The sequence below is a fragment of the Homalodisca vitripennis genome, unplaced genomic scaffold (assembly GCF_021130785.1).
Source record: "Homalodisca vitripennis isolate AUS2020 unplaced genomic scaffold, UT_GWSS_2.1 ScUCBcl_669;HRSCAF=3189, whole genome shotgun sequence".
NCBI lineage: Eukaryota > Metazoa > Arthropoda > Insecta > Hemiptera > Cicadellidae > Homalodisca > Homalodisca vitripennis.
The window spans coordinates 377719-449807 of NW_025776937.1; the positions used below are offsets into that span (position 1 = coordinate 377719).

Consider the following 72089-nt stretch of genomic DNA (forward strand, 5'->3'; position numbering starts at 1 on the left):
TTTTGTTGGAAACCGACAACCAGGCACTTTCTTGGCTCCTTGCCCACCCCCGTCAGCTCGGGAAGATTGGTCGCTGGGTAGTCCAAATTTCTGCCCTTAAGTTCACAGTGCAGCACGTGCGAGGCACCCAAATATCATAGCGGACACTCTGTCAACGCATGTATCACTTACCCAACGACCACCAGAATTTATCAGAGCCGCCATGTTGTGGCGTGCTCCTAGACTTTCCTCTGGCATTTTCGGACATTGTTCCACACCAACTTAAGGATCCCGAGCTGACTGCTATCATCAATGAGCTTAAAAAACGGAGGTTGCCCACCCTCCTTATTTTCTGTACCGAGGTGCTCTATGCTGCCGTGACAAGCAGCGGAGAAAACCTAAGTTAGTGCTGCCAAGCTTTCTTGTACCGATGGTCTTTCAGTATTTTCATTCTTCTCCTGTGGGCGGACATCTAGGAATTCATAAGACCATCGCGAAGATTTAGGGATCAGTTCATCTGGAAAGGTATGGACCGGGATATTGCAGCTCGAGTACGTTCTTGTGAACTGTGCTCGCTAAGCAAACCCGCTCAAAATACCAAGTTGTGGTCTTTTGTCATCTGAGGTGGCGGAAAAAAAAACCTTTGGAGAAGGTTTTTCATTGACTATGTTGGGCCTCTCCCGCGTAGCAAGTCCGGAAATAAGTTCCTACTTGTTTGTGTGGATGCCTTCTCCAAGTTTGTTTGGTTGTTCCCATTGCGGAGTGCTACCGCGCAGCTCACGGTGCAAAGCACTTCGTAACCATTTTTTTCAACACTTTGGAAATCCCCGCCACCTTAGTTTCCGATAATGGTTCACAGTTTGTCTCCAAATATCTTTAAAAGAATGTGCTTTGGGCACGGAAATCCGCCTTGTGACTACTTCCCCTTTCTATCCTCAGCCTTCTCACGCCGAACGGTTTAATCGCAATCTTCGATCTGCTCTCATTGCCTTTCATGCGGAAAATCAGACCACCTGGGATCAACAACTACCTTGGATCCAATTTGCCTTTAATACGGCCCAGCATGAAAGTCACAAGGCGGTACCTTTCGAGTTATTATTTGGCTTTCCGCCAAACAACCCTTTGGCGAACCTTTGGAAAATTAGCGATCTTCTGCCACCTCCTGGTACTCCCAATGTGAAAGCCACTTGGGAGGCAGCCAGGCGGAATCTCATTCGGGCTAGGGGAGTTAGTAAGGAGGAAGTACAACCGAGGTCGTATTGCCAATCCCTTCCAGGTGGGGGATCTAATTTACTGCAAGGCTCCACCCAGTCGGTTCGGCTGTAGATAAGAGCTGCTAAACTTTGCTACAGGTGGGACTGGTCCCCACCGCATCTTGAAGTTTCTGACTCCGGTGACTGCCCGACTGGGAGATCCTCAGTCCGGGAAGATTTTCAGGAAGGCGCACATATCCCATCTGAAAGCCTTGCCGGAGTCATCCGTGATTTCTCTTTAGTCTGTGCGGGAGGGTTTTAGGTCCAGAGGCCTGTTCACCTCTGCTCTTTTCTTCCTGATCAAGGTTCCTGTTTTTCCTTCTTTTGTACCCACGCAAACTCTTGGAGTGATTTCTTGCCTCCAACTGGATTTTCTTGGTTTTCCCTTTGCAGACTTCAGGGTTTCCGGTTTATAATTTCTTCAACCATTGGGGGGGAGAGGCATTTTCGTTTGGTTCTTCATTTTGAAGAAATTAACAGAGGGGAGTTCCTCCTTTTGGGGGGGGGAGTCTGAGCCGGTTCAATACCTATATCTCCCCGGCTCATGTGTGTTTTATATAGTGTATGTGTGTGTGGTTTATTGGCTGCAGAGCCCACTGACCTTTTGAAGGCGTTTGGCCTTTCCGGTAGAGTGGTAGAGACTCCGAGCCGTGGTGTACAAGTTAGGAGTAGCTCCAGTTTAATATTTAGTTTAATTAAGTGTTTGTTAGTTTTGCTGAGCTGTTCTCCTTCTGACATGTGCGGCTAAGTTTACGGCCCCTCACTGATGAGGTCCAGGAGATGAGTTGATTTTCTGCTGTCATCTCTCCATCATGCGTGGTCGCAGAGAACCTTCGCTTTTGCGCTCTGCTGAAGGACGGCCACCATGATGGACATTTCTACTAGTCAACATCTGTGATACCCTGCCCATATTCTTTATTTATTTGTTATTGTTATTGTTGCCATTTATATAGTTTATATTTTTGTTATTTAATTTTAAGTTAGTTTTAGATATTATTTAGTTATTTCTTGGATTTCATTAGGAGCCCGCCCTTAGCCGAAGGATACCGGGTGGAATTGGCATTTCTTGTTTCAAATTATGGCGTTTCTAATTTTTGTATGCAGGTGCACCTGACAAGGATTGTTTGAGGTATACTACTGCAGGCACTTTTTATTTTTTTTATTTATAGTATATATATATATATATATATATATATATATATATATATATATATATTTATATTGACTGGATAGGCCTATGCTGTGTCTTAGTAAATGAACCTGAGTATACTGACCACGGTGTTCTTTTTTACCTAGTTTTGTTTTGATCCGGCATCCCGTTCGCCACCATGGGCGCGCGCTTCCCTGATGGTTTGCTGTGGGTGTGCGAGCGGCGATGTATCGTTTCAGTTTTATAAACTTTTTAAATCGGTCAAAACATAGAATGTGTAAATTTAAATTTTAAAAACACTACACTTCTTAGGCCTAAATTTGAGGTAGACTACACAAATATTATTACAGAGTAGCCATTAACAAGACAAATATTCCTCACATATAAAGAATGTTTTTCAATTCAAGCTTGAGCTGATATTAAATTGTGTACTTTTAGATTGTGGCGCCTATCAACCAAAATCGCATGGCCAAATGTGCGAAGAAAAAGTCTGATCCTGAAGCTTAGGAAGAACATTTACGAAAGGACAGAGAAAATAACAAAGCCAGAAGAAGTGTAAAGAAGGAAGAAAGACACTCTGATCCAAATTTATTGAAAGCAGACAGAGAAAAGGAGCGACTTCGGAAGAGAGCAGCAAGAGAGAGAGAAAAAAACAGTCTAAACTGGGGACACCAACTGTTGAAAATTCTTGTAGACTTGGTACATATTCATGTAAAAACACATTAAGAAAGGCTGTGCAAAAACTTAAACAATCACTGCCTTATAGTCCTTCTAAAAAGTTAGCCGTCATAAGAGAACTTCTGAATGATAATGAAAGATAAGGATTAGCAAAGACAATTTTTCTTGATAAAAATATATGTCCTGGGATACTATTTATTAGTAAATAAACAACCGAAAGAGTTCTATTATCAGAATGATAAACTGTCTAGACAAGCTCCTGGAAAAAAAGACAAAAATCAGTCAGAGACCCCGTCACTGGAAAACGCAGTCTGATTCAAGTACGGCATATATTGGTAACTATAATTGAAGCTTTTGAAATGTTCAAAATAGATTATCCAAGCAGTATTATTTCCAAAAGTAAATTTTATAAGCTACGTCCAGAACAGGTTTTACCAGTTTCAGAACTCCACATAATGTATGTGTGTGCAGGTACCATGCAAATTTTTCCTCGCTTATAAATGCAATTGGAAAACACTTTCAGGAGTCAAGTTTTCCTAAAAACTATCATGATTTGCTTGAAAAGGTGTGCTGTGACTTTTCCAATGAGAAGTGTATGACTAATAAATGTAAAGAATGCACAGCAGACTTACTTGATATTGTTGCACAAGAATTTAAATTAGACTCGAACATTAAATGGAAAGAGTGGAAAGAGGTTAATAATCACCTTACTCTCATTGAAAATGTGTCTTCTGTAGAGAATGCTATTACCAAAGCCTCCTGCCCAATTTTAAGACTCATTCCTTTGTTAAAAACAGACAGTACGAGCATTTTGAGACTTTTAAAGAAAATGTTACTGATAAAACATTAGTCGTCCAATTTGATTTTGCTGAGAACGTCTCTATAGTACACCAAGACGAGATTCAAAGTGCTTATTGGCACCATGAACAAGTTGCCATTCTCACTTGTGTTATATGGGGTAAGGATAAAGTTGACTCCTATTTTGTTGTGAGTGATGATTTATCTCACTCTAAATACTCTGTTTGGACTTTTTTAAGGTATTTTAGGAAGCTATGGTACCTTTGGCATTGAAAACATTGATGTGTTTACTGACAACTGTGCAGCACAATTTAAAAGCTGGTATATGATATCGAACCTATGCTTTTTAGAAGATGAATTGAACATGAAAGTGTCATGGAATCATTTTGCTGCCAGCCATGGAAAAGGCGCTTTGGACGGTAGGCCTATATGAGGCATTGTCAAAGGTAAAGTGTGGATTGCTGTAAAAAGTTGAAAGGTTCTACTGAATTCTGCAAAGGACTTCTACGAGTGCGCTACAAAAGAATGTGACAAAATAAACATACTTTATACTCCTAAAGAAAATGTTGAAGAAAACAAAGCCTTATTATATTCGAGATTTTGCAGGGCTATCGAAATACCTGGAATACGGTCATATCACTTCTTCCAGAGAGCAGATGAAACACATGTTTATGCTCAGAGAACATCTGTATCAAAGAAAATAAAAATAAGAGTTTTAGAAGCTAAAGCAAAGCATAGATTGAGATATACTGATGTGTATACCTCATCAGAAGATGAAGCATGGCCATCCTTGCTTGAGGATATACAGGGTGATTCATGAAGTTCTCCCCCCACTTCTACAGCACATTGTACTAGTAAAAATAATGAAAAAATGTTATATAAACATAGGTCCGAAAACGCTTTGTTAGCGAGTTACAGCTAGCGAAAGATTTCGCCTGAATTCCTGGGTAAAGAGTAAAATAAAGCCATACTAAACTTTTGGAAAGGTTAATTAAGTAAGAAATATCGTGGATTCTTATGTATTTTTACCTGATAAAGCTAATAAAATAGATTTCAGAACTGTACTAATCGATTTTTTGGTACTTATTTCTGTTTTATTTTAGACTTTGATTATATTAATTTTCTCAGAATTAAATTCTCTACAATTAATGTTTGTTGATTTTATGTATTTATTACCAATTTAACAAAGTTATTGTACATCAAACTTAAAAAAACATTGTTTCGTGCCCCAATTCTTTGCATTTAACCCTGAATCCCTCAAAAACTACTACAGGTACAGTTCTGAAACCTATTTTATTAGCTTTATCAGGTAAAAATACATAAGAATCCACGATATTTCTTACTTAATTAACCTTTCCAAAAGTTCAGTATGGCTTTATTTTACTCTTTACCCAGGAATTCAGGCGAAATCTTTCGCTAGCTGTAACTCGCTAACGAAGCGTTTTCGGACCTGTGTTTATATAACATTTTTTCATTATTTTTACTAGTACAATGTGCTGTAGAAGTGGGGGGAGAACTTCATGAATCACCCTGTAGATGAAACTACTCTACAACAGTAGGAAGTCCTCGCTTCAGATACTCCTGTTTGTGGCAACTCAGATGATGTGGAAGAGGGTGACTGGGTTGTTGTGATCTACGATGGCTGGTATCCAGATAGGTTGTAGAAGCTTCTTACTTAAGTGTACATAGCCTGAAGTGTTCATTGTTAAAAATTTAGGCCAGCAATGAAACCATATTGGGCCATTTTGTTGGTTGTAATAATTTAAATCCAACGCATGCTGTGGGTTAGCTTTGAACATCTTGGAAACAATTAACGTGTTAATTTGTACCTATAAAAATGAAGCCTTAATAAATGATAATTGTTGCAGGTGTTGTCGAGAGACGAGATGAGAACTTCCTCTCCGTCAATTTTATGCATAAAACTGGTACCAAGTTCTTTTGGCCAACAGAAGCTGACATTCAGACTCTACAACCAAAGAACATTTTATTCAAAATTGAAGTGCCTCCACACCCTGTCTCCAATAGACATTTTGGAATGTTGGAAAATACTGCCAATCAGATCTAAGAACTCTATGAAAAATTTAAATAGTTTAAGCAGTAGATAAAACAAAAGAGTAGTTGTAAAAAAGAGTTTAATTAAAAAATAAAATGTTTTTTTAATCTCCATTTACTTAATATTTATTAAGTTTATTTAGTTTCCACCAATAAAAACACATTATGGTATTGAAAATTCTATTGTTAATGATCTATATCACCAACGTTTGGTTACTCGTCTCATCCGTTACAAATCAGTGTCCCATCCGTTACATTGGAACATGATTTATTGCTAGATAACGATTATTATAATGATAAAGATAAGTATAAAACTGAAAACTATGCAATCTGATAATAGGTAGTATTTTTCCTGTTGTGTTAAAGATATAGACAGAACTGAATTACTCCCATAAAGGGAATCATCACTTGCTACACTTCCTAATTGTGTCCCATCCGTTACACACAAATATAAATATTAGTATTTATATTTGTATTTCTCAGGTTGTCCAAATTTAAAAAAAATTAGTTGTTGAATATTTATATTTTACAGGGTATATACGGTTATGCTATATCTGTGGATATTTGTAGGATGTATATGTAAAAATACATAACATAATTATCATCATGGTAAATCTTCCTGTATATTTATTTAGCTGTTGGTTTTTGTGTATTTAAATAGACGATTTATTACTATTATTGTGTCAAGTACAGTTCATGTATATATCTTATAGTAAAGTGGCATTATACATTTTATTGTTCTAGTTCCATAATACCGAATGTCCTTTAAAGTCTGTGTATCATTGTAAATGTTGTAATACTTTTTATGAAAGATCATGTTTTGTCATGAATATTTTCTTATCTATAAACTAAGTATACATTGAATGGAATGTTGTGGTAATATTTAGTATTACTAAGTAAACTCTTTAAATATAACAATTTGGAATTTTTATTTCACCCTTACCCTACAAAATGTTTTAGACAGAAACGCAACTCTTTCCCGTAATGTGTGCAATATAATTTAAACATATATACTTCTTAACGTGAAAAACCAATATAAGAGCCCGTGTCAATTTCGCTTAGCTTTAAAATCTCTTAGCAATTGACACTGAAGCAATATTTGTAATATAATTGAAACATGCATTTCCAAAACGTTGTATGTGCCAAAACACATGAAATGCTTTTTATTGCAGAAATACGTTGTAAGTGCTATCCTTTTGACTGGCACAAAACATTATTATGATACCGTCACTCCTAGTGGGAGAAAATGGAAACAAAACAGCTGTGCAAGTCAAAACGTTCTATAGTGCTGTTTCCGTGCGGCAAAATAAAAAATAACTAAACACAACAGAATTTGTATTTTTGTAACCTATTCGATATTATGAAGTGTACGTAACCTTAAACTTTAATTAAATAGATAAAAAAAATATGACGCACAAGTGCGTCATCCGCACATGGCATAACTAATGTTCCCGTGTGCGGATGACGCGCCGACGCGTCATAATTTTTTTATCCTTGTTTCAGGTTAAAAATATTACATTTCGTATTTGTACACGATTCATTAGCATAAAATATACATCGTCAAATATAAAAAGAATAAAATATTTATATAAAAAACAAAAATGTCATTGTTTTTGTCAGATCTTTCCACAAATGTTGGGTTCACATACTATGGTGTACTCTAAAACAATCTTCGAGACACAATGCAGGTTTTCCAGGACATGCCTTACATTGATAAATTGGATCCTTCCTTTTTCCTAACACACATTACAACGTCTTCTTTGTAATTTATTGTTTTTCCCCAAAGGTGATTTGACAGGGAGATGCTCAACTATCGCTGGCTGAAGTCGCGCCAAGTCCTGGTGCCGAACATTTCGGACGGGCGTCAGCAGACGTTTTATCATTGTCATTCTAAAATCAAATAACACAATTTTGTTGCCGATTGTGTGTTTGTTTCACAGTATGAATGCATTGACCATACTCATTTTCAATATGTGTATAAATACCTTCTTATACCATCTTAATGTTTTTCTCTCGCATGGATAGTAGCTGAGTGGCTGATCGTTGCGATCTATACCACTCATAAACTCATTCTATTTAACTACATTAAGTGGCTTCCTAATTTCTTCACCTCTCCGGTTCCTAACAACAGTCATTTCATTTTCGTATTGGGTGGATAGGTACAGAACGTATCGTTTGTCCCTCCAACGTCCAACCATAACACCTTCACGGTACTTGGTGCAACTTTCGCCTTTTTGGAGATTTTTTTAGTTACTTCTTCTGGATTACCTTTCAAATCAGCTTTTCATGTTCCTGTTACGTAGGTCTTTTCATCTAAAAGTGTTTTTGATAACTTAACACTGTTATAAAAATTGTCCATGTATAATGAATGTCCTCTACCTAATCGTTCTGACATCAAATGCGTGACCACTTTGGCTTTGTGCCCCTCGCCTGATAAAATGTTATTTGCCTGAGCATATATACAAAACTTAATTACCAAAACATCAGCTTCAGCAAGTGTGTAAAATTTAATGCCATACTTATGTCGTTTGTTTTTTTATGTATTTATGTATAAATGTAAGCCGTACCCTCCACAACATCATTGATTCGTCAAGTGGTAACTCTTTGCCGGGATTGTAAACACATAAAATTTTGTTGTTAAAATATTCGTTAATGGGCCTAATTTTCATTAGTTTGTCAGTATCGTTAGTTTTGTTGCCGATAAAATGAAGGCACCAAAGTTTTAGCACAAACCTATCACGTGACATGTACTCACTGAAACAAGTTTTGAAAAGTTTGTCTTTTCTCCAATAATCTTGTAGTCTTGGCATTTTACATTGCCTATGTGAAGTAGAAGACCTACAAAGGTTTTGAACTCGTGAAGAGTCAAGCCTTCCATTCACTTATTCGGGATCGCTCTACTGACCCTTCCGATAAGAAAAATTCCTCTGCATAAACATTTTTTTTCACGAACAATTCTCTCTAGGAAAACATCGTCAACTAACAAACTAAAATATCAAATTTTTCATTGTTTCCTGGTATAGGAACACGCAATCCTTGATGTTGTGTGAACAAATAAGTAAGCATGGAATCTGGGGAATCAACCCATACAGTTTCTGATTGGAGTGTGTTAGCTGACAACTCACCTGTTTCAGTATTGTTCGAGGCAACATCAGCCTGATAACTTTCCTCCAGACCACCATCACTTGAAATATTATCGTCATCACTATTAGGATTATACGACTTACCACTACTTTCTACCTCATATTCTGAATCTGAATCAATTATCCTATCGATGTCACTTACTGTCAAATATTTTGACGAACCTTCTCCTGGGTCTTCCATACTAAACGCTTATGAGCATTTTATCTGTAAATATAAATGAAAACGGAATGCTAAGTCAGCAACTACTCGTATAACCTCTAATAGAACTCGTTGTATCAAAGAATAGAAGGATACTGAATGTTCAATGGGGGAAGGAAGGCAAGAAAAGACATGACGCAATATGACTCGCTTGTGCGTCACCCGCATATGCCGAGGCATGCCGATGACGCACAAGCGCGTCATCCGCAGTGAACGTGAATTATTTGAGAACTTTTTTTACTAAACCAACTTATTGTCTAAAGTTATATTAATAATCTTTTCAATATTTATATAACTATATGTATGTATTTTTAATAACTTTTATATGTATTATTGTCTTTCAAAACATATCTGTTCCACTTGTTTTGTAAAAATATACAGGGTGTACATAAAGTCCTGCACGGGTATAATATTTTCTGAATGATAACAGATAAATAAACAAGATTTGGTACATCAATACTACACCTAAAAATCTACTTTTTGAAGGAACTATCAGTTTTCTGTAATATCATGGGGACGTCCAGAAGGAGTCAGAAGGAAATCTTAAATAGGAGCATAGGTCAATATGGACATCATTTTAAAGGGCTTGTCTAGCAGAGTTTAATGCCGCAAACCGCACTCAAAAAGATTGATCCAGTACAAAATGGTGGCTGTTCAAAGATTTTACTTGGTTACATTTTATTAGTAGCCATAACCCCAGTAAAGCAAAACTGCAACCAAACAAATACTGCAGCTAACCACTACATTATGCTGGTCAGTTGTACAGAAGTGAATTATGACATTAGTTATCCTCAAGGGTTATAAATTTGGTCCTAATATATTGATAACGGGGAAAACCTGATAACAGTAACAGTAATGTAATGATACAATATTGTTTAAATCCTAAATTTTCTAAAATATGATGTCAATTTTGTAAGATTATACTTGGGTTCTCATAAATGTTTGTGGTTTAGCACTTATATTAGGACAGGATTAAACTTGTCATAGCAAAACCATGAATACCAAATAACATCGCAATTCACTGAGCAGAATATGTTACATAAAAAAGGTATACGGTTATTTATTTTTATCAGCTAGGTTTCTAACTTATAGTACTATTATATAAATATCTAGCATTAAACAATAATAAAATACACAAAGATGCAATAAACTTCATTTTCATAACATTTCTGTTGAAAAGTATTATTTTATTGTTAATCGTCCTCCTTTTAAAATGTTATTATGGATATAAATACGTAGATGAGTAATACACGTTGTTTTAATTTATCACCTACCTGGAATTTGGACAATAGTCCCACTTATTAAATTTGTGTAAGTTATTATTTTCTTCGATAACAGTATCCGTCGGTAAAGTGATTTTCTTCCAGATTTATATAAAATTTGTAAGTCGAAAGTTAACTTACATTTTAGGTTAATCTAGTGTTACTATTCAATTCAGCAGTTATTTGTAAATTGTAATGAATCATGTATTGGTAATTCAAAAATAAGAACTGTTAATATGAGATCATAATTACTTTTCACAACCTTTAGTAAAATTGTCCTTACTGCAAGCATGTTTTTTTTTAATAAACTTGCTTGGGCAAGTTTTTTAATGAAAGTTCGTTGTTAGTACAAATAATCGACTAATTTCCCTAATTGAGTTATACATTTTTTAAAAGTTTTATTTTTAATATATCTTACCTCCTGATATACATGGTAGTACTCGTATATACACGCACTCTTTTGTGTAAGCTAATATGTCTCTGTAGACAGTTTAATTAGAATCTTGGTTTATAAGTCAATAGCCACTATTTAAGGTAATACAATATTTTGTCTATGTATAGTTATCTATTGAAAGTAATTTGATACAATCATAAATGTGATATATTAAATATGATTTTAATTGTTTTTAAATATGAGTGTTGTTTTAATTAATAACAGTAATAATAAAACAATCAACTATCCATTTCAATTAACGTGTTCTATGAGTGACGTGACTACTCGCATATACCGTACTATACTAACGATGGACAATAATGTTTAAGGTACAATAAGGTATAGACAATAATGTATAATTAAAATAAACTTACTGTAGATGTTTACTATTCATTAGGATATTGCGGAATTACTCAGATAGTAATGTAGTGATGTATGGAATTTGTTCAAATTTAATCCCAATTAGCAATCAACTTCATATGTGATACCTTAAGTTTTGGTTTGAGTAAGCTGCTGTTTATATTTACTGCCTAAGCAGTACGCTGTGCGTGTGTAGTGGAAGTATCACTCACATTCTTCCACAGAAAAATTAGGTAGAAAAATTATTGCACGGCCAGGTTAGTTTTGAACAGTACCCTGCAGAAAAGGGACGTCAGCCACCCTCGTCAAATCTAGGCGTGGACCTACAGTCCTACAATCTAATGAAATAGCCAGTTGTATACTAAGAGGTATCAAAAGTAAAATAACTCAAAATAGAAAATTGACAATATGGACGGACAACTGCGGTGGGCAGAATAAGAACAAAATGATATTGTTCTTGTGGATCTTTTTAGTTTGCATACAAGTTCTCTAGAAATCTCCAAGGTTTCTCAAGTAAAGGTAATGAAGAACACACCTACAACTATCTTTACCAAGAAAACCTTTAGTGAGGTTAAAATATGGAAACAGGCGAACATTTTTAAGAAAGGAGTGAAGAAGGAAGACATTCAAGGGTTGGAACTACCAAGGTTGGAGATGGAGGGAAGAATCAAGTCTGAAAAGAAAGAAGACCTACGGAAGTTTTTGCCATATCTGAAAGAAGAAAACAAGTTGTTTTATCAAGAGCTGTTAGCTGAGTAGTGACAAGATTTATATTTTTATTTTAAAACAAAATAAAAATACTCTTGTTTTTGTAAAGCAACAACATGCACTAAACTATATAAAGTAATGTACGTTGGCTTGTTTTTATATAATTATTATACCTTGGCACTTGGCCCGGTTTTTATAATTGTATGCATGGCACATAGCTCGGTTCTCAATTTTTTAAATAAAACATTTTTTTTTCATGGATACAATTTCAAAAAGAGGTTCAAAGTTGGTCAACTGTTTTAAAGTGATGATACTGTGTAAAATAAAAAAATATTAATTTGCAACTATTTTGGTTTTATTCATTTGACTCGGAACTTTCATTTTGGCACTTAACACGGATTTTATAACAAGTCTACAAATAAAAGTTGTTACAGGACAAAAAATGTATATTTTGTTTTATCCTCCAATTGTACTGAATACATCTCAAGTCTGTCACAACGGGATCTCCCTTTTTCTTTCCTGGTCGGATTGTTGATATAAAGTTTAGTTCACTGTACTGCTTGAAAAACTGGTGGTCTAGGTATTGCACTTTATATGGACTAGGGTTCATTCTTGCTGTGCGGCATACTTCCACGTACCCAGCAGTAGAGTATATTTCCCTATTCCGTAACTTTCTTTCGATTACACTATGGATGGAATCGCATTCCATTTGTGTGTGACCCTTCTCTAGGTATTTTTGAGTAATAGTAAGTCCAGTTTTATGTGAAACAAGAGTTAAGGCATTGGATAGAATGCAGTTCCTATTTTGATAGGTGCATCCATCACTGTATAGTATTAAATTGTCATACATGGAGTTATCTACTTGAGATGTAATGAAATGAGTTATAACAGATGTGAACTCATCAGCAGTAACTCCTCCCTCAGATTCATCCCAGAGATAACAAAAACCTTCATTAATCTTGAGGTTGTAAAGTGTAAAATTGTGAACTTTCAGTTTTGTTCGATAATACAGAGCAGATGCTTTCAATGAAGGGCTTAAGAGCACAGCCTGCACATCCATAGTAAATACAGCTGTTCTGTTATCAGAGTTTTCCTTATCATACTCTTTTTCTTTCCTTGCCATAGTTTTTCTTTTCATATAGCTCTTGCCAGCCAGTTTACAGTTTTTTCATTTGAGTCAGTAGTTCTATTTTCAATAGTGTTTTTTGCTAGATCTTTTAAATCCATAAAGTCGCTACACTGAAGTTCTTTTGTTAAATACCCGTCTTTTGTTGGCTTCTTCCTTTTGTGAGTATGCCTGTTAGATCTCGCCATATCAAAAACTGTTAACCAATCTCTCATACACATTATAGAAACATTTTGTTGTGCATGCTCTATTGCACCGTGCATTGAGTCCACTTCCATTTTCGTATGCCCCTTCTCTAAAAACTTGTGCTCAATAACACCAAATTGGAAATATTTTACTACGTACAAAAATAGAGCTGCTACAAACTGATTCCTATTTTGACCTCCACATGTATCAGAATACAGAGAAACTTCCTTAACATGTGCAGGTAATGATTCGAACCACTGTAGAAGATAAGTTCCGATTTCACAACTACCTCTCTTACCGTTATTTTCACTCCAACAAAAACAATAGGCTTTGTTAGGTGGTGCTGCTTCATACACTGTTAGGTTGTATACACACAGTTTTCTACTATAGTACACAGGACCAGCATTTGAAACAGGAATTTTTAGAACCATTTGCAAGTCAAAATTCGCAGTAACGAAAGCTGGATCTTCAGTTGCTCTTTTTTTGTCATAATCTTTGCTGTCGTTCGCTTCGTTTTTCCTGATAATGTGTTCGTCTTACGAAGCTTGGAGCAGTTTCTTTTCACCTTCAGTAGCACTCTCATAGTTCAGACATATGAGACACCTGTCTTTAGAACAATGAAAAATAACTAAGGTTGTACTCTTTACAAAACACTTTTCTGTACACATTCTCTTTTGGCACGTTTTCTTCATCTTTGTACAGTTCACTGAAAATTTCATACATGTTACTTATGGAAAGCAATGAATCAAGGTACTTTTTCTCGGTGTCTTTGTGACAATAATGGCTCTCCATTGTAGTGAAATTTTCAATTTGAGCTTTGATTTTATTAATCCAATTTTGAGAAGTCTTGTTCGGAGGTTCTTTACGACCTCTGTTATCAGAGCCTTTAAAAAAGAAACCAAGAAAAAGATGGAGCAAACCTCATCCAGAAACCTGGAAAGTCAACGTAAATAAATCCAATTGAAAACTAGGCCTACTGTTATGGCCTGGTAATTTTTTAAAATTATCAGTTAATTCAGATTGCATAGAAAATGCTGTTTTCAGAGGAGCGTTACTAATTGAAAGGGATTAAAAGAAACTGTTTACATACCCTAACTTTTTCACCCTCTTTTACAAAGAAATAGAAATAGGTGAACATTTTGCCAGGTTTTTTAGAGGCATAATCTCGTTTTCTTTTTCTTTTTAACTACAGATTTTGTAACAAGGGACAAAATTAAATTTTTTTGTTGCTCGAATGAACTCGATGTAAATTCTGCACAAAATTCCTTACGGATATTTTCGCTGAACTTGGACGTACAAGGGGAAACACACTGTGAGCAATCAACGAGCTTAGGGATTTTAGGTGGCATACTTTTTTTTCCTTTTTCGACTTTGTACGGTAGGCCTAGTTTTCTATTGGATGTATTTACGTTGACTTTCCAGGTTTCTGGGTGAGGTTTGCTCCATCTTTTTCTTGGTTTCTTTTTTAATGGTTCAGTTTCAGGAGTATCAGTGATAGTAATGATATTTATTTCAGGATCAGCCACATCACCATTTGCTTCATGTAATGTAACCTCAGGGCAAGATAAAGTATTTGGTAAAGCAATATCATTTTTAATTTGGGTCGGCCTAATAACAATATTGCCAGTAGTTATAGGCGTAGGCCTAGATTCATCGTCAAACTTTCTTTTTAGTACAGGTCTGGTACTCTGTAGTTTTAAATATTTTCTCAGTCCTTTAGCAATAGGATCCGTTGTTTTAGGTAAGTATTCTGGATCTGCATCTGAGTCGTATACTAAGTCAGAATCAGATTCTGAGGAACTAGAACATTAGTTCAGGTCCTTAGGTCTACATTGTAAACTACAATTATTATTACCTGGAATTGAACAAGATGAACTTAACCTAGTTGTTTCACCACTGTTTATAAACAACTGATTGGTTAGATTTGTATCATGTTTGGTTAGGTTGTGCACAAATCAGTTTAAAACGTTTCATTTTCACAATTAATTAAAGCACTTTATTAATTATCAATATCCTTACTAGTGCACTTTACTAAAGGCAATGTGATACAGATACAATCACAATGCATACACAAAAGGTAAAACCACTAACATGCCTTATAGGTTAAAACACACACCTGACTCATCTAGCCACAGCAAAAGTGATAGAGGTAAAATCACCCAAAGTAACTTGGGTGGTTTTACTTCTACCGAATAGAAGTAAAAACCATTTGGGTAAAACTTATTTTCCCCATCATTCGTTTACTATTTTTAACAATGCCATGGGTGGTTTTACCTCTTGTAGATCTTGAATTCCACCATCTATAGGTCACAAAATCAGGATTTCAGAAAAAAATGGACTTGGGTGATTTTACCAGGAACCCCTCGATATAACAATGACATTCTAGAATACATTGTATCCTGGCAACTATAATTAAGTAAAGATAATAATAAAGAAATCTTCTTTCTTGAATACAGTGTTGAGTTTATTGAAAACCTTGTATATCAACTATTAAGAATAAGAAACCTACGTATAATCTACAGAAGATAGAAAACCACGTAAATAATAGAGTACCTAAAGTAGAAAACCTTGTATGTACATTTTTTAACGAAATAAGAGTTTTACAGATTTAGTGTTTTTTTTTATACACGGTGCAACATAATTATTTATATGTTGTACATAAAATTCTCTACAGTCCGTCCTGGGTGTGACGTTAAACTGCCTCTTCCCACCTAACAATTCCCTAATTCCTACCAAATCCCCCTCCAGGGTCTTATAAGTACCCGTCCTCTGACCGTTCCAGTGCATGGCTCGCTGGGAGTGCTTAAGCCGGCACTAGATGCGCTATCTGATGTCGGTGAGAGATGATGTGAGCTTGTCTCTGCCGAGGCGTAAGTCATGTACTGGTTAAGAAGACAGCCACTTCGGTCTTTGGTCAGGAAGTGTTCAGTAGGCAGGGGTGTCGGAGCCCCTGTTGCCACGTGCGAGTCCAAGTTGTGCGCGTATTCCCGACTTGGTAATCGATGGAAACTGGGGAACTGAGGTAGGGTTGTCCCCCAAACTACAGTTTGTGGGACACCCGAGGGCATGCCCGCTCCCGGTGAATCGGCCCGCACTACTAAACACGATGCGCTGGTGACCTTATCTATGGATATTCAAACCACCCCACCCTTAGGGCAAGAATTCGTTTCCTCAGGCGGTCAGCCTAAATCTGTAAGCTAACTAAGGAATGGAAATATCTTGGTGGAAGCTGCGAACTACATCCAAGCCAAGAAATTCCTTCAGATGAGGAGTTTTTTCGATCAGGTGGAAGTCGTCGTTCAACCGCACCGCACTCCTCACTGAACACCTCCAAGGGGATCGTCTTCTGCCGTGACCTGATGGAGTGTAGTGAGGAGGAAATCAAGGACGAGCTGAACCAATCAGTGAAACCAACCAGTGTGAAATGGTGACCGATGTGGTCAGGATGCTTCGGACGGAGAATGGGAGAAAGGTTCCTACTCCTGGTCTAATTCTGACCTTTTCATTTCCCCAACCATGCCTTCCAGAGCTGAGGAGGAAGAACACGGTTTCGGTTGCACAGGAACAGAGGCAGCTTGAGAATAGGATACGTCCTTCTTCAGGGCTTGCCCAAGTCGTTTTCTATATTCTTTACGAGCATCGCCGAAAGACAATTTCTCGGTAATAACTATTTTCAGCACTTCCTTTTCTTCTAAGTATACTTTACAGCTGCGAGAGCTTGAAGGATGCTTGCCCTTGCAGTTCACGCACTGCTCTTCGCCACCGGCACAGTCCTTGTCACTGTGACCACTTTTGCCACAAAAGACTACAAGTTTCAGTGTTATGGCAAGTTTTGTTTGAATTTCCAAAACGTTGACATTTATAACACCTCTGAGAATTTCTAAAGTATGGACGAACTTGTAGGGAAAGATATCCTGTTCTAATTCCTACTGGTTTGTGAGGAAGGGCAAAAGTCAAAATGTGACCTGGTGTAGGTGTCGGTACACCGTGTTCAACCTTCATTATTCTCACCACATCAGTCACAAGACAATCTTTCAGTTTTTTTTTTTCAATTCACCAATTGAGCAATATAGCATATCGTGACAGAATACAATTCCTTTGCAGACGTTTAATGTCTCATGAGGATGGACAGCGACTTCTACTTTGTCGTCAAAGGTTCTCATGGAGAGAAATTTCTGAGCCTGTGGAGCGTTCGCAGCCTCTACCAAGATGCTTTCATTACGGAGCTTCCTAACAGAAGACGGCGAGCCGTCCACTCCGACTAGAGCCTTGTTAACAAGGAAGGGGCTCACCTTTGCCAAGTTCAGGGTTTCGTCTTTGTGCTTAAATACTAGAAAAAATGGGGTGGGAAGATTTTGAACATTCATTTTCTTATCTGCAGTTTTTCTCTGTTTGGTTGCTTCCTCTTCAGATTCTGAAGAGAGGGCACGCTTCTTTTCTAGATCCATAGTAGACTCTTTTTCTACAACTCTATCATTTTTGTGAACTTGAGAAGGGTTTAAGGCAGCCATTCAATATTTGAACCAGCGCATCGTGATTAAAGGTACAAGCCGAGACATTGGGTACGGGTATACCCTCGGGAACCTGTCAGCCAAAGTTTGGCAGGGCACCCTACCTCAGTTCCCCGGGGCCCGATGTTATCCCGTTTAACCGAGTCGGGGATTCTCGCACGACTCGGGCTCGCACGTGGCAACAGAAATCTCCGACATTTCTGTCCAATAATCACTTCCTGACCAGGGACCGAAGTGGCTGGCACCAGGATTCATATTACCGTTTGCTTCGGCAGAGCAAGCTAACATCAGCTCTCTTCTGACACACCTTCTCAGAGTGTAGCAGTTCAAGCACTCCCCACAAACAATAGCACGATCCAGTCTGGAAAGGGAGGAATTAGGAATAGGTAGGATTTATGGATGAGCCAGGGGAAAGTGCCAGGATTGAAGTTGTGTCTGGCACTAGCTCGGGGTACGAAAGGTCGCCAACCTTTAAACGTCAGAGTAAGACGTCCCCCTACGGGCGAAAAGTGTTGTAAGAGGCTCTTTCGTGAAGATTATTATAAGGCTTCGAAAGTTAGAAAAATTTATTTTGGTCAAGATATAAAAGGACAAAAGGGTTCAGGTAAGTTTGCATACATTACGCCTCAGTGAACTTATTTATAATCTAATAATAACAAATATGTAAACATTTATTCCTATTTCAAAAATATGTATATACATATTTATATTAACTAGCATTTACTCGTAGCCATATCCTTTTTCCAATTTTGGAATGGACTTTTAGTTTAAAGAGGAAGTTTTGGGGTCCTGAAGTCAGTTGATATGAGTACCAATGAAATACCTAAATCTATTTGCAACATTCCATTTGAATGTAAAGCCCCAACAATGTGACATCTTTAACACTTGTAATTTGTAATAATGGAAAACTTAGTGAAAACACTTACGATATAATATAATTTTAAATTGGAAGTAGACATGTTCAACTAAATATTATTTTACAATTAATCGTTAAGAGGTTCAAAAGTTGACAAAATTGCCACTGGCTTATTTCAAGTGAATCGCGTGAAGAAGCATTTTTATTGTTGCCATTATAGAAAAATTATACAAGGAAAATGGCCCCAAGCTAGTATACCATGTAGTATATATAATTGAAACAGACAGAAATGTGACAAAGATTTCAATTTCCATAGTAGTTAATTTACTTAAAACTATTTCAATGTTCAGGGACCATTGCAAACTTAGAATCCATATAAAATGCCAGAAGCCTGACATATTCAATGTTAATTTCTCGCTTAAGGCTTAGATTTAGGTATTGTGTTTTTTAGGATTAGAAGATTATTTATTAGAAGAAAATCAGAAAAGAGCCTGCTCTTCTGCTTGTTTTGTGATATTTTAAAGTAATTAATATTTTTGTAATGGGCTATCAAAGGTGTGTCAGCAGCATAAATAATCGAATGAACATTTACGTTTTGAGGCAAATCGTTTATATATACTAAGAAAAAGAAAGGTCCTGGAAAAAAGCCTTGAGCCTCACCTGTCTCGACAGGTTTTTTAGAAGAACATTTATTTTTTACTTAAACAAATTGACTCTTATTAAAAAGATTAGAGTGAATTATTTTAAAAGATATATCCTCAATTCCTCATATCATTTTAGTTTAATTAGTAGAATATTAACTGGAATACTATCAAAAGTTTTACCAAGATCGCACAAAACTACAAAAACTGACTCTTTTCTTTTAAAAGCGTCCAAAGATAAATCACTTAAATTAAGTACTGCAGAGGTAATAGATTTACCCTGGCGAAGAAAACCATGTTGATATGATAAACAGAAAGTGGAAAGTAAGTTTTGTCAGTCAAAAAATAACTAAGCTGATTGATTTTACATTAAAAATTAAAATATTTTAGAAAATATGGGAATTATCGAAATAAATCTGTAATTTTGGGAGAGGTTTTATCACCTTTTTGAAAATTTAGATTATTTTTATAATTTAGAGTGATGGCGCGAAATATCCCTCACAGGAGCATTTGTTGAAAACAGGAGCAAGTGGTTCATTAATTAGATGAATTGTTTCTTTATTTATATAGTTAAAAAGCCAATAGTAATCCATAGAATTTAACTTGTTACAACAAAAATTTTCAGTTACCATTTATGTGAAAGGTTTTTTTATTGGTGATACTTTTTACTACTTAGAACATAGTATTTTAAAACAGAGAACATTAGCAAAGTTTCATGCCCACTACTTTTTTCAGATAACGTACAACTCAAGGTCGTTGATTCACGTTTAAAGCAGTTAAAAAGAGAAAGATTAATAAACCAAAAACTAGGAAGAAAAAGCTCCGCACGAAGGAAACCCAAAAAAATAAATCACTTTTGTACGCATCAGAACAGATAAAAAACGGAAGTAAAATTGACATTAATCAATTACCTGAATTAACTCCTACCAAAGCTGATGAACAAGTAAGTTTATTTGAATGTATATTTTTTAATGTACAAAAAATGTATTTATGATCACACTCCGTGGTAGCATTTTAGTATAGGTCACGACTACGTTGAAATGTTTTGAAACCTTAAAAAACAAAAACAGTTTCAATCATATAAAGTTTGTAAAACCATGGGCTTAATTTAGTTACAATTAATATAAAATTATGTTTTTAAATGTTCACTTAAATGTTCAATGATATCATGTACTTCAGAAACATTTGACTGTTATCAATTATCATGTGTACAATAATTAGCTATACAGGTGTGGATTGGATTCTAGTTTGTCTCAACTTCTAACGGGCCCCGACTTCTAGCAGGCCCCAACCTTTGGCAAGCCCAAACCTCTAGGACACTATTACCTCTAGCAGGTTACACCAGTCCCTCTGGCAGGCTCTAGTCTCTGCCAGGATTCCACCTATAATAGGCTCTAAACTTTAGCAGGTCTCGAGTTTTAGGAGAGCCATGCCTCTGTGAGGTCCCATGATCTAGCAGGCCCCAGGATGTAGCGGCCCCATATTCTAGCGGGCTCTGAACTCTAGCAGGCTCCGACCATTAGCAGGCCAGGATTAATAAAGGGTCCCGACCATTCGAGGGCCCCGATTAATAGAGGGCCCCCACCATTAGTAGCCCACCCACCATTAGGGGGCGCGATTATTAAGAGGCCCCGATTATTAGCGGGCCCCACCCATTAGGGGGCCCCGACTATTAGCAGGCCCCAACCATTAGCGGGCTTCGATTAATAGAGGTAGATAAGCCCACAAGTATTTACAAAAGCTTATTGTATTACCTGTCCTTCACAAAATGACCAAACCATTAGAGGACCGAATTTCAAATGAAAGAAACCTAACTATACAGGAAAATCCCAACGGTATAAGTAAAACTCCTGATAAAAATATTCATCAGGATAATGTTACGTCACCTCATAGCCTCATAGTAAGAGTCCAACCAAAATTGATGACAAACACAACAAAATTTCCGTTCCTCGGAATGACATAATAGGACTAGTTGCAAACAACAAGGACGTTTTTAAATCTCGATCAACAGATTCAATCATAACCTTTGTAAATAATAAGATATTAAGAAAACAGTAAAATGTGACCCCAGAGATAAAACGGTGTATAGGAAAAACACACAGAAAGATTACAAATTTACCTTTATGAAAGTATCATTATGAGACTAGTTCCTCTTTTATATGTTTAGTATTAGTCAAACTTAAATTTTATATCTGAATAGCTACATAGCTCAGCCTTGCATTCAATGTTATATTTTTCAGTCGTTTAAATTTGTTAATTTTTTTTGTCGATTTTTGTGTTTATTTTGTGTAAGGTCTCAAACATTCACTCATAATGTAAATTTAAATAAAGTTGTAATATAGTCCGAAGTCTCACATAAAAATGGGAATATAAATATTCTACCATAAAAATAAATAAAGAAAATTGAAGAGCACAGGATGAAAACTCGTCATGATATTTATATACAAAGTGTCCCATTACTAACCAACATTTTACCAAGCTATTCTACAAGTAGAAAATAACAATATTTGTCATATAATGTATGTAAGCCATCTGTATGTCTTTCCGTATAGGGTTTTTGTAATAATTTATATGAATCAGTGTTTTTTTTTAAAGGGCGGATTCTACATTTTTTGTCAAATTCACGTTTTTAATGTTTTGTGTTCTTTGAAGATAGCTTTATCATTTTTTTTTTTTTTTTTTTTTTAAGGGCGCGTGTATGTCATCTCCTTATACAAGTAAAGCCAGCTGTTAAATCATGGTTTTTATTAAATGGGCGGATTTGCTTCAAATCAGCCCTTTAAAAAAAATATTCCTCTGTGGCTGTAGCAAGCAGCTGGTTGGTTGTTTTTGTTGCAACAAACCTAACCTCTATTAACTAAACCTTAAAGACAACTACTTGTAGAAGAATACAGAAAAATATCCCTTCCAGCTCAGTTTATGAAAAGAAGATTTAACTTGAGGCCGTTATTTCAAAATATCAAATTGAAGGTGCATTATTAGTTTATATGTATGTATGCTATGTATGCTAATGATTTAACTGTAATATGCCCAAATAAACAATACATAACTAATAACGGTTAAAAAAGTGAATTCAGGAATGAAATTGATCTATGGGGAATATCCAATAACACAATTACCAAAGTAAGAGATAAGCTTTGTAGTAACATAATTCGAATGTATGCACTTTAGTGGTTTATATATTATATAAAAGTTTGGTCAACAACGTATGTAAATGACAGAATATTTTTATTATATGGACATCTGAAGAATAATACCTTAATAACACGTTTATTCTTATACAGATATTTAATTAAGTCAGTATATAAATATTGGAGTAAATTCCACCCCCCCCCCCATAACAGTCTACTTTCATTCCACTAAACGAATAAGATATATATTAAGTGAGTTTCGTTCTTTCATGAGTACATGTATGCTAAACTCTGTGATAGTAAATTAAAACTTCAAAGTTGAAAATAAATTTCAATGCCATGCCGAAAATTATTTTTAGTTAGAATGCTGAAGTGATTTACACTGTTATCAAAATACGGTTAGCAAAGTTTAAAATATTTATATTAAAAAAAATATTTTTTATTACATTATTTCTCAAATACTCTCAGTATTGATTTATTGTAGTGAAACAAAAACATATAGTTAGCTAGTGTATATTTATTGCATAATTTCTTTTCGACATCAAAGAATAAGTGTTTTTAATAAAGAGAAGTCCTGATGTAGTTTACACACGACTCTGCGGGAAGGTAAAGGAAATCCCGCACCACCACCCAACCACCACAGCAGGTTAAAATCTGCGAACTGCAGTCGGAGGACTCAAGGCTCCAACAACTTAGCAGGGGGGCAGTATGGCTTGATCGTCTGAGGAGGCTGACAGCGCATCTTGGGCTACCATTTCCCACAATAACCATCGGCATCAGTAGCTGCAAACTCTCGCAGGGCATCAGAGTCCTGGATTTTAACAGTACAATAGCCAATTTCTGTCTACTGAACCAGGCAGCTAAATAGCCTGGTCAGTTCATCGACGCCCTGAAGTCCCATACCAACCCCTAGACATTGGGACATATCAACGGGAGTGCACAGCAGGGAAGAGGGTCTCCATCGAGCGCCGTAACTAAGTCGTTGCCCGCATAGAGGACCGGCTTAAGGCGAGGGGAGCAGGCGTTCCGCACTCCAACTGGGGACCTGCGCAAGCCCCTTCTTCACCAAGCTCGACGATTTGGCGCTTGTCGTAAACGTGACTTTCGAGAACGGCCGTTCCCTAACTGCTGGGACTGAGAGGGCGATAAAATATGCGGACATCCTTCCAGTTGTCAATGAAAACCCAGTCTTAGGTGGTTGGTAGACGAATGCAGACGTATTATGATTTGTATTCTGTAGTTAAGTTTTAATGATTAGTGTTGTGTATAGTTTTTTATTAAGTGAATGGTTTAGGGTTAGTGAAGTTGTCACACAACATGGTGGTTGTGATTCCTGACTTAGGCGTGTCACAACGCTTTCGTATGATTTGGTTATTTTAACCTAGTTTGTAATTATGTATTAGGTTAGTTATTTACCTGAAGAAGAGATCAGATTGCAACGAAATGTTACTGATTTTTTGTTTCACTAAACGAAGGCAAATGTCCGGAAAAATCCTGTTTCCTTCAAAAACTCTAAGCCAGCAAGGGAGAAGTAATCCCGGTGAGCATAGGTGCGCGCGGTGCTCTCCCAACAGCTTCCGACACTACCGAAGATACTAGGGATAAGTAGACCGCAAGACCCTCCTGGACCTAGACCTTTATGTTAAAGACCTTCATAGACATTAGAAGAACCCACCAGGACTACTAGGCCCTAGACCTACACTACAGAGGCACGGGCAGATCACTTCATAAATCACTTCGGGTGTTCTCTTATAATTCATTGATATGCTAGCGACCAGACAACAAGTAGAATACAAACCTATAAGAAAATGCTGAGAACTAGATAGAGAAGAAACTGTGAGGAAATGGCTTCGTCTTGAATACGTAGTTCCTATTTTTATAGAATATTATACTAGAGCTTAAAAAGTTCATACGGGAAACTTTCATTTACATTGTCACCTCGATTTGCCCAAAATCCCCGTTCTTATGTATTGTATTGCTAGCGATAAACCCATTTTATTTAGCGACCACACCTTTTATCTCATTTACGTGTAATCCAGACTGGGATGAAATTTAAAATTTGCTGTAGTCAGGTGAAACGTCGATACATCGCCATTATATCACTGCACGTGTGTTCAAACAAAAACTGAAATCTTTGGTGAATTTGATTACACCTCACTCGGTATTTAGGAAATACCATGTTAACTTTACTCAGTTGAATGGTAAAAATGAGCTTTACCTCACACTCAAATCTTGATTCGGTTCGTGTATAAAGTACGCCAAGAAGAAAGTGACAACATTGTTTCAGCAAAAATTCCGGATCGGAATGTTGATCAAGAATTGTTTGACATTGTTAATAATATGATCCATGGTCCATGTGGTACTGCAAACATGATGCCATCATGTATGAATAATGGAAAATGTACGAAACGTCAGAATCTGGAAAACCATGTCAAACTGATACTATGAAAATATAGACCGTTATCTTATCGTTGTTGTGAAGTGTTTTCGGCCAAGGCAAGCAAGGTCATTGGTTGGTGACTTGATGCGAGTTGAGTGAGGCACGAGGCAAGATGTCTATTGCTGACCATTGGTGATTTTGTCACGCAGCTGCGGTTTTGTATTACTAATGATGTAAAGAAAGGAAGAATTAAAAATACAGTTTCATACACTGCAACTTAATTCTGAGAACGTTGTATTTACTGATATATGTAGTAAATTAAATGGCTTAGGTGTCTTTTGTTAATAATAAATTGAGAAAAATTACTTTTAGTCTTATATGAAAATTATTGGGGACCCTATATATATATAAGTAGATAGTAATATGGCGGTTATAGACCACTTTCGGAGCCAACAGAAAATCAAGGGAAAATACTGTTTAAAGGACAATAAACGAATCTGTAACTCACGAATGAAAAATTAACCGAATCTATAGCTGTTTTGCTTCTACTTTCTCAAATCAATCTATCGGAAATGTCTGCTACGAATAAACTATAAATTAAAACTTAAAAACGGAAATGATGGAATTTGCTAACAATCACTCGAGAAGTCGGGGAGAATGTGAGTAAAACCACATTCTTTTGACGAGGTTCTTCATTTAATTTCTCCAAATGTACTATAAAATCATCGAGTATTTCTGGCTTAAAATCGTAGACAAATTCAACATCCAGATAATGAAAAAATACAGGTAATATCTTTTCATAATAAACGTGTGTATCGATACCTACAAACCTAATGTATTCTTTGAAAAGGAAAATAATTTTTTCAATGGTTCTAAGAGATAAGTAAAAATTTTTATTCTGTTTTCTAAATTCTGTAACAAATTTTGTTTGTTTTTTACCTCCATATTGCAATTTTGTAAGCAGATTATTCAATTGTGTTAGTTTATTTCGAAATTTCTTAGGTTTAGGTCTTTCGTACAAAATTAAATTACAACCTCTACAAACTAAATATCTTTTATCGATAATTTCTCCTCTATTAGAACACTTGTAACAGTTGGCATTATACTCTTCCATTTAAACAGAAAGATTTTTTGTTTAAATGGAGATTATGGAACTAACTCTGCCGAGATATAAATTTTTCAGCGCAAATGTTTGTGTTTACATTTCTACAACAGAGATAAATAGAAATAATTTCATTCTATTGTACAACTATTTAGGATATTTTGTCTATGATTACAAAGATTATTCCGGAAGAAATCGAGATTTTTCATCAACGAAAGAGTATATTTTTGAAGTTTTAGAAGGAATGAAAGAGAATAATATGAACATCATCAATTATTGTAAAAGACAAAATGAATGATTGTGTCTTTGGTGTAGTGTTGTTAGTGTGCGTGTTTGCGCTATGGGAATCACATCACATTCAACTTCTACGGTGTCTATTGTTTAGAGACTTGGCCCTGCACTGCTACTGTCCAACCAAGTTAATGGGTAGGAGCTGTAATTCGGGTCTTAGACTCTGGAATTTTTTTGTTCCCAAGTCTCATTTTTTCTTTGGTAACTACTGTGTAGAAGTTGATGGAGAGATTCAATTAGGGAATTTGTGTCGGGTGTTTTGTAAGTGTAATGTTGTATTAATGAACGATGTGAGAATGTAATGAACGAATTAAGGAAGAGAAGGAATTAAGGAATGAAGTGGAAAGGTGAGGAAGCAAATGGCGCGCCAACCACAGTTGTCATTACTCGGCTTGTTCTATAGTCATTACACTATGGCCACTCGTGTAAAGACTTGTCCCCAACCACTGAACGACAACCATGTCTTCCTCAATAAAAAGCGCGCCTGAAGCTCTGGGATTTGAACCCAGAACCTCAGGCTTTGAAGGCAAGCGTCTTACCAACTGAGCTACGGAGAGTCTCGAAAGTTATAAGCTATATCTCTGCTATATAAGTTGTTCAATTAGGAGTGCTAGTTTACAAATTTATTAATAATTTTATATTTCAAAAACCACTCAACCGATTTTAATGAAATTTGGTACAAATATAGTAAATACTTAACTCTTTCGACTTAACTTATCCATAAGGGTGAAATCATCCCCTATTTCTTAATATTCATAAAAAAATAAAAAAAAATAATCAGAAAAATCTGAAACTTCAAAAACAAGCGAGTTGAACTTAACCTCTTAATGCCCACTACATGATGCAGTATATAAAAAAAATTATTTTATGCTAAAAGTTACTTTAAATGGTACTTAGATGACCTGTAATTTTTTTCAGATTTTTAAATTTACTATTTAACCAAATTTTGGGTAAGTGCCAAATCTGGCACATTGGGCAATAGAGAAAATAGTGCACTTTAGAGAAAGTAAACAGGACATAAGAAAAACTAATAGTATATTGCTTCATAATTACAGTATATTTAGAATTATAAGTAAAACACATTACTACACAGTATAAGGAGCACCTTACAAGTGGAAATCCACAAAACAGTTCTTTCCTTTGTTTAGGCAGAGGTGAACTTTACACTTTTCACACATAATGGATGATTTCTGCTTGCAGAAGGGATGCTTGCATCTCTGCCTATCTTCGACAACAGATGGCCAATGTCCAACTCCATCTTTTCTAACATCTGGTATAGGGATATTGACACATGGACCTTTCTTCTTTTTCTTTGAAAATTCGTTCTCTACCCTGTCTGTTGATGGCCTTCCTCTTTTTATTGGGTCAGCTCCTAAGTTACAAAGAGACTCGGCCACCTCACACCGGAAAGCTAGCAAATCCATTACTCCCTGCTTAGCAATTCCATTATGTTGACAGTCTCGTCTGAAGAGAAGCCATCCATTGACAATACTTACGTCAACAAAGTGGAAGAAAAACCTCAAATAAAACTTCCGAGATCTTAGATTAATTCGGTAGTAGCTGATAAGTCCATCTAGAAGGTCCACTCCCCCCATGAACTTATTGTATGTTGTAACGATTTTAGGGCAAGTGACATCAATCTGCTCACGACCTTTAGAGTCAAAGCGTTGCACAGTGTTGATAGGGCAAGCAGACTCAAAAGTTGACGCAAGAGACACCCCTCGATTGTCTAACCATTTTACAGCCCTAATTTTTACCCCATCAATTGTTGCCTCTTTTTCCTCATAAGACCCACGGCCTTTCTTTTTCATTTCTTGGTCAGATGAAAACAACAAGGCTGGAAATCGTCCTAGTCGAATGGTCCCGAGGGATTGGAAACCAATATTTGCTAGAGTCACTAAGAGAGCTGGTGATGAGTACCAGTTATCAAAATAGATTAAGAATTTGTTTTCATTACGAGGCAAGTGTTCAACCAGTCGTAAAACAACATTTGAACTAGCTCCAATGTCAGGTAGGGAAGTAGCAGGTAGTATGCGACCAGTGTAGATCTCAAAATTGTGAATCAGACCCTTGCTGTCACAAAGTACAAACAGTTTGTATCCCCACTTGTGGGGTTTCATCGGGTTGTACTGTTTTAGTAAAGATGTGCCTTTGAAGGGCACAATCTGTTCATCAACACAGAGCATTTGTTCCTCAATAGGAATGTTTTTGAATTTGTTTTGAAGAGCATCAACTAGTGGGCGGATTTTAAATAGCCTATCTTTGTTTGGATCATTCTGTAATGGCATGTGATCATTGTTATTGAAGTGCAAGTTGGCCTTCAGTTCCTCCCATCTGTTACGTGACATAACATGTGCAACCTTTTCTACTCGTGTATTTCCATTCCAATACATCCTACTCCTAGGTAGACCATAAATGCTCATGTAGATGCAAATGCCTATAAACTGCTCTACTTCCTTCTCTGAGGTATTCAAGGGTTTATTCGGATTTTTTTGGACACTATACAAGTTTGACTGAGTAGCAATCAAAGTTAAAAGGTCATTGTCAAAAAAATCTTTGAAGTAGTCAACTGGAGACTGAAGTACATGTTCGTTACTTAATTCTAGCATTGGCGGAAAAGGTTTCTCACTGTTATCTGGATTCACTTCATTCCAAGCAGGTGCTGGTTTTTTTGGAATCTTCTTTTTTGTGGCTGTAGACGTTGAAGGGATGTTCTCTTCGTCTTCATCTGTGACATCACTGGAGCTCGCTGCATTGTTCACTGAAACAAAACAAACTCGCTGTTGCCTTGCTTTTTTTCAAACCACAAAAAAGTATGTATTTCACACTAAAATAAATAACATATTGAGGTCTTTACTAGTATATAACAGCACCGCTGAAACAATTTTCTATACAGCCTAGTGTAACATAATCTGAATTATCCTAACCGTGTGCATTAAAAATGGTGCTGTCATAACAAGAAAAGACATATAATAAACAGAACATAGCCTATTAGTATAGAATATAAATTTAGATTAGTAAGTATGAGCCTAACTAAGTTAATTATGGAATTAATGGTATAAATAAACTTACAAAATAAGGCTAACTTGTTCTTTTTGTCACGGCCAGGGGTGTAATCTGGATCCTCATCTGAGTCATCCACCAAACTGTCTTCACTGTCATCGGGGGGTAAAAGCGAAGTTGTGTTGTTATGTCTTCTTAGTCGACAATGTGACATCTGACAAAAATAAACATTGTTGTACAAAAAGCTTGTAGGTTGACTTTAATGCCCAATGTGCCATTTTTGGGACGAACTGAAAAACTGCAGTTTTACAGTTGTGCCCAATGTGACAAATTTGGCACAAACCTAAAAAGCATCATAAAACATAAACTAGACATATTTTATGAACTAAAACTACTGTAACACACTTTCAGTTAACTATGTAAACTAGACCATATTTTATAAAAAGGGTACTTACTTTTTTTCTGCTAAATACAGGTATGAAGACTTAGAGGTTATGAAGAATTGGTGTTTACTGTGTATGGTAGATCTGCTCACTGGCTGTAGTTCACATAACTGCCACCAGGCAACAGCACAGTACAGTAAATTATTGAAAATAGTTCCATATGTGTCACAATGGGCATTTAAGGTTGTAATTTTCATTCTGACACTATACTACATGCATAAAATGGGTATGTGACAAATTTGGCACAGTGGGCGTTAAGAGGTTAAAATTTCATGAAAATAACAAAATTTTCAAAAACTACCCCAATCATCCCTTATCTTAAAACTCTTATATCTCGAGAACTATTGGAGCTTTTTTGCTGAAATTTGGTATATAGGATCAGTAAATATTAAAGTATTTTTTAAAATCATAACTTCCGGTCCAACCCTTAAGATGACCTTGGAATAGTTTTTTGTTAATATCATCCCCATTTTTTAAGATATTCTTTTGAAATTAAAAATGAATACTTATATCAATGTCTTTAACAATTCTGTAAAGTTTTAAAATTATCCGATGAATAATAGTGAAAATAACGTGATTTTTACTGAATTTCTCTAATATCGTTCTTAATCACATCATAGGCTAAAAATTTCTCAGAAACCACAACCACATAACAAATCGCGTTTGTAACAGCTTTTTGAAAATCCATATTGATAATTATATCGTTCTTTGAACCAGAAATATTTGTCATACTCTTTGTTGTATCAATGACATAAATAGGTCTATTCGCTAAAAATTCTTTAGGATTGTAATACATTTCCTTATTATTACAGTAAACTTTCTTAAAATCTTGATACATCTGATCCTACATGATTCTGAAAAGACCTCCTGAAATGTTTAAATTTTGTAATTCATCTGGATAATAAGAACCGTTCAATTTTACTCTGATATTTTTTACATCCAAACTATCAAACTTTGAAGGATTTTTTTCTTGATTATTCTGTCTATCTGTTTGAAAACCTATGATAACGAACTTGGGATTGAAGATATTTCTATAAATATTTGTAATATCGAACGAATAAGTTGTTCCGGAAATACCTTTTTGTTCAATACATTGCCAATCTAGAAAATTAAACATAATGTTTTGACTTTTTGTAATTTCATCAATCAACCTAATTTTACTCGTGGTTTTATAATCAATCATTGGAACTCTAATAAAAAAATCTGTAATTGTTATTTTTCCATCAACAGGCATAACATTTCCAGTTGCAGTCTTCAGAATCACATCATCGTCTTCTGCTCTTATAAAACTTAGATAAAATCCTCCTTTATAGATCGGAATAGTAACATTTTCAAAAAATCCTAATCCAAAATGAGATAAATTTCCAGCTGCTTCAAAAACACCAAATTTAAAATCTGATTCAAAGCCATTAGAAGTTTGAGAAATAACATCACTTTTTGAATACGAAATAGTTCCTTTAATTGTGCTTAATTGGCCACAGTTTTCGACTTCTTCTATCAATTTATTGTGTTTTCTTACTTCAATCTTAGAAAATAAAAACGGTATAAAATTATCGATTAATCTAACATTATCAGTTCCAAGATATGCTTGACCATCTTGTTTTGTTAAAGTTCCAGAAATATAAAACTGGAAGTTAGACGAGCAAAAATTATCTCCAAAATCAATATTAAACTCAGTTCTTTTATTCGGTTCATTCAAATGTTGTTTACTAATTGGATAGAAATTTTTAAACTCCGCCCTTTCAATATCACTAGCATATTTTCTGTAGTCCGCCATTTAATAAGAGAAAATTTAGAAATTTTAAACATCATGTATAAGAAAGATATCATTTTTTCATCGATCTAATGTACGTTTTTATAAGAAAAGATATAAATTTTAGTAAAATAATTAAAAAGATTAGAGTCATTTTTAATGATCTACTTCGTCATATTCAGGATTCTCTTCCTTAAATTTTGCGATCTCGGTCACATATTTCAATAAAATTTGCACAGGATAGTAACCGCTATCTATAATATTGTTCCAATCAACTGTATCTTTATTTTCATCCAAAAACTTTATACTCAAGTGTTGATAGAGGCAAAGAACAGACATATGATCTTTTAATTGATAATGTATATTTTCTTGAATGAACTCTGGGGACAGATTTTGATATTTAGCAATGTTATACCAATTCAATTTGTTTACGTATAATCTCATCATATCTTCGGATAATTCATATTTTTGAGAAATATCATCCCAATGTTCTTTTTTCAAATCTCTTTCGTGTTGCATTATAAAAAGATCGAAAGCACTGTAATGTCCCGCCATCTCTATTTATTAGGAAAAAATTTCAAGTTTTTATAAATTGGCTCTTTTTTGCGTTATATTCAGCACATTTTCCAGAAATTCTTTTAACTCCATTGATATTTGCGTAATATTTTATATCATTTGTTGCAGTTTTTTCTTTACATCTCACACAGTATATGAGCGCCATTTATATAAGGAAAATTTATCGTGCATAAAACCCTGCGAGAATACCTATTTCAGTAAGATCTTCCTCGAACTTATTAAGTTTTTCTTCTAATTTTTGAAATTTGACAGCGTAAGAATCATTGTATTCAACAAATTTATGACCAATATTCTCAAAAGTTTTCGTAGCATGTAAACTAAACTTATCAAAAGACTCTTTAAATTTAGTAAGTTTTTCATTAATTTCACCAACATCGTCTACTGATCTTTTACTTCTTTCATCAAGTTTTTCATAGACTTCTGTTGTAAAATCTTTAACATGCTGTTTATGATTCTCATAATTTTGTTTTAGTTCATTAAACATTTTAATAGGATCTTCTAATTGAATCATTACAACAACATCAAATGGATTAATTCCTTTACTAACACTGCTAATTCTTTTTCCTTTAAAATCTAAGGCATTTTTAACATTCGGATCATGTAAATCAACAATATCGATGTTTTCTGATAATTTTAGAGGTTTTAAAATTTGTTCTTTAACAACAACATCATGTTTGTCAATACCAGGTCGAACACCGACAATTCTTTTTTTATTAGCCAAACTAACATAATTCTTTTCAACTTTGATCGCTTCAGTAATTTTATCAGCTTTTTCGATATGAGACATTAAATTGGTAAATATTTTTTTTGCACCATCTTCAAATTCTTTTTTCAATGTTTTTATTTTATCAGCAACTTCATTTGAACTCATGAAATTTGCAAGTTTGTTATCATATTCTGCTTTAAAATCTTCAATCTCAACAGCAAACATATCTGAATCTGGAAGGTTTTGTAATAAATTTTCTAACTTGTTATCAAACTCATTTCTCAAACTATCAAAATTCAAACTATTATCTACATTTTGAATAATTTGTGTTCCAAATACGTCAAAAATATTTTGTGAATCCATATTTATTAAGTAATAATTTGTTAACAACTTCTTTAAAATCTTTACCATCACTCAGTTCATTCAACACAAAAACACATAAATGACCACAAATTGGGGGATCTTTATAGTCTTGAATCTGAGAATCATTGTAGTAGACGCTTGATTTTTTCAAATATTTAATCAATTCTATAGGTGGTTTGTCCTCAATTCTTCCATACGAATCAAAATAACATGCATTCTTATCATTTTTATAATAACAAATCCAATGCGTTCCACTTCCCATAATCGAGTCTAAATTCACAATTCCACATTCAAATTTCTTAACTTTTTCAGGTAATGTATCTCTCATGAAGATTCCTCTAAAATGTTTAATATTTTTGCAGATTTCTTCCAATTCCCCGAATGTTAAAGGTTTAAATTTTTTTTTCAATGTTTGATTTCACGTAATTCAAAGTTTTTTCATCTAATCCAGATCCTGTAACATCTTCCAACTCTTTATCTAACCAATTTAAAATGTTTCGAACAATAGGAATCACATCCTTTTTAACGATTGGAGCAGCTTTACGAACATAAGGAACAACATTTTTAACAACTGGAATATTTTCTCCAAAATCTAATAAATCTTTCAAAAGTCCACCATTTTTAAGTTCTTTCAACTGATTATAAGAAAATTCTATTCTGGTTCCTTTATTGTTTTTCGAGTTTATTGTATTGTCTATTTGTTAAAAATATCTTATCTTCGCCATTTTTTAGTTGATCTATTTTAAATTGAATACTAACGGGTATTTTCTTCTTAAAAGCGGATTTTATTTTTTCTTTCTGATTTTTGCTGAAGTTTACGTTCACCTCCATTTATATAGTTAAAATTTCAAGTTCTCTTCGATTCCCATTCCTAGTTTTCTCTTCAAAAACATTGCTCCAGCTGTTGGAAGCGCAACAAATCTTTCACTAAACTAGCATCTTTTGATAAAAATCTATCCATTGCTTTATCTTGCAAAACTTTATCTGCTATATGTCTGGAATTTGTGTCTCTATGTTTTGCATAAAAAATATCGTGTTCCATAGCAGCTTGATCTAATTTATTTATACCAGGATCTCCTCTTTTTAGTCTTTTTTCGAGTTTTGTGCCAGGCCCCAGATACTGATAAGTTGGTACGTGTAATTCAAAAGGTAAATTGTTGATAAAATCATTCAAAAGTCCACTACCCTCAATCATAGATGAACTTATTGCCGGCAAAATTCGTTTTAAATATTTAATTCCATCAGGTTTTTCAATCATTTCGTCAAGTTTATTCGAAATAAAATCTTTAATTGCTTTCTTTTCATTCAAAAAATTGTTATTTCCAGCCTTCTCTTGAGCATAAATATAATTTATAATTCCATCGAGTTTTGTCAAATCGTCGATATATCTGTATTCAATCTTATTATCATTGTATTTTCTTACACCTGATCCTTCGATTCGTTTTTCCCAAATTGGTTTAATTAATTTAATATATTTTTTACCTCTACTTGACTTAGGCTTCTTAGTAGATGGATCATTATTTTTGTAAATTGAGTCAGATTCCCATAAAATTTCTGTATACTTTTTCAAATCTTCTTCAGAATATAAATTATCTTTTGGAGCGTCATAGTCTGTTAATAATCTCCATAAACCTTGAGTTCCTTCATATGTTTTTTTATTAATAATGATATCATTATGCTCAAAATTCACGGGCAAATTTCCAATCATAAAACTTTTCTTTTTTCTGTCCCAATACAAACCAAATTTATCATCCTTTGCTCTAGGAAGAAATTTTTTACCAATTTCACCAATTATTATATCCGTTATTCCAGGACTTATTGGTTCAACTATGGTAGAGTCTTCAATGATTCGAGGTCTAAATGGTGTCGACGATGGTAATTTTGGCAATTCAAACTCTTCAGATTCTGGAATTGAAATATCGGCAAATTGTCGTACAACTGGAACCAAATTCATCAAATTTTGATTATCACTTAAAACATTTTCAATTTTGCCCTCAACGTTTTTTATTGCAGAAGTTACAGGTTGATTGATTTTTTGAATAAATTCTTGTTCTTTTTCATCAATTCGAATCTGTTCTTTAAATTCTTTGATTAATTTCTTTTCGATTTGATCAAGTTTTTTCGCTTCTTCTGAAGTTACGTTCGCCATTTATTTAGGAAAATTTTGAAACGTGAACGTGAACGAGAACGAGAACGTGAACGAGAACGAGAACGTGAACGTGAACACGAAGCGTGAAAACGTGAACGTGTAACGTAAAACGTGAACACGAAGCGTGAAAACGTGAACAGATTTACCGTTTTTCAGTTGTTTTCATAATGTAAATAAAAAGTAAAGATAATGTAAAAATAATTGTAACAAATATTTTATCGAGTAAATTTGTCAGACCACTAAGCAGCATTTATATTAGAAAATTTATTCAAATATTTACCATTTTTAGGCTTCAAAGTTAGATTAATTGTTAAAAATCCGTAGTCTTCCTTCCAAATTTTATCACACAACTCAATAAAGTGGTTAAAACTCATATCAGAACCAACATAATTGTTGTAAATCTTTCTCGAATAGTGATCGTCTTGCTTAAAAACACACAACATATTCAAATTATTTCTAATAACTTGTTTATCAACCTTTGAAAAGCATTGGGAAAGATAGATACAAGATATGTTTTTGTGACGAGACATTACGAAATATTCCTTAATAACGTCCTGATTTTCCAAAATACAATCATCAAAAACGATTAACGAATTGGGTTTACATTCGCTTAACGGAACTATGTCCTCAGAAACATTATAAAAATGTGATATTTTTTTGTTTAAGTTTTTCTCAATATTTTCAAATCTTTCTTGTAATTTTTTATAGGCGTCTTGTTCTAAAGATTTACTAAAAACATACAAATTGGAATAAGGAATCAACCTATTGTAGATAAAATTCAATAATAAAGTTGTTTTTCTACATCCACTTGAACCAACAATTAACAATCTGATTGGTTGATCTTTCTTATTTTCTTCAAACGTTTGAAGTTTTATCTGATCTTTTTTCTTTAAAAATTTCTCCATTTAAATAGCGAAAATGAAGCTGTTCAAGTTGACTTCAGAAAGCTCTAAATTAGTTTTAAACTTGGAACATCCTATTCATTTAGAGGAAGAATCAAATTATTTTATCGGTTTAACACATTCACTGCGGGTGACGAGCATGCTCGTCATGCGAACCTGGCGCGCCTGGCGGTGGACGAGCGAACTCGTCATACAGCAGCTGCTTTCATATTGCCCCAGTGTGAGCTGAGCAGTTGCCTGGGAAGGCTGTAACACTCATAGCGAGGTGTGCCAGTTTCGGTGAGTCAGTTGGTGTGATTCGTCCCCGGTTCGCCATTTTCGTTTGTTGTGTATGCTTTGCGATATTGTGTGAGTGGATTATAGTGTCTGTTGACTGTGTAAGTGTATGTACTCATAATGGAGGAAGACGATAATGTTATTGACGATAATTTTTCATCTGATGAAGACAATGAGTCGAGTTCGAACAGTTCTAGCGACGGTGAAGGCGGCATCCCCCACCCCCAGTGGGGCTGACACGGCCAGCGACATGGCTGGTTTACGTGACCTGCCGTTTACTGGTCAACCTGGCTTGCTCGTTCCCATTCCAGGTGACAATAAACCCAATTGACTGGTTCAATCTCCTTCTTGACACCGTGTTTTTAGAGAATATTATTAGACAAACCAACTTGTATGCCCTGGAACTATTTTGTGGCCCCACCACTACTCCCGCGTCTCGCATAACCAAATGGAAGGACTTAGTGTTGGCCGAACTAAGAACATTCTTAGGCCTTCTACTGTTGACTGGCAACGTCAGATTGAATCGATTGAACGATTATTGGAAAACTCATCGGTTGTTGAACTTTCCTATGTTCAAGGAGTACATGTCTCGAGATCGATTTCTTGGCATTTTGAGATGTCTGCATTATTCAAGAGTTGATACCCCTGATCACCCTGAACCTGCTAACAACCGGTCTTTTAAAATTCAAAATATTGTTGAATATTTCAAACAATAAGATGCGACAGATCTATTATCCCGACCGTGAACTGACAATCGACGAAGAGATGGTACTGTGGCGTGCGTGGCAGACTGGTCTTCCGCCAGTACGTAAAAGGGCAAGCGACACAAATATGGGATCAAAATTTATTCCCTGAATGAACCCGAGGGACTCATGCTGCGCTTCCATGTTTACACGGGGAGTCATGACTCTTGTTAGTGGCAAAGGTCATACCGTCAAAGTCGTCATGAAGCTGATGAGGGGACTTCCTGGGGAAAGGCCATTCCCTGTTCATGGATAATTTTTATAATAGTTTTGTCTTATCATCCAAACTTTTTACGTCATTCAACCTACACTACCGGCACCCTACGCATCGACAGACTCCATACACCTCCAGCGGTGAAGGCAAAGGCATTGGGCAAAGGTGAAAACGATAGCAAAACTATGCCCAAAGTGTCATGATTGGAAAATGGAGGGATAAGCGGACGGTGACCTACATCTCCACACAATATGACAACGAGATGGTCCAAACCACCAACCGGAGAAACCAAAAACGAACGCTGCCAAAACCAATCATGTAATACAACTCTTACATGAAGGGGACTGACCCGCTTGGACCAAATGGTATCGTATTACCCCTGTGAGCGCAAGACCCTGCGATGGCACAAGAAAATTTTTGTGCACTTTCTCCAGGTTGTTGTTGTAAATTCTTTTTATCTGTACAACATGTACAACTCAGATAGGCTGTCCCTGTATGAACTTCCGAGTTCGTGTACTTGAAGACCTGCTCCCTCCAAAGGAAGCCCCACTGCTCATCACACCGACTCGCAACAGCATGCATCGTCTCTCCAAATCAATGGAAGCGCAAAGGAAACGGCAAGTCAGTTACCCGGAGGTGCCCGCGTTTGCTACCAAGAAGGCAAGCGTAAGGGAAACAGTATACTATTGTGCAGTGTGCCCTGACGAAACCAGCTCTGTGTGAACTCGGTTGCTTTGATAAGTATCACGAGGGCAAATAAGTAGTTTTTTTAGACTTTGGCGGTGGGTGGGGATGTATATAGTTTTTTTCTAATTTTTACTCTGAGAGGGGGGAGTGTTAACTGTTTTTGATGTTGTATATTTTTTCAAACTAGTATGTAATATATACGTGTAATTGATGTACTATCTACGTGTCATTCATGTACTATATACGTGTAATTCGCGAGTGTTTGTGCCGAAACCTAGTGCGCAGCGAGCACATACAACACGGTGACCGGCACCCGGTGCGGATGACGAGCAAACTCGGCACGGACATGAAAACGTCAACCGTTCCGGCCAACGAAAGCTTCCGGGATACCTTGGACAACCCTTTCGGCTATCCTGACTCCATTTTGGGTAAGTAAAAAAAAAAAAAAAAATCTCGCATTTTCTGCCACCAGTAATTTTGTCATCCGCAGTGTGAATGTGTTAAGCGGTTTTTATTCTGACAATTTTGTAATAAATATTAGTGAAAGTTCTCCTTATTGTATAGGATTTAGTGAGAAGAACATAACAAAATATTATGGTTTAAACAAAGGATATTATACCTTCGATCAAATAAAAAATTCCCTTAAAAATTATCTGAAAACATTCAAACAATCAGATAAATCTTTAAACTTTGACGAAAACAAGTTTGAAATGCAAAAAAATTATCTCTCTAATAAAATTCAAATAAAATCACCAGTAAGAATAATGTTTTCAGCAATTATAGTAGATTTATTAGGGTTTGTTCAAGAAACTATTGAGCCAAATCAGGTATATTTAGGAAATAAAACGCCAAAATTTAGACCGTTCGATGTAATTGAAGTACATTGTAATCTCGTTGAACCTAGTTTTGAAAATCATACCGAACATTTACACAAAGAATCTGAAATTTTGTACACTTTTTTTCCAAATGTTGCTTATGGATCAAAAATTAGTGAAAAACCGAATGAAATTGATTATATTCCAATTAGAAAAAATATTAAAAGAATTCAAAAAATCGTTCTAACTATACAAGACTCTGAGGGAAATTTATTAAATAATGAGAGTAAAACAACAATATATTTAAGATTGTCGAAAGAATGATGAATCAAGGGGGGAACGAATCGTTCTTACCTTCAAACTTTCAAAAAAACACCGTTTTTATCAATGAATCTGGACTTTACACTCAAAATAAAAATTACTAGTTAAATGGAGTCAGTTGTAGACCTACATTCAATAACAAAGACATTGTAACGATTGTAGACGAAAACAATGTAATCTGGTTTAAAGCTAAAGATGTTGCAGAAATTTTAGAATATGAAAACACGAGGCAAGCTATCATAAATAATGTCGATAATGATGATAAAACAACTTTTGAATGTATAAATTACAGGAGTCTATCCCATAGACCCCTTAACAATCTTCATCCTGACACTGTTTTTATCAATGAATCTGGACTTTATACTGAAATAAAAATTACTAGTTAAAAATGTTTCTATCTAAATGGAGTCACTTGTAGACCTACTCAATAATCAACTTACATTCAATAATAAAGACATTTGCACGATTGTTGACGAAAATAATGAAATTTGGTTTAAGGCTAAAGATGTTGCAGAAATATTGGAATTTAAAAATACGAGACAAGCTATCATAGATCATGTTAAAGAAAAATAGAAAAAAAGCTTTGAAAACATAGATTCTGACAAGGGTATCGAATCGCGACTCTTACAAAAATTACATCCAGACACTATTTTCGACCTTTAAACTCAAAATAATAATTGCTTGTTAAATTTTTTTCTATCTAAATGGAGTCAGTCATAGATCTAAGAAATAATCAACTTACATTCGATAACACGAATATCTTAACGATTGTAGACGAAAACAATGTGATCTGGTTTAAGGCTAAAGATGTTGCAGAAATTTTACAATATGAAAATACTAGACAAGCTATCATAAATAATATTGATAATGACGAGAAAATAGCCTTTAAATATATAAATTACAAGAGTCTATGCCATAGACCCTTTCAAAATCTTCATCCTGACACTATTTTCATTAATGAATCTGGATTTTATTCTTTAATACTAAGATCTAATAAATTAGAAGCAAAAACCTTTCAAAAGTGGGTTACAAAAGAGGTTTTACCCTCCATTAGAAAATTTGGTGAGTACAAACTTGAAAACAAGATTAAATATTTAGAGGATGAAGTTAAACACTTGCAAATTACAGATGAAATCAAAACGGAAATAATTGCAAAACAAAGTGTAAAAATTGACTTAATGAAACCAGATCTTGTTTGTAAAGATTTTGATAAGAAAAAACACCATGTTTTTGTGTTAATTAAGAAGAATCACATGTGGGAATGGCCTTATTACGTTATCAGAGCTCAGAAACGAGAAATACCAAACCGATTAAAACATCTAAAAATAAATTATCCTGAATTAGAGATTTTGTTCATTGATGACGAACCAAATTCTATCAATCTGTATAACCAAATGAAAGAATCTTTGAATATTTTATACAACGGAAATCATTTTACTACAAATATGACTGAATCTCGACTGATTTATAGAATATCTAAATTACACGATGAAAATGTTTCTAAATTTTACTAAAAACTCTCGATTTATTATATTTTGTTTGTAAATGTTTAGCATAACTAGGTAACCAATATAGAATTTTTTTTTCATATTCACAAGGCGTTTCGTTTTTATAACTTTCGCTGAAAATTTTTTTAGCACAATCTTTGCAAAAAGCATCTTTTCTATCTTTACTATACTGCCAGTTATTAAATTCAGAAATATTTTTAATTTCTTTACAAAAGTAACACTTTTTTTTCTTCTAAAGTTAATTTGTCCATTTTATCATATAATTCCTCACAATAACAGTCTTTTCTATTCTTTTCCTTATAAAATTCTTGACACTTTGTACATTTCTTTTGAGACTCCATTTATATAGAAAAAATTATTACACGATGAAAATGTTAAACTCTCGAATTATGATATTTTGTCTGTAAATGTTTTTGAAGATAAGGTAACCATTGAATGATTCGTCCACAATCGCAAAGAGTCGGTTTCTTTTGACTTTCTTGTTGAATTCTTATAGTACAATCTTTACAATGTGTATGTTTTTTATCTCTACTATAATTCCACTTGTTAAATTCAGAAACATTCTTAACTTCTTTACAAAAGTAACATTCTTTCTCCTCTAGAGTTAATTTTTCTATTTTATCGTATAATTCTTTTCGATATTTATTATGACAATCTTTATAATAATGTCCAAATCCGTCTTTTTTAGTTCTATTTTTATAAAATTCTTCAAAACCTTTTATTTCCTTGCACATTGAACATTTCTTTTGAGCCTCCATTTATATAGAAAAAATTATAGCTTTGACTTTCTCAATTCATATTCATAAAACTTACCGGTTATTTCTTCGTTGTTTAAATCTTTTATACTATAAGTTACAGGATCTGTGTTATTAATTTGATAAATCACAAAGATTTCTCTTGACCAATTGTTCTTATATTTGTTCGAAAATGTTTGTTTTTTACTAACAATTCTTACATGATCATCGACTTTAAATTTAGTTTTCGTGTGAATTTCAGGTGGAACATACTTGAAAACGGTCTCTAAAAACTCCTTTTCTGCATCCTTATCTACGTCTTTAGGCTTCATTTTGATTGTGCTGTGAACCGTATCATTGTAATTTGTGACTATTTTTTGAAGAATATCGATCCATTTAAAGTTTTTATTAATCTCAAAAATAACTTTCATCCTTTCGTTTTGAGTTCTGTTATATCTCTCTACGATACTTGATTTCTCTTCGTTTTCAGTATGATAAATCTTAATGTTGTATTTCCTCAAAACATCGTTAAATTCTTTATTTTTGAACTCTAAACCCTTATCTGTATGAAGTAAATTTGGAGGTTTATGCCTGATTTTTATCGCGTCTTTTACTATATCTTCGAAAGCTTTTGAAACATCCTTGCCGTTTTTTCTTTTGATAGCTCTTGACCAAGCATATTTTGAGAAAGTATCAATAACATTTAACATATACTTGAATCCATCATTTTGATCCGAATAATTAGACATTATAACTAAATCTGCTGCCCATAAATCGTCAATTCCTAGTGTTATAATTTTTCTCTTTTTAAACTTTTTTCGTACTGGTGCATGAATTTCTCTAGCTTCAATCTCTATTTCTTCTTTATTTTTTAATTCTTTCTTTACTTGTTTTTCATAAGGATTCTTTATAAATTTACTCTTATTTGTCTTACATTTTGAACATTTTGCTGCAATTCTATACAATCCGTTTTGAGTTTGAACGATTTTAGAATCTATATTTTTCGTTTTTTTCTTGCATTTGTGGCAGTGAATCAAATCATCTTCCATTTACATGTCAAAGTTTCCAAGTTTATTTAACTCATCTAATATATCAGATTTTGCTTCATTTTTATAGCCATAAGGTACTGTATCGATCTTATTTTCTAGGACAATTCTCTTATCATCTTTAGCGTTCAGTGCTAACTTGTTTATAGTGACGGTGTACAACTCATGTTTGTAGCTTTTGATTACTGTCATCTCCCTAAATTCTTCTTTATCTTCGAACAAACATTTCTTCAAGTTTTCGATATTTATTGTTTTATTTACAACGCTTCTCTTAATCCCTTTGCATCTTACTGGATTTTTGTCTAGATATTTGTACGAGTACATTTTCGATCTCAATCCACAAAATTCTTCTAAAACTTCGCTATTTAACTCATCTTTAAATTTCCCTATTACCTTCTTATTTTTAGTAGTGAAACATTCGTGATCTTTTGGATAATCACTTGTATCAAAGTCATCTATATTTTCTTTAATAATCTTAAAAGGATCTCGTTTCAATTCTAGAAAATAACTGTCTGTATCCATGTAACAAAGATTCAAATCTGGATCGAACTTCTTTAATTTATCGTAATAAAACTCATACATTAACAATTTTGATAGGTCAAGAACCGAAAATCCTATGTAGATCGGTTTGTTAAATTTAACCTTTTGTTTGAACATGTGACTCGCTATACAGTTGTCGTCAAAGATATTAAAGCATTTGAAATTTGTTTTCTTAGCTTGTTTCATTGAAAATTCTTCATTTCCTAGTTTGATATCACATCTATTTCGCACATTTTCCATAGATTTTCCAAAAACTGAGTTGTTCATCAGCTTGAAAAAATCTTTCTCAAAGTCACTTGTAGCTTTGGTTCTCATGTTTGTGTTAAAATCAATGTACTTTTTCATAAAAGGCTTCTGATCGAATGCTATAACTCTATTCACATGTTTCAAAATCATACCTTGTTCCAGATAGAATTTCAAATTTCTTGAATGAACAACGTATTCAGTTTTATCCAGTAAAGTTGTGCAAAGTTTGTTTTTAAAATGTTCTGGAGCAAGAGGTAAATCCTTGTGATGTTCGTGTAAATTTGTTGGATATTCTAGATCGACTTCAAGAATATAGCCATAATCTTCGTCGCCAGTGAGTTCCAAAATTGTTTCTTGCCATTCTGCTGTTGTATATGTTTTCGGGTTCATCCACTTGATTTCGTTATATGGTAAATTTTGCATGAGGCCATACCCATAAAGGTTGTTTGCATCGACGTACAACAGATAGTTTTCGGGCTTTGTCTTATCAAAATCTTTCAAATATTTGTTATTTGCTTTAACATATCGTTTAATACATTGAGAAATGCCTCCGCGAATACCTTTTTCAATCATCAAATACATGTTATAATCACTAATCAATTGTAATTCTATTTTCGTTAATTTTAACATAGCGTCCCATGCGAGACTTGGAGCTGTTAGATAATGTGCTGGATCAAGTTTATAGCAATTTAAGCAAATATTTCTGAAATTTTCAAATATATCAGCAAGCAATAATACATCTTGGATATTGTACAAATCAGAGTAATTTCCAAGATTTTTCTCTTTTAATTTGTTCCAAACGCTCAAATAGTGTTGATAATCTTTCTCAGATATGCTCTCGTCTGTCAAAAGTGAATAGAAATCTTGAATTTTCAGGTCTTCTGTGTAATCAAGTTTTTCAATACTATCGATAAATTCATAGGGAAATATTCCTTTTCCAGATAGAATTTTAAAAATCTCGTTGTCGTCATTTGGCTGTCTATCTAGAATTGCGTTCAATATTCTTCCATCTTGTATAAAATGATTTGTATGCTTGAAATCATCTTTTTTGAGGTTTTTAGCTAACTTTTCTATAGACGAGGCCATGAATCTGAACGTATCTACGAATGAAAACTTGATGAACTTTCTTGGTTTATCATCTTCAAACTCATACCCATATCCTGAATTTACTGAATAATTTATATATTTTTCATCTGTGTTTGCGATCAAATCAACATTACCATACTGTTTTGCCAATTCTTTTATGTACAAATGGGTATCGTAGTTACTCATATTGTGACAGAAAACTGGAATATTCTGAGGAAATTTGAGATTCAAGTTACAAGATAAATGAGCAGCACTTCGAAACTTTCCAGTCAAATGACAATGATCTCGTACTTTTTTTCTTGTTTGATTATCAAAACCCTCACATTCACAAATATGACAAAGACTAGAATTTTGGTACGCTAATTCTTCTTCTTCGGTCAATTTCATAGGTTTTTTGTTCTTAGAATTATACTTTTTAGCTATGTATTTTGATATTTTATTGAGCTCTTCAAACAATTTTGCAGGAACATTAGGCAAATCGTCTTCATTTTCTGCTCGATAACATATCGGTTTATACATGCGATTCGTCACATTTGACACTAAATATAGAGTAAAACCATAAGGAATATGCTTCTGAATCTTCGTTGTAGTCGATTTTTGCGGATTGTTTTTGCATGTGGGAATCTTCTCTAATATGCTTTCAAAATCCATATAAATAACGTAAGGATGAGAAAATTTCTTTTGATAATTAGTAAATGTTGTTGTTTGACCTGGAAACGGCATAATTGGCTTACAAACTTCATGTTGTTTGCAAATTTCTAAATGATCTGTTAAATCTCCAGATTTGTAGAAATGGCTTAAACATCTTCTACATAGCAATTTTTTATGTTCGTGTTTAGATAACTGAGAACTCACGAGTTTATTTAAATCGGTTATCAAAACATAATGAGATTTGTCTTCTTGTTTAACATACAATAAGTCAATGTTTAACTCAGCGTCGTATTTTTCAGAAATTTGTAATGGAACAATATTGAGTTTCTCATCATAACTGTAGATATTTATAGACATTTTTGGATATTTGTACTTGGAATTGTGACTTCGTTTTTCAAATAATTGTATATCTTTTAAGGACATTGGATACTCGAAACCTGAAAATATCTCGTCATTTACAAATTTTTCATATTGTTTTGCTCTGTCAACATGTGTCTCGGGTTTTTCAATAGCACATCGGATAGAATAAATAAAGCAATAATCATCTTTATTTTTGATATTTATACAAGCTTTCTTATCTTTGATTTTCTTTGGCAAATCGATATATGATCCTGCGTTCATCATTTCGTGTTTATTAAGGCTCAAAACTAGTTGTTTGCAGCTTTTAAATGTCCATCCAGAACCCTTATTTGGATGATTTGTTTGTTCACGATGTGTTAATTTATTAAATTGTTTAGAAATAAAGTCGTTTACATCAAATATTTCGTCTGCTTTTATAGTAAAATACATTGGGCAAGTTTGTGGTTCACCGTTTACTAAAGTTCGTTCATATTCACATTCCAAAGAGAGATATCCTTTCATATTTTTAACATTCTCTTGAAATTTTTCTATTAAACTTTTAATTTCTGGCCTCATAATTGATAGATATTTGTAAATTGACATGGAATTATCGTTCAAGTTTGTTAAAATGTATTGCTTGAAAAGACCGTGTATTGAGGATAACACTTCTACATCAATGATATTTTTAGGGTTTTCGTTAAGAGTTTTGTCAATTTCTTCGATCATTTCAGACTTAGTTTTATCGTTTGTTTCAATGGACAATTTTTCAGCGATTGATTGAATTTTTTCATCATTAAATAGATTGAGATCTTTTTTATCTTCCTTAAAGTTTTTCTTTAATTCACGCAATTTTTCTATATTGTACATCTTTTCATGATCGACAATTTGATTTTCTTTAGCCCATTGTCTTAAAAAATTCAGTTCTTTCTCGTAAATTTCTTTGTTTTTTAAATGGATTTTTGAGCTATAATGTCGATCATAGTTTTTTCTTAAAATTTCTTTTTTGCAAAACGGACATGTTACTTTTTCACCCTCCATTTATATAAGAAAAATTTCTTAACTAAGGTTTGTAGGAGGCAATTTAAATTCTCTATACTATTTTTTCAATAATTTTAGAATTTAAAAAATTAATGATTTTTACTTGAATTTTACAGAAATCAGCACAATTTCTGGTGAAACAGTGATAGATTCTTCTATTTATTATTTAAAAAATGTGTAAACTAAGACTTAAAATTATTGAAAAAAGTAGTATAGAGAATTTAAATTGCCTCTTACAAACCTTAGTTAAGAAATTTTTCTTATTTAAATGGAGCTACTAAAAGAATTAAATGAGGTTGGTGATTTAAAGATCAAAGAATATAAGAAATTAATGGAATTAGAAGAAAATAAGAAATACAAAATTTTGAATCTGGAGAAAATGAAAGATAAATTCGGGTTTACAATAATTGCCGAGTTGGAAGATTATAAAGTACACTTACCGAACAGATTTTTGACTGTTTTGGATGAAAAAAAGATTAAAGAATTGAATAAACATGATAAATTACACTTGGTTGTTACTGGAAAGAAGACTATTAAAGATAAAGACTGTGTTACTATCAATTTTGTAGAGTAGAAGATTTTTCGTCGTAGCAGACATTTCCGATAGATTGATTTGAGAAAGTAGAAGCATAACAGCTATAGATTCGGTTAATTTTTCATTCGTGAGTTACAGATTCGTTTATTGTCCTTTAAACAGTATTTTCCCTTGATTTTCTGTTGGCTCCGAAAGTGGTCTAGAACCGCCATATTACTATCTACTTATATATATATATATATATATATATATATATATATATATATATATATAATACAATTATTATTTTAAGAGTTCCGAAATGTGTAACGGATGGGACACAATTAGGAAGTGTAGCAAGTGATGATTCCCTTTATGGGAGTTTTTTTTTTTTTTTTTTTTTTTTTTTTTTTTTTTTTTTTTTTTTTATATATATATATATATATAAGGGGCAAAAAACGCTGAGGTTATCATTGCCCTCAAGAAAGAATTGACACCTACTCGTATCTGGTAGTGTCAATTAGGTACATAAAGATTACATTGTAGATAACAAAAACTCGAATTACGACAAGTAGGTGAGTAAATAATTTAAACTTAAAACTAGATAACAATAAATATAACAAGGGAAAGACTGTAGAGAGGTCATAACCCATATAAAGGCTAAAAATATAAATAGAACATAAATAAGGACAAGGTACATAACATTAATTAAATAAACTATAAAAACTTAACACATTTTACTGCCACCAAGGTAGCTGTAAAGGGGCTAATTTGGCAGCTGTAATAATAGATAAAAATTAAACAATAAAATTTATAAATATTAACAACAATGGATAATCAGAATAAATAAACTTAACACAATACTATATTTTATTAATCAGCGACGTTGTATTTAGAAAACATAGTAGTCTTTGAGTTGCCGTCTCGTCATCACAGAGAATATCGTTCAACGAAGCCGGCAGATTCGAGTTGCGCCTATGTACCGAGTAGCGAGGGCAGTCAACAAGCACATGTTTGACAGTAATGACAGTGTCACATGTGTCGCAGACCGGAGGATCATCTCTACTCATAAGGAAGCCATGTGTGAGAAGCGTGTGGCCTAGCCGCAGGCGACACAACACAACCTCCTCACGACGACTCGGGCGGTTCGCTGTTTCCCAGAGTCCAACGCAGTCTTTAATAAGCCGTAACTTGTTGTTGACGACTGCCCGCCATTCGCTATTCCATTTGGCTTTCAGTTTGCCCTTCACTACCGGGATAATGTCGGAAGAAATCATCCGTGCGGTGTAAGGCTGGAGTTGTAATGCTTCCTTAGCTCCTCTATCTGCCAGCTCGTTTCCGGATACTCCAATATGTCCAGGTACCCAGACAAGAAAGACAGCAACACCTTCGGACTGAAGGGAAGACAAGGAGTGCCATATTTCGCGGATGATAATGTGTTTGGAATACATATCGCTGATGGCTTGTATACCACTAAGGGAGTCGCTGCAGATAACCAATTTTTTTGTCATAGGAAAAGTTATATTTAGGGCCTTTTGGATGGCTGTTAATTCAGCCGTGAAAATGGAAGAGTCGTTGGGGAGACGAAATCCGTATAGTCTTACCCCGGTGACAAAAGCACATCCAGTTCTACAACGTTCCTTTGACCCGTCAGTATAGACAACATCGCAAGGTGCGAGGCTGCCTAGTATTTGACGGAATTCTTGTTGGTAGACTGTTTCTGGAGTGGAGACTTTTTTAAACCTAGAGAGATTTAAAATAATTTTTGGCATTGATACGCTCCAGGGTGGGATATCACATTGATGAACGACTTTAAACTGGTAATTGTTTAGCCCTATTTCATAAGCGTAGGATTTGGCCCTAACGCCTAAGGGTGAAGGAAGATTTGGTCTCGCTAGGAAAGAATTATACAGTGGATTTCGCAAGACCGGTTCAAATGCAGGGTTGTCTGGCTTCCCTGAAAGAGCGTGAACATAGTTCAGGGACAGTTGTTGCCGTCTATGCGAAAGAGGAGGTTCTCCTGTTTCTGCAAGAAGACTGTTAATAGGAGAAGATCGAAAAGCTCCAGTGGCCAGTCTTAAGGCAGAATTATGGACAGGGTCAAGCATTTTTAGAGCACTGGGTCTTGCGGACCCATATGCTTGACATCCATAGTCTAAACAGGAACGGATGGTGGCTTTGTAAAATCTGAGAATGCACGTCCTGTCAGCTCCCCATTTTGTTCCGCTAAGGGCTCTAAGTATATTCAAGCGTTTCATGCATCGATCTTTTAGGTCTCTCAGGTGAGGCACCCAAGTTAGCCGGGTATCAAACGTGAGACCCAGGAATTTTATTTCCTCGACGTTTGGTATTCTCTGTCCCATCAAAGTTAGTGTTGGCCTCTCCATGGTTTGGAGCCTAGAAAAGACCATGCACTTAGTTTTCGATGGGGAAAAAGAAAAACCCGTTACTCTAGACCACTGTTCAAGCCGGTTTATAGTCAACTGCAAAGTTCTTTCAGATGTAGACAGTTTCTTTGCCGAGATAAAAATAGCAAAATCGTCTACAAACAAAGAACAGCGTACAGGAGGTATAACGTACGATGCAATTTCATTTATTGCAATGGTAAACAGAGTGCAGCTTAACACACTTCCTTGCGGGATTCCATTTTCTTGAACAAGAGGATCAGAAAGAGTTTTACCGAGTCTTACTTGAATGGTTCTGTCAGACAAAAAGCCATTTATGAATGCCACCATGTGACTACCAACACCCCAAGATATTAGTTTATTTACAATACCCCTTCTCCATGCAGTGTCATAGGCTTTCGACAGGTCAAAGAAAACAGCAGCTAAGTGTTTTCCTTGAATAAAAGAGTTAAGGATGAAAGTCTCCAAACACAACAGATGGTCAGCAGTAGACCTACCCTGCCGAAATCCACACTGAGCAGTCGCCAGAAGATTGTTTTTTTCCAAATACCACACAAGCCTTCTATTGACCATTCTTTCAAGGACTTTGCAGAGGCAACTAGTAAGGGATATAGGCCGATAGCTACTTGGAGACGCTCTATCCTGGCCCGGTTTATGTAGAGCGATAATATGTGAACGACGCCAAGATGTAGGAAATATATTTTCTAAATAAATTCTGTTATATAACGTTAAAAGGTCTTTCTTAATTTCCTCCGTCAGGTTCCGCAACATGGCATAATGTATATTGTCAGGACCTGGTGCGGAGTTTGATGTGGCCTTAAGGGACAAATCGAGTTCATTTATAGTAAAGGGAAGGTTTAAAAGGGAGTCGTTATTTCGATTTAAAATAATAGGCAACCTTTCCTGAGCAGCTTTAAAATGTTGAAAGTCGAGGCAATATGACGACGTCTTAGAAACTTGCTCAAAGTGAGCCGAAAACAAGTTGGCAACTGTTTGAGGATCTGTCACTATATCGCCACGACGTTCTAGACCAATTATGGAAGGTGGAGAGGGCCTGCTGCAAACTGAACGTAGTTTTTTCCAAAGATCAGACGTAGGAGTAGTTCTCTTTATTTTATCAATATAGTCTAACCAGGACTGTCGCCGACTCAACCTGAAAATTTGCCTTGCCTTTGCTCTCGATCTTCTGTAATTTTCAAGATTTTGTGCCGTAGGACGTCTGTTAAATACCTTAAGACATTTTCTACGGTCTTTTAGAGCCTTCGAACATTCCTCTGACCACCACGGAACTGCGTGGTGACTTTGTTTCCCTGAGGACTTGGGAATGCTCAATTCGGCCGCTGACAGAAGAGCTGATGTAAACGATGCAGTTATTATTTCAATGTCAGTATTTTGTGTATTAATGGTTAGAGGATTTAAGCTACTTCTAAATTCATTCCAATCCGCTTTCTGAATTTTCCACCTTGGAGGCCTGTCGATTGCAGAAGGAAGCGATTGAAAGGCTACGGTAATGGGCGCATGGTCACTCCCCGACAGGTCGGGAAGAACGGACCAGTGGACCCTGGTTCCCAAACACGGACTGCATATCGACAAATCAATTGCCGACCACACGCCGGTCCTAGGACACATGTAGGTGGCCGACCCGTCATTGAGTACGACCGTTTGCACCTCATCCCACAACCCCGAAAGCATGTTACCCCTTTGACTACAATGACTGGAACCCCAGGAACGATGATGTGCGTTGAAATCGCCAACAATCAAGAACGGAGAGGGAAGCTGAGTGATTAGATCACGCAGATCGTCAAGGACCAGGTCGTAAGGTAGAGGTGGGATGTATATAGAGCAGATTGTTATTTTAATAGGAATGTTTATTGCTATTATAATTGCTTGTAGATTTGTGACGATGTTCAAGACTCTGGCGTTCAAACAAGAATCTGAAAGGATCGCAACACCGCCACAGGCTATTTCTTGCTGGTGATCTAATCGAAACGTGTCATAACCATTGATTTTAAGTGGTATGTGAGGAGCTAATTTAGTTTCTTGAATACAGATTATTTTGGGCCTTTTTGTATTTATAAGTAGTTTTAAATCCTCTAAATGACTTCTTAAACCATTAATATTCCATTGAATAAGCATGATTTTATTTTATTATTATAATGCATGCAATATTTTACTTCTTTACTACATAGTGATTTTTTTTCTTTGTTTTGTTACAGGTCGAAAAGTTCCACCTAACGTTTGGAACTCCGTCCGGAGCTCCAAAGGATCCTCAGCTGTGCCATCATCATTGATGGACAGTTGAGATGACTTAGATGATGACGTGTTAAGATTCTTAACAGGCGCTTTTGACCTGTTATCGACTTTACTTTGAATATTCTTCTTAAGCTTTTCTGACAATTTCTTTCTCTCTTCTAAACTTAAGGCAGGTTTCAAATTTTGCTGAACTTTATCTCTGTATGTAAGACCTCCTGATAAAGGTTTAACATAAGACTGTACATTAGGTTTAGATGAGGTCTGAAAGTCTCGGGGAGATTTACTGGGCAGGACCACAGACTGTTCCCCAGCACCTGCGGCGAGGTGCTGAACCAGAGCAGCCACCTGCTCAGTCAATGCACGCACCATACCCTCCAAGACTGTACATGAGGAACACTGTGCGGCCTGAACAGGGACAGATACAGCTTCAGAGTAGGAAACTCCTTTTTTTGGAGTTGGGGCGACCCTCCTCCTGTACTCTTTACGCGCCTCGTTAAACGAAAGCTTTTCTATAGTCATGATTTTTAATATTTCTCTTTCTTCTTTAAAAATATTACACTCTCTTGAATATGCCGGATGTTTTCCCTTGCAATTTATGCATCGCGTCTCATTTTTGCACCCCTCCTCTTGGTGTCCTTCATCACCACAGCGGGAACACGTCTCCGGGTTCGAACACACTTTACTTGAGTGCCCGAACCTCTGGCAGCGGAAACACCGCTGGGGATTTTTAAAATACGGCCGCACGGACAAAGACAAATATCCGGCTTTGATGGTTTCTGGTGGATGGGGTTTTGCAAAGGTTATAATGAGACCCGGGGTAGGAACCTTTACCCCGTTTTCGGTCCGAACAATCCTGACCACATCTGTCACCATCTCGCACTGCAGCTCATCCTTTATTTCCTCTTCACTGCAGTCCATAAGGTCTCGACAGAAAACGATTCCCTTGGAAGAGTTCAGAGAGGCATGTGGCTGGACAGTAACCGCTACCTGGTCGAAAAAGCTCGTCATTTTAAGGAACTTCTTGGATTGGATGCAATTTGCAGCCTCCACCAGGATAGTTCCATTCCTCAGCTTCCTTGTAGATTTAGGTTGCCCTCCACAGGCTACTAAAGATTTGTGGATAAGGAACGGGCTCACCTTAGTCAAAGTTTTTCCATCTTCCTTATGACTTAGCACAAGAAATAAGGGAGTAGGCATATTTATCTCATCGTCGGTTTGTTTATTTTCCATTTTTCTTTGCTTGTTTTGATCAAGCTCACAGTCTGAGTCAGACAACTGTCGTTTCTTCTCTAGATCACTTTGATCTCTTGCTACTACACTTTGCCCTAGTTTTGGGGTGGTTTCGGTTTCCATAGGTATTTTAACCAGCGCATCGTGTGTAAGGGTGCAGGCCGAGATACACCGGGATCACTTCGGGTGTTCTCTTATAATTCATTGATATGCTAGCGACCAGACAACAAGTAGAATACAAACCTATAAGAAAATGCTGAGAACTAGATAGAGAAGAAACTGTGAGGAAATGGCTTCGTCTTGAATACGTAGTTCCTATTTTTATAGAATATTATACTAGAGCTTAAAAAGTTCATACGGGAAACTTTCATTTACATTGTCACCTCGATTTGCCCAAAATCCCCGTTCTTATGTATTGTATTGCTAGCGATAAACCCATTTTATTTAGCGACCTCACCTTTTATCTCATTTACGTGTAATCCAGACTGGGATGAAATTTAAAATTTGCTGTAGTCAGGTGAAACGTTGATGCATCGCCATTATATCACTGCACGTGTGTTCAAACAAAAACTGAAATCTTTGGTGAATTTGATTACACCTCACTCGGTATTTAGGAAATACCATGTTAACTTTACTCAGTTGAATGGTAAAAATGAGCTTTACCTCACACTCAAATCTTGATTCGGTTCGTGTATAAAGTACGCCAAGAAGAAAGTGACAACATTGTTTCAGCAAAAATTCCGGATCGGAATGTTGATCAAGAATTGTTTGACATTGTTAATAATATGATCCATGGTCCATGTGGTACTGCAAACATGATGCCATCATGTATGTTTTTTTTTTTTTTTTTTTTTTTTTTTTTTTTTTTTTTTAGGGCCATAAAACACAAGAGGTTATCAATGGCCTCTAGATTCAAGGACAACAGCTCATGTTGTGGCGTTGTCATTTGTTGGTAGTACGTATAAGGTCGTGAGAACATTAAATAAGATAGTTTTTTTAAGTCTAAGCAATAACAAAAGTATATACTATATACTAAATAACAATGCGACAAACTCAACAATCAATGTTATTGTCAGAGTGGCTGTAAATGGGCCACTATGACAACAGTTAAAAACGAAATAATAGGGAAATAGATACTGAATAATTTTATAACAAAACAAGAACATGGAGGAGCATGGCTGTAGGTGGGCCATCTTGATTCTAATAGCTTAGGATCTAGGAAACAAGAGTAATAAATCTATTAAATACTAAAATAACAAGCATAAACCTGGGAACAAAACAACGTAGGTATCAAAGTATGGAGGAATAAAATAATTAAAATTAAATCTTGCTTACTAGGGAGGATTCTGTTAAAAAGGCGAAGAGCCTCCTCACAACAGTTTCGTCATCACCTAGCACATCCCTTAACGAAGCTGGCAGATTGATAGCTCGACGGCACCTTGAGTAGCAAGGACAGTCGAACCAGCACATGCTTCACTGTAATAACAGTGTCGCATGTGGCGCAAATCGGTGGGTCACCTCGATTCATAAGGAAGCCGTGAGTGAGCAGTGTGTGGCCAAGACGAAGGCGACACAACACCACCTCCTCACGCCGACTCCGGCGATGAGCTGTACCCCAAGGTCTTGTGCAGTCTTTGATGATTCTTAGCTTGTTGTTGTAGACCGCCTGCCATTCGGAAACTCCACATAGCTTTTAACTTGGCTTTCACCACAGGAGTGATGTCTGATGCCACCATCCGTAAGGTGAATGGTTGGAGCTCCAAAGCTTCTTTTGCTCCTCTGTCTGCCAGCTCGTTGCCATGGATGCCTACGTGTCCCGGGAACCCAGACAAAAATAACAACCACTCCCTCCGACTGTAGCTTGTGTAGTGAGGACCAGATACTTCGAACCAACATGTTCTTAGAGTACATGTCGCCAATTGCTTGTAGACTACTAAGAGAGTCACTGCAGATTACCAACTTACCAGTTCTAGACCACGTAATGTTCAGGGTCTTCTGTATAGCTGTCAGTTCAGCCGTGTAAACAGAGGAGTCGCTGGGGAGTCGGAAACCGTATCGTCTAACCCGCAGTAACAAAAGCGCAACCTGTCCTCGGACCATCCTTTGATCCATCTGTGTATAGCACATCGCACGGAGAGAGTTGTTGTAAGATTTGACGGAATTCTTGATGATATATGGTGTCCGGTGTCGTATGTTTTTTAAAGGTGGAGAGGCTCAAGATTATTTCTGGTGGAGTTACGGACCAAGGCGGGACATCGCACTGATGCAACTCCCTGACCTCGTAATCGGTTAGACCTATCTGAGAATTGTATGTTATAGCTCTTACACCAATTGGTGCAGGGTGCCTCGGTTTAGTAATGAACTGATCGTGTAGTGAATTGTTTAGGACCCAGTCGTAGGCGGGATTTTGAGGTTTGGACATGAGTGTGTGGACGTAATTCAATGAAAGTTGAACTCTTCTATGACTAAGCGGAGGCTCTCCCTGTTTCGGCATATATACTAATCACAGGGCTAGATCGCAATGCTCCGTGGCCAGTCTTAGAGAAGAGTTGTGGATTGAGTCTAGCATCTTGAGTGCATTAGGTCTCGCTGATCCCATAAACCTGACATCCATAGTCCAAGCAGGAGCGTATAAAGGCTTTATAGAACCTGAGCATGCAGGTCCTGTCTGCCCCCCAATTCGTCCCACTCAGAGCTCTGATAAGGTTTAGCCCGCTTAAGGCATTTAGACTTAAGACTTTTAAGGTGTGAGATCCAGGTAAGGCGGCGATCGAAGGTTAGGCCTAAGAATTTAATTTCTTCACAAGGCGTTATTCTCTGACCCTTTAAAAAAAGTGTTGGTTCATCGACAGAGCGCAACCTAGAGAACACCATGCACCTCGTTTTTTGGCAGAGAAAAGGTGAAACCAGTTCTACCGCACCACTTAACAAGGCGATTAATAGTGAGCTGAAGAGCACGCTCCGTTGCAGACAGCCTTTTTTGCAGTAACAAAGATGGCGAAGTCGTCAACGAAGAGAACAATGTACCGGAGGGTGGCGACACAAGAGGCGATATCATTGATGGCAATAGCGAACAGAGTAACAGCTCAGGACGCTTCCTTGCGGAATTCCATTCTCTTGAATGAAAGGGTCAGAAAGAGTTTTTCCAGCCTCACTTGAATAGATCTATCCATCATAAAACCGTTAATGAACGCCAGCATGTGGTTTCCAATTCCCCAAGATACCAGTGTATTTATGATACCTCTTCTCCAAGCAGTGTCATATGCTTTCATTAAGTCAAAGAAAAACGGCAGTCATTTGCCTTCTTTGGATGAAAGCATTCAGTATGGCCGTTTCCATTGTTATCAAATGGTCAGTAGACGATCTCCCCTGACGAAAGCCACACTGTGGGGCAGATAGGAGATTATTTTTCTCCAAAAGCCAGACGAGTCTCCGATTGACCATGCGTTCGAGGGTCTTGCAAAGACTGCTCGTTAGTGAGATAGGTCGATAGCTCCCAGGAGAAGTGCTATCCTGGGCCCATTTTGTGCAATGCAATAACATGTGATCGACGCCAAGACACAGGGAATTTGTTTTCTATAAATATTCTATTGTACAGAAGGAGTAAATCATGTTTAATACCAGCTGGTAGGTTTCGCAGCATTGCATTATGTATGCTATCGGGACCTGGAGCGGAGTTGGAGGTGGCCTTTAGTGAAGAGTTTAGTTCGTGGAGAGTGAAGGGATGATTGAGAGGAGAGTCGTCGTGTAAATTCAGATTAAGGGGGGAGCGATTCTTTTATGGCTTTGAAATTTTTAAACTCGCGGTCGTAGGACGATGTTTTGGAGATCCCGCAAAGTAGGAGGCAAACCTATTTGCGATCGCCTTGGGCTCGGTAACAAAATCATTTCCATGTTTTAAACCTAAGATGGGGGGGGGTGGGGAGTGATTATTGCACACAGAGCGCAGTTTTCTCCAAACGTCTGACACAGGAGTAGTTCGAGTAATGTGGTCGGTAAAGTTTAGCCAAGATTGGCGCCGACTCAGTCTGAATACTTGTCGAGCCTTCGCTCTTGATCTCCTGAACCGCTCAAGATTTGGCTCAGTCGGAAATTTATTAAATATTTTTAAACATTTTCTTCGGTCTTTTAGGGCTTTTGAGCATTCATCGGACCACCACGGCACTATTGTGCCTCTTTGGTTTCCCCCGAAGTTTTGGGAATGCTCTTTTCGGCGCTGCCGCTAAAACCAGTGATGATGTAAATAACGATGTTGGCTGCGTTTATATCAGTGTTTTGGATGTTTTCGGTTTGAGAACTTATGCTCTTTTTGAATTCATCCCAATTGGCTTTGTTAATTATCCATCTCGGAGTCTTGGTCAACGGCTGGGTAAGGGATTCAATAGCCACAGCAATCGGGGCATGGTCGCTTTCCCGACAGGTCGGATAGGACAGACCAATGGACTCTGGTGGATAAGGCAGGACTACAGATCGACAAGTCAATAGCAGAACCACGCGCCAGTTCTGGGGCACATATAGGTGGCGAACCCATCGTTGAGGATCACAAGTTGTAATCCGTCGCACAACCCGGCAACCATGTTACCTCGCTGACCGCAATGGCCGGAACCCCAAGAGAGGTGATGAGCGTTGAAGTCGCCAACAATCAGAAAGGGAACTGGAAAGCTGAGCAATGAGATCACTCAGATCATCGCGAGCCACAACCAGAGGGGCTGGTGGTAAATACAGGGAGCATATAGTTACTGTAATAGGGAGTGATATAACTGTTACTCAATTGCTTGGAGATTGGTATTGAGGTTTATCTCTCTGGCATTTAAGGAGGGATCAGTTAGTATCGCAACACCTCCACAAGCAATGGCTTGGTAGTAGTCGCGACGAAAAGTGTTGTAGTCCTTTTGATTAAAATGTATGTGTGGGGCTAATTTGGTTTCTTGTAGGCATATTACTTTGGGCCTTTTCGTGTTTATAAGGATCTTTAGGTCTTCTAGGTGACTTCTCAAACCGTTAATATTCCATTGTAGCAACATGATTTTGTTTTTATATTCAATCGTATTTTTAGTTTATAAGTAATTATTTTCTTTTTATGGTTTGCAGTTGGGCGGAAGGTTCCCTGAACTGTCTGGAACTCCGACTGCAACTGCAAAGGGTCATCGATCATATCTTCGTCAGGAATTGACTGTAGAGAGGATTTAGATGAGGGTGAATTTCTTACCGGCACCTTGTCCTATTGTCTACTTTTTCTGAATCGACGCTTTGAGCTTGGACGAAATCTGTCTTTTTTCTTCCAAGGATAACTGTGGTTTTATGTTCTGTTGCGATCTGTCTTTGGAATGTGATGCGACTGCTGAATATGTTTGGGGCTGATTCTGCTTTGAGCCGGTTGTAAGGGCCTTTTGAGTAGATATTGTTGCGACGATAAAGAATGCCCTCCTCCAACGGCAGCAAGCTGTTGCACAAGAGTGGCAACCTGCTCGGTTAGAGTTCGGAGCATACCCTCCAAAACTGAGCAGGATGAACATTGAGTAGGATGGACCGGGGCAGCAGCGGCTTCAGAGTAGGATACTCCCTTTTTGGGAGTAGGGGGCAACCCTTCGCCTATACTCCCTGCGAGCCTCGTTGAAGAAAGTTTATCGAGGGTCACTATCTTAAGAATTTCTTTTTCCTCTAAATATACTTTGCATTCTCTAGAGGATGATAGGTGTTTCCCTTTGCAGTTTACACACTGGATGTCGTTTTTACAGCCTTCCTCGTTATGGCCCTCTGTGGCGCAACGAGAGCAAGTCTCTGAATTGGTGCACACCTTGCTAGAATGCCCAAACCTTTGGCACCTAAAGCAACCTCTGAGGGTTTTTTAAAATAAGGTCTTACTGCCAAGGACAGGTATCCGGCCTTTATAGTAGACGGGGGCTGAGGCATAGCAAAAGTCAATATCAATCCAGCTGTGGGAACTTTTTGACCGTACTCAGTCCTAAATATCCTAACCACGTCCGTTACCATCGAGTAATGCAACTCTTCTCTGAGCTCATCTTCATCTGCAATCGATGAGATCACGGCTAAAAACAATTCCCTTAGAGGAGTTTTAGAGCAAGGATGTGGTTTGACGTTGATCTCGACCTGGTCAAAGAAAAACGTTGCATTTGCAGTAGCTTCTTGGCTTGACCGCAATTCGCAGCCTCCACCAAAATTGTTCCGTTTCTCAACTTTCTGATTGACTTTGGTTGTCCTGCTGTGTTGACAAGGGCCTTATTTATAATGAAGGGACTGATCTTGCTCAAAGACTTGCCTTCTTCCTGTGGCTTATTATTAGGAATAATGGTGTGGGATGGCATTGTCAAGTTCTTCACTGTGAGGTTCTTCTGTTTTCCGTTGCTTGGTTTCAACTTCTGTCGACGTTTCGTCGGAATCGCTAGCGTGACCGCGCTTTCTGTCCGGATCGTAAAGGTCTCTTTCTACAACTCTAGTTTGCCCTGCGGGGGGGTTTGATGTAGCCATAAAGTTGTATACCAGCGCATCGTGTTGAGTAGTGCGGGCCGATTGACCGGGAACGGGCATGCCCCTCGGGCGTCTCTCAAAACCGTAGCTTGTGGGACAACCCTACCCCAGTTCCCTGGGGCCCGGTTTTTATCGTTTACCAAGCTGGTATACGCGCACAACTTGGACTCGCACGTGGCAGCAGGGACTCCGACACCCCTGCCTACTGAAAACACTTCCTGACCAAGGACATCGAAGTGGCTGGCTTCTGAAACCAGTACATGACTTACGCCTCGGCAGAAGACTGCTCACATCAGCTCTTACCGACGCCAGATTGGGCTACCAGCGCCGGCTTAAGCACTCCCAGCGGGCCATGTACTGGAACGGTCGAACAAGACGGGAAGATATAAGAAATGAAGAAGAGGAACAGACTACTGGAAATGTCCAGTGTCAGAAGTAGAAGAGGGTGGCCAAGGTATGCCAGAATAAGAAAAAAAGTGTATGGGATTATATTTGGAAAAGAAATAAAATATAATCCCATGGAAGGAGTATGCCACAAGTAAGTAGAAGTAATGACATACTCAGCTCGGGTAACCCCGTGGTCGCCGTCCACGTACTCATAACAGTTATGAGCCCTGGGGGAGCCATCATGTATGAATAATGGAAAATGTACGAAACGTCAGAATCTGGAAAACCATGTCAAACTGATACTATGAAAATATAGACCGTTATCTTATCGTTGTTGTGAAGTGTTTTCGGCCAAGGCAAGCAAGGTCATTGGTTGGTGACTTGATGCGAGTTGAGTGAGGCACGAGGCAAGATGTCTATTGCTGACCATTGGTGATTTTGTCACGCAGCTGCGGTTTTTTATTACTAATGATGTAAAGAAAGGAAGAATTAAAAATACAGTTTCATACACTGCAACTTAATTCTGAGAACGTTGTATTTACTGATATATGTAGTAAATTAAATGGCTTAGGTGTCTTTTGTTAATAATAAATTGAGAAAAATGACTTTTAGTCTTATATGAAAATTATTGGGGACCCTATATATATATATATATATATATATATATATATATATATATATATAGGGTATATATATATATATATATATATATATAATACAATTATTATTTTAAGAGTTCCGAAATGTGTAACGGATGGGACACAATTAGGAAGTGTAGCAAGTGATGATTCCCTTTATGGGAGTAATTCAGTTCTGTCTATATCTTTAACACAACAGGAAAAATACTACCTATTATCAGATTGCATAGTTTTCAGTTTTATACTTATCTTTATCATTATAATAATCGTTATCTAGCAATAAATCATGTTCCAATGTAACGGATGGGACACTGATTTGTAACGGATGAGACGAGTAACCAAACGTTGGTGATATAGATCATTAACAATGGAATTCTCAATACCATAATGTGTTTTTATTGGTGGAAACTAAATAAACTTAATAAATATTAAGTAAATGGAGATTAAAAAAACATTTTATTTTTTAATTAAACGCTTTTTTACAACTACTCTTTTGTTTTATCTACTGCTTCAACTATTTAAATTTTTCATAGAGTTCTTAGATCTGATTGGCAGTATTTTCCAACATTCCAAAATGTCTATTGGAGACAGGGTGTGGAGGCACTTCAATTTTGAATAAAATGTTCTTTGGTTGTAGAGTCTGAATGTCAGCTTCTGTTGGCCAAAAGAACTTGGTACCAGTTTTATGCATAAAATTGACGGAGAGGAAGTTCTCATCTGTCGAGAGACGATGCACCTGCAACAATTATCATTTATTAAGGCTTCATTTTTATAGGTACAAATTAACACGTTAATTGTTTCCAAGATGTTCAAAGCTAACCCACAGCATGCGTTGGATTTAAATTATTACAACCAACAAAATGGCCCAATATGGTTTCATTGCTGGCCTAAATTTTTAACAATGAACACTTCAGGCTATGTACACTTAAGTAAGAAGCTTCTACAACCTATCTGGATACTAGCCATCGTAGATCACAACAACCCAGGTACCCTCTTCCACATCATCTGAGTTGCCACAAACAGGAGTATCTGAAGCGAGGACTTCATACTGTTGTAGAGTAGTTTCATCTACAGGGTGATTCATGAAGTTCTCCCCCCACTTCTACAGCACATTGTACTAGTAAAAATAATGAAAAAATGTTATATAAAAATAGGTCCGAAAACGCTTCGTTAGCGAGTTACAGCTAGCGAAAGATTTCGCCTGAATTCCTGGGTAAAGAGTAAAATAAAGCCATACTGAACTTTTGGAAAGGTTAATTAAGTAAGAAATATCGTGGATTCTTATGTATTTTTACCTGATAAAGCTAATAAAATAGGTTTCAGAACTGTACCTGTAGTAGTTTTTGAGGGATTCAGGGTTAAATGCAAAAAATTGGGGCACGAAACAATGTTTTTTTTAAGTTTGATGTACAATAACTTTGTTAAATTGGTAATAAATACATAAAATCAACAAACATTAATTGTAGAGAATTTAATTCTGAGAAGATTAATATAATCAAAGTCTAAAATAAAACAGAAATAAGTACCAAAAAATCGATTTTATTCAGTATAATACATTACTAGCTGTAAAGAAATGCCGTACGGTATTTAGTTAAAATAAAACAAAAACAAAATGTTTGTTCCTTAATGATGAGATAAATTGAGAAAACAAGATTAACTGTTAAATAAATTTGTTTGTAAATAAAAATATCATGTTTTATTACGTTGTATTTTTTTTTATAAAAATTTACATCAAATGTTCGAAAATAAATGAAGCAACCATTTTCCCATTATTGTTTACTAATCATCGAAATGCAGTTTTTTGTTTTATTAATTTCTAAGTTGGTAACGCACGAATAACAGCTGATCAACAATGGTATTCTGTACTGTTACGTTAGAACTGTGTATTAGTGGTGTTTTGCAGGCTACAGCAGGAGATCGGGTTCTGTGAATCGTGTTATTAAATGAAATTTTTCTGTGAGTTATAATTCGATTGTTTATTCAGCGAAAAAAATGCCTTACTTATTTACATCAGAGGAATACGCTGATATGGTTTTTATTTTGGGTTACTGTAATGGTAATGCTAGAGCTGCTGTAGAAGAATATGAACTACGTTACCCTAATAGGAGGATTCCAGATACCAAAACAATTTCAGGAACTTTTCGTACTCTTCGGGAAACAGGATCAGTACCAAGTACTAGAACCAATTATGAACGAGCTGTCCAACTTGATGATGATATTGTTATTAATGCTGTTCATCGCAGTCCAGGTGTAAGTACACGACGTATTTCTAGGCGGATAGGAGTTTCGCAGTCAACGGTGTGGAGGTCACTTAATCGAAACAAATTTTATCCGTTTCATAAACAAAAGGTTCAACATCTACAGCTAGGGGATGGTCCGCTTCGCTTGGAGTTTTGCAACTTTTTGAATATTAATAATCATCTCTACAAGCGTATTTTGTTTACGTATGAGGCACAATTCACTCGGGATGGTGTCAATAACTTGCACAATGAACACTCATGGGCAGAAGAAAATCCCCATGAGGTAGTGGAACAGAACTGTCAACACCGATTTAGCGTCAATGTCTGGTGTGGCCTTTTGCACAATCGGCTGATTGGACCTTTCATATTACCTGGACGCCTAAATGCTGAGTTCTATTTGCATTTTCTTCAAGAAGAGTTGCCGCAGCTGTTAGAGAGTGTTCCTTTACATCTCAGACAAATTTTGTACTTCCAGCATGACGGAGCACCTCCCCAATTTTCACGTGCCGTTTCTGCTTACTTAAATCATCAATTTCCTGGACACTGGATTGGTCGTGGAGGGCCTCACCCTTGGCCACCAAGATCACTAGATCTATCTCCATTGGATTATTGCATCTGGGGATGGATGAAAGACATTGTATACAAGACAAAAGTGAATTCTCGTGATGAATTAATTGCCCGTATTATGGATTCGGCTGTGCAGATACAGGGAAGTCCTGAAAAATTAAGAAACGCAACAAAAGCAATACACAAACGTGCTGCAAAATGTATTGATAATGAACATCTATTATAAAAAGGTGCGTACGGTTGGCCCAACCTGATTAATTTTGCTTAAAACTAGTAATGTATTATACTGAATAAAATCGATTTTTTGGTACTTATTTCTGTTTTATTTTAGACTTTGATTATATCAATTTTCTCAGAATTAATTCTCTACAATTAATGTTTTTTATTTTATGTATTTATTACCAATTTAACAAAGTTATTGTACATCAAACTTAAAAAAACATTGTTTCGTGCCCCAATTTTTTGCATTTAACCCTGAATCCCTCAAAAACTACTACAGGTACAGTTCTGAAACCTATTTTATTAGCTTTATCAGGTAAAAATACATAAGAATCCACGATATTTCTTACTTAATTAACCTTTCCAAAAGTTCAGTATGGCTTTATTTTACTCTTTACCCAGGAATTCAGGTGAAATCTTTCGCTAGCTGTAACTCGCTAACAAAGCGTTTTCGGACCTATGTTTATATAACATTTTTTCATTATTTTTACTAGTACAATGTGCTGTAGAAGTGGGGGGAGAACTTCATGAATCACCCTGTATATCCTCAAGCAAGGATGGCCATGCTTCATCTTCTGATGAGGTATACACATCAGTATATCTCAATCTATGCTTTGCTTTAGCTTCTAAAACTCTTATTTTTATTTTCTTTGATACAGATGTTCTCTGAGCATAAACATGTGTTTCATCTGCTCTCTGGAAGAAGTGATATGACCGTATTCCAGGTATTTCGATAGCCCTGCAAAATCTCGAATCTAATAAGGCTTTGTTTTCTTCAACATTTTCTTTAGGAGTATAAAGTATGTTTATTTTGTCACATTCTTTTGTAGCGCACTCGTAGAAGTCCTTTGCAGAATTCAGGAGAACCTTTCAACTTTTTACAGCAATCCACACTTTACCTTTGACAATGCCTCATATACCGTCCACAGCGCCTTTTCCATGGCTGGCAGCAAAATGATTCCATGACACTTTCATGTTCAATTCATCTTCTAAAAAGCATAGGTTCGATATCATATACCAGCTTTTAAATTGTGCTGCACAGTTGTCAGTAAACACATCAATGTTTTCAATGCCAAAGGTACCATAGCTTCCTAAAATACCTTAAAAAATCCAAACAGAGTATTTAGAGTGAGATAAATCATCACTCACAACAAAATAGGAGTCAACTTTATCCTTACCCCATATAACACAAGTGAGAATGGCAACTTGTTCATGGTGCCAATAAGCACTTTGAATCTCGTCTTGGTGTACTATAGAGACATTCTCAGCAAAATCAAATTGGGCGACTAATGTTTTATCAGTAACATTTTCTTTAAAAGTCTCAAAATGCTCGTACTGTCTGTTTTTAACAAAGGAATGAGTCTTAAAATTGGGCAGGAGGCTTTGGTAATAGCATTCTCTACAGAAGACACATTTTCAATGAGAGTAAGGTGATTATTAACCTCTTTCTACTCTTTCCATTTAATGTTCGAGTCTAATTTAAATTCTTGTGGAACAATATGAAGTAAGTCTGTTGTGCATTCTTTTCATTTATTAGTCATACTTCTCATTGGAAAAGTCACAGCACACCTTTTCAAGCAAATCATGATAGTTTTTAGGAAAACTTGACTCCTGAAAGTGTTTTCCAATTGCATTTATAAGCGAGGAAAAATTTGCATGGTACCTGCACACACATACATTATGTGGAGTTCTGAAACTGGTAAAACCTGTTCTGGACGTAGCTTATAAAATTTACTTTAGGAAATAATACTGTTTGGATAATCTATTTTGAACATTTCAAAAGCTTCACTTATAGTTACCAATATATGCCGTACTTGAATCAGACTGCGTTTTCCAGTGATGGGGTCTCTGACAGATTTTTGTCTTTTTTTCCAGGAGCTTGTCTAGACACTTTATCATTATGATAATAGGCTAGAACTCTTTCGGTTGTTTATTTACTAATAAATCGTATCCCAGGACATATATTTTTCTCAAGAAAAATGTTCTTTGTTAATCCTTATCTTTCATTATCATTCAGAAATTCTCTTATGACGGCTAACTTTTTAGAAGGACTATAAGGCAGTGATTGTTTAAGTTTTTGCACAGCCTTTCTTAATGTGTTTTTACATGAATATGTACCAAGTCTACAAGAATTTTCAACAGTTGGTGTCCCCAGTTTAGACTGTTTTTTTCTCTCTCTCTTGCCGCTCTCTTTCGAAGTCGCTCCTTTTCTATGTCTGCTTTCAATAAATTTGGATCAGAGAGTCTTTCTTCCTTCTTTACACTTCTTCTGGCTTTGTTATTTTCTCTGTCCTTTCGTAAATGTTCTTCCCAAGCTTCAGGATCAGACTTTTTCTTCGCACATTTGGCCATCCGATTTTGGTTGATAGGCGCCATAATCTAAAAGTACACAATTTAATATCAGCTCAAGCTTGAATTGAAAAACATTCTTTATATGTGAGGAATATTTGTCTTGTTAATGGCTACTCTGTAATAATATTTGTGTAGTCTACCTCAAATTTATGCCTAAGAAGTGTAGTGTTTTTAAAATTTAAATTTACACATTCTATGTTTTGACCGATTTAAAAAGTTTATAGAAACTGATAATATCTATAATTGGCTTAATTTCTTTTTCATTTAGGCCAACCCTTTGCATTTACAGTTATTCATGCTATGTACATAACCTCAAAACTATTTGTTATTGATATTTGGGGACCTAAAACAACCAATTCCTTATACTATCAGACATTGTTCCATCCGTTACATGTCCCATCCGTTACACCAAAAGCTGCTAAAATGAATTCTTAAAATTGTAAAAATATGTAAATTAAAAAAGGGTTTCACATGACCTTAATTTCCCAAAGTAGGAATTTTGTGACATTACTGTTACTGCAATAAACTTAACTTTATTAACTTTTTTATAACGGATGGGACAACTAGAATAGTAATTTTGTATTTTGAATTAGTGTAATAATACAACTTACCTTCAAGAGTCAACTAGTCCAAGTAAATCTAGTCAAGTAAATCAGATCAAAGACAGGCAGACGAGAAGTCACGAAGCCCAATATTCAAGTACTGTACAACAAAAATATGGGTTGAGTAGACTTATTTGACAAGTTTTGTTCTACGTATCCTTACGGCCATGGTACCACCCCGATGGCATTTTGTCATTGAAATTGGATTGATAAATGGCTGCATAGCTTATAATATGCAAAATGGTGTAAGATCTCTAACCCGCAAAGTTTCGAGAACAGGTTATTGACGGGTTACTAAGCGCATGGGAACCTAGAACTGCAATCCGACGGGGTCGAGAATTGAGCAACCCTCTTGATGACAGACTATCAGGGAAAATCCATATCAGCCAATATGGAGATAAAAACCACAAACACAACTATGCTGTTTGTAGTATCCTACCATCAAGCTGCACCAAAAAGGGAAAGGCACGTGTAAAAGAAAGTAACATTATATTTTTGTAAAACTTTCCAGGATGAGCCACCCCTGTGCATAGTTCCTTGTTTTGAAGTTTATCACTCTATAAAGATTTATAAGAAAACTTGCAATTGCTAAAAAACCAAGACAATCTTGTAAGGCTAAAAGAGAATGTTTGCATATTGGACAAACTTTTTGCATTTTTTATTTTTTATGTTTAGCCCTACTAACTTGTATTTATTGTGACTTATTACTTGAAATGATTAAAATAGAAAATTGAAGAATGAGTAGTTTTAACTTTGTGTAAATAAATCTAAATGTATAAAAGTGAGTGTTGTGAGACAGGGACTCCCTGCTACTTCTGCGCCTCGTGCGAATCACCACATTTTCAGCTGTACAGGTAAATTTATATTATTATGTACAAATTACTTGTTACACAATATCATATATGAGTATATGTACAATTCAACTACGATATAAAGTTCATTCAGATTACACATCAACGTTTACAATGTAATATTTTTTTTACAAAGTTTTTGATAAATTAACTAAAACTCATTTATTATTCATCATAACAAAATTTAATTTTGCGTTTTTATTACTCAAATATGTGAATAATCTTGGAACAGTGTTGGTATATTAATTCGCTGCGAAAAGGTTAATACGTTTCTTAGTGTTAATTGTACAGTGAAAAAATTATGACACGGTAACCGGTTGCCAAGCCAAATCTAAGATGCTTTTCAGACACAAAAGTGAGATGACTCTGTGGCAGAAAATACAGACAAAAGTTGAATGAAGAAGAACCTTAAAACATATTTTGTAACGTTACATGAGAAGAGGTCTAATGACATCGGTCGTATTTTAGATGAAGCTGTAAAAACGTGTAGATATTAGCCAGAAAAAGAATGCGTCACAAGAGGACATCATAAGAATATGCAAGTTTATATGCTTCAAATACAGAAACGTAATGACAATTTCGAAGATGGTCGACTAGGTTATGTAAAAAACACATAATGGAGTTGCTTGATTTCTTAATAATTTATATACTATGATTCATTAAGAGAATGCCTCAATAGTAAAATAAAAAAACATCAAATATATCGAGGGCTTCATTCTAATACCTCGTATCTTAAAGTTTTGAGTTAGCAATGTTATCTTATGGAACAGAACAAGTTGTACCGTAAATTAGTTAATTAAATTCCATACAATGTAAATTTTGCAACCTAATCAGCCAGTATAATATAATATTATTTTAGATCCAATGTTCCGGAACTAAATTATTGGGCGGAGTAACTACCTAATTGGCACGCGTATGAATTTTTTCCTTCTAACCCTTTGTAGCAGCCCAACTACGTAACCGATCAGACCTCGCGCGCTTTGTCCGTAAGTAAAATTTATCTTTTCGTATTATTAAATTAGCCCTTTGATGCCAAACGTATAGAATGTAACGTAAAATAAAAATGTGAATAGTAAAGTAACTTACCCTTGAAGATCTTTTATTTGCTTGACGGAGATAGATAAAGGTTGTGGCGTCGTCCTTATGGCGACGAGCACGTTGTTATAAATAGTAATTTGTATCATTAAATGGCTAATACCGTCGCGAATTTGTTTTAGGCGAGTTTACGTAGCTGATGTATCTCACGTGTTGTTTGAATAGATGGCTACCACTTCCCAAATTCTACTCCTCTTCTAGAAATAACCGTTCTTAGACTACAGCTTCAAAGTCTCGTGCCAAGACGCCGACACCCGGGTTGTGAGTCTACCTATTGCGAAGGGAAGTGAAATATTATTGTTTTGTAAAGTAAAACGTCGTCGTACGCATAATTCAATAGAACATTGGATATTTTAGGCCCACCTAGAAGCTATACTTTTTAGTTATTATATTCTAATTGGCAGCAACGTGGCATTACATAACTTTTCCTTTACCATCTAAAAGTGGTGCTTTTAAGTTTTCGTAATTAAACTGAACTTATAAGTAAACTTTGTATTTCTAGTATTTATTACTACGACCTCAGAAGTCACCACCCCCATGTGTTATCGTCATACGGTACAAAGTTCTATCATTTATAATACCTTGTAAAATAACTTGGAGTGTTAAAAATTTTAAAAACAGCATAATTCGTTGCCTTGTATCTTGCACTTCACAAAATCGAAATCTAATACCTCATATCTTGTACAAGAGCAATGTTTCAAAACAGCTGATTTCGGTAGGGTGTCTTAAAGTAAAAGTTTTTGTAGTTGTTGTTCATCAACTTAAATATTGAATATGAATGATATCTTCAAACAAAAAGAGATACATTAGCTATTACTAGCCCTTAACTGGTCTGCCGGGGTCAGATCTGACCCCAGGGATTTTATTTTTACCATTAATTCCCTTTCCGGGGCAGCCTAATGGCTGTCACTCTAGGTGTTCTCAGTGCTCACTAGGCAGTACTAGAGGGCAGTAGTGTTGTGCTTTACTGGCTTTCTGTTTTCCGCTACGAACACATTGGGGTCAGTTTTGACCCCACCAGACTCTTTACGTATGTAATATTTTTCTTAATGTGTTTTTATTTGTAGGGTTGAACAGTGCTTTTTATCAAGAAAATTTTTGTTTAAATGTTCTTAAATAGTGGTTGTGTAAGTAAGTGTTTTTGTCATAATGGCTACTAGTAAGAATTTACTCTTAGAAGATGAAATACGCGACATGTTACATGCAGACCTGTCAGATGACGATGTAGGTTCTAACTCTTCAGATGGCCCACCAATTGAAGACTCAGATGATGGAAATGGCTCAGAGTTGTTTGGGGATGACACCGACGAAGATCCCGACTATGTTCCGGTACCTGGTGTTGAAGATCATGAGTTGAATTCTTCTAGTAACGACAGTGATCAGCAAAGTCAAGGTCAGAACATCGTACCTTCTACACCCTCTAATCGCGTTGCTGTTAGATGCATCCTTGGTCGTAGGAACAAAACAATGATAAAAATAATATTTCACCATTTAAATGGTGTTTGGACCCTTCCCCGTCTTGTCGGACAAGAGCTCACAACATTCTCACCCACATTCCAGGCGTGAAAGGCAATGCTAGGGCCAACAAACCCGACACCCCATTATGTGCCTGGCGTTTTCTTATTGATGATAGTATATTAGAAACTATTTTAGAATGTACAAATAAAAAAATCACGGAAATGTCTGCCAATTATGGACAAAAAGCTCTGAATTGTCACCATTTTTATCATCTTGATAAAGTTGAGTTAGAGGCATTTTTGGGATTAGAGTATCTTGCGGGGGTTTTCAAGTCCAACCACGAAGATGTCTCTGGACTATTTGCAACTGATGGAACGGGCCGTGATATTTTTCGAGCAGTCATGGCTAAGCAGAGATTTTTATTTTTGCTAAATGCACTAAGATTTGATTTAATCGAAACATGAGAAGAGAGGAAAGTGAATGATCCTTTAGCAGCTATCTCATACATTTTTTATAGAGTTATTGAAAACTCAAAATCCAACTATTCTTGCGGACAATATCTGACAATAGACGAGATGCTGGTACCCTTTAGAGGAAAGTCAAAGTTTAAGGTTTATATGAAATCTAAGCCAGCCAAATATGGGCTTAAGATATATGTTCTTGCTGATTCGAGGACATCCTACTGTTTGAATGCATCAGTTTATTGCTGCCGACAAATTCCAAATCCTAGTAATCTTCTCAAACCAACCCTTGAAGTATTGTCACTGGTAGAGCCTATCAAAAATACTAATAGAAACATCACAGGTGACAATTATTTCTCTTCAGTTGAGCTGAGCACACAGTTGAAAAATAAAGGCCTAACCTATGTCGGAGCAATGAGGCGTAATAAACTTGAAATAATTGAAAGCTTCTTACCCCACAAAAACAGGCCTGTAATGTCAACAAAATTTGCTTTTACAAATGACAAGACTCTGGTTTCGTACGTTCCTAAGTACAATAGATCAGTAGTACTACTTTCAAAAAAAGGATGCATCATGAAAAAAGTATCCTCAATGAACATCATGTAAAGATTCCTGAAATCATTGATTTCTACAACACAACAAAAGTTGGCGTAGATGTTCTTGACCAAAAGTGTGCTCAATTTTCAGTTGGACGCCGTACCAGAAGATGGCCAATGGCAATTTGGTATGCATTGATGGACATAGCAGGTGTCAATGCCCGCATCATATACCAATCAGTGGAACCGGATTCTTGCGAAGCACGTCGACTTTTTCTTGTGGCTTTAGGGAAAAGCCTTATTCACAACCAACTTGTTAGACGCTCACAAATGACTAACATTCCCCGGGAGATAAAAGAAACAGTGCAACGAGTTTCTGGCTGTCACGTTGAAGGTCGGCAAGCACGTAACCACCAGCATCAACCTGCCTACGAAGACCATCGTCCTCCACCACCTAAAAGGCAAAGATGTCACATATGCCCTAGAGTTGTGGACAAAAAAACATCCGACCTGTTGCTCGCAGTGTGGGAAGGGAGTGTGCAAAGCTCATAGCGAACAGGAGATTGTTTGCGAGTCCTGCGCCGATTGATTGAACTTCAGGTAATTTTTTAAGTTTAACATTTATAAGTAACAATAACCTAATTATAATAATTATTTATGACTTAATTTTAACAGGCAATATACCCTAACTGTTTTGATAAAAATTCCCTTTGATTTAAATACCTCAGTATTAACAGTAAAACATAACGTAATATAAACAGCAAGCACAATAGTTGTTCTTGAAAAACTTAGGTCAAATTCAAAGCCATAGTTTCAGCAAATATGTTACCTAAGATGAGTGATTTGTTTTCAGGTAGCGTGTAGCAGCTGTCTAGTAAGAAAATATGCAAGAGATTGATGTAAAAAAGTTAAATTTTTAACTTTGTGGGACATAAGCAAAAAGGAAGCTGGGAAGAAGAAGAATGACATCCCAAAATGGAAATTATGAGAGTGAAGACGATTCTTCATACTTTTGTTAAGTATGCTTGGATACCTACAAAAACAGTCGCCCTGGAGAAGAATGGGTTCAATGTATTGAATGCAAGCACTGGTCTCACGTTCGGTGCACTGATGGGTTAGCAATTTATGTGTGTCGTAATTGTGAGAGTGATTTTTCTTTTGAAAGCGATTAGTCCTGCAAGCGAAAAAAAGGTTACCACAAGGCTTTAGTATGGTATCAAACCCTAAAGTTTGGCCTACATAAATGTATCATTATATTTAGCCCACAAATGTATTCATAATATGTCATACAAATACCAACTTAACTGATAATTATATAAATACATGTTTTTTCTAACTTTGTCTTTCAATTTTTCTTCCACTTACCCTATTTTAAAGGGAATTAAAAATATTACAAATATTCTTGTTTGGCAGT

At 35.9% G+C, this 72089-nt stretch overlaps 2 protein-coding genes across 2 annotated transcripts; both read right to left on the reverse strand.

The window, feature by feature from the left end:
- Positions 1-27275: 27275 nt before the first annotated feature.
- Positions 27276-29946, reverse strand: LOC124371009 (piggyBac transposable element-derived protein 1-like). The gene is made up of 2 exons (XM_046829320.1): positions 29312-29946; positions 27276-29000 (listed from the first exon to the last, which is right to left on the reverse strand). The coding sequence occupies exons 1-2, from the start codon at positions 29454-29456 to the stop codon at positions 27346-27348; spliced, it is 1800 nt and encodes a 599-aa protein (XP_046685276.1). The 5' UTR covers positions 29457-29946; the 3' UTR covers positions 27276-27345.
- Positions 29947-51258: 21312 nt separating this feature from the next.
- Positions 51259-52903, reverse strand: LOC124371013. Its single transcript, XM_046829324.1, has 2 exons — positions 51794-52903; positions 51259-51276 (listed from the first exon to the last, which is right to left on the reverse strand). The coding sequence occupies exons 1-2, from the start codon at positions 52901-52903 to the stop codon at positions 51259-51261; spliced, it is 1128 nt and encodes a 375-aa protein (XP_046685280.1).
- Positions 52904-72089: the final 19186 nt, after the last annotated feature.

Excerpts from the sequence above, each read along its gene's own strand:
- LOC124371009 (XM_046829320.1), bottom strand. The coding sequence starts at position 29,456 with ATGTCACATTGTCGACTAAGAAGACATAACAACACAACTTCGCTTTTA. Across the intron at positions 29,001-29,311 it reads GAACAAGTTAGCCTTATTTT|TGAACAATGCAGCGAGCTCC; the intron begins GTAAGTTTATTT and ends GTTTTGTTTCAG.
- LOC124371013 (XM_046829324.1), bottom strand. The coding sequence starts at position 52,903 with ATGGAAACCGAAACCACCCCAAAACTAGGGCAAAGTGTAGTAGCAAGA.